Consider the following 72,089-nt stretch of genomic DNA (forward strand, 5'->3'; position numbering starts at 1 on the left):
GCATCATCACAACAATCATTCGAGATACTGGGGTAGATCACTATAGTGCATTGTGCTTAAAAGAGCAGTCAGACCGACATTAATGTTGTACATACAAAAACTGCATTATGATAGCATCAACAACATAAGGTTTGAAACAGTTGGGAAAGATAATTTTGACATGACATCATTTTTGGCATTCAACCAATTGAACATTGGTATCTGACTCATTCAGGTGGCAGACCGACCTTTCTAGCCTATTTGTGTTTTAAAACAAACTATTTATAACCAATATCAGTTTGAAATATAATCTCAAGATTTTCCAATTAGACACTTGAAATGCAAGATGAAAGGTAAGACCCCCGAGTAAACCAAATATTTTCACGTAACAGAACCGGGCATCACATTTGTTGTAGCGCATATGTCAAAATTATCAATTCTTCATTGAGGGGAATTTCTAATGAAAGGTAACTCAGCTAAGGCATATTTCAATACAACTGTAGAAAAAATTCGAATTACAACCTTACCTCCCCACAGGAACCAGTTTGCACAATTTTTACTTTAAATTGACCTTATGCCATTCTAAAAGAATTTTACCTTCATAGCCTTACTGACAAGATTATGTAATTCAGTACATGTGGCAAGGTGATCTCTAGGTTAACTTTTTTTATACACCTTTCTTATCCATTGATAAAACCTTTTCCAATCAATTTACCAGCACACTATACAAGTACGATTAATTAAAGGGAAGTCATGCAGAATCAGAATGTGCTGATCAAATAATCTTACTAACCGAAATCGTACCCCCAACTGATATTTTTCGTGTCTCTTGACCTATCATTGGTCAAAGGGTCCATTGGGCGATATATACATAATATTTCCGGATTAAATTCTGTTTGGTGACTTATAAATCCACGTGGAATAACACAACCCTATGTCCTGAGGTCATTTTGTGGTAGATATGGCTTGTATCATACAGTGTCTAAACAGTATGCAAGAGTTCTGCGTAAAGATCTGCATGCAGCAAAGATGCACATTTTAATGAATAGATGTGATCAGATAAACAAATCATCCATCAGTATCAACACAGTTTTGGGGGTCTGATTTATCAGACTAATAGCCTCATCAGGGTGAAAATTAGTGTCAGCAAAGTTTAGGTAACGTCTTTAAGGTTTTTAATACTTTCATGTACACATACATGAAATTAATTTTTCTTTTAAGATAGCCAATGATCAATATGCATTTATTTGCCGTGTACATTCATAGTCCTTGCAGGCTTATTTGTCATCTACGTTTTTAAATCCTTAGCTGCCAGGGAAATTTATTTTCCTTGTATGCTTATTTGCTTTGGACATTTATTTTCCTTGTGTGCTTATTTGCAATGGACATTTATTTTCCTAGTACACTAATTTACCATGGACATTTATTTTCGTTGCATGTTTATGATATTCCTGGTATGCTCATTTGCTTTGGACATTCATATTCCTTGTATGCCTATTTGCCATGGACATTCATATTCCTTGCATGGTTATTTGCTTTGGAAATGTATTATCCTTGTATGCCTATTTGCCATGGACATTCAAATTCCTTGCATGGTTATTTGCTTTGGACATTTATTTTCCTTGTATGCCTATTTGCCATGGACATTCATATTCCTTGCATGGTTATTTGCTTTGGAAATTTATTATCCTTGTATGCCTATTTGCCATGGACATTCAAATTCCTTGCATGGTTATTTGCTTTGGACATTTATTTTCCTTGTATGCCTATTTGCCATGGACATTAATATTCCTTGCATGGTTATTTGCTTTGGAAATTTATTATCCTTGTATGCTTTTATTGTTTTGGACATTTATTTTCCTTGTATCATTATTTGCTTTTGACATTTATTTTCCTTGTATGCATATTTATTTTGGACATTTATTTTCCTTGTACACTTATTTACCATAGACATTTATTTTCCTTGTATGTCTATTTGCTTTGGACATTTATTTTCCTTGTATAGTTATTTGCTTTGGACATTTATTTTCCTTGTACACTTATTTACCATAGACATTTATTTTCCCTGTACACTTATTTACCATAGACATTTATTTTCCTTGTGTGTCTGTTTGCTTTGGACACTTATTTACCCTGTATGTTTATTTGCCACATACAGTATGTACCTGCTTTCCACATTTTACTCTATTCTGAATTAACAAGCAGCTTATGAAAAATCAAGCGTTAAAGAGCTTGCAGACTTGACATAGACAGAAAACAGAGCATAAAAGTTAAACATTTCGCTGCATTTAATTTTTATATTCTAAGCTGACAATTACATCATTATAGTTTTAATCCTTCATCAGAAAAATTGTCATTATAGAGACTCAATGATTTCACTATTTTCAAGATTTTAATTTTTATTCTTTTCTGATAATATGATTAAATAAATAGTAAATCTGTATTGTTGCACGTATGGATGTAAGCATGTTCATAAGATTTATTGTTACATCAGCACAACCTTGGCTATATAGTGCTGACTAAGTTCTAGCATTCAAGTAACAGAAAAATATAAGCATCACATGTTTACAAAAGCCTAGCTTTTTTAAAGACCTTCTCAACATGAACATCTTCATGGGATACATATAACATCTTGCTGCAGAAAGGTTGCTTTCCATACATTGTGATTATGTGCAAGTGATTTACTATTTTCAAGAATGCCAGATACTGGTTTCAACAGAAACTCTGGAAGTTTTTCTGGGAGTCTGGAGATGACAATGCATTTAGTGCAAGTTAATCCCTTATATTAAATAAATATTTCAAATCATCAATGACAAAATGACTATAGCAAACTGAAGTAATTTTGTAGGGCAAAATATTTATGAACTCGTGAATATAAACATTTTGTGAGCTTGTTTCAGTTGCTAGTTTTAGCAGTGTTTTTCTGGTTAGCTGTTAATGGCACAAACCTTTTTTGTATTATGTGCAACTTGCAGTTTGAATTTTATAAGCAATGGAAGATATATTTGCAGAACACTTTGGTGTGGTTCCTGCATCCACATACCATTCTTACTAGTATCGGATGATGATACTGTCCCAAATATGATAGACTTTGAGGAATGGGAAGATAATTTCTTGATAATATGGATAACTTGAATCCAGAAGACAAAGAATCCAACAGTGAGGAGCAAGCTACTGATAATGAACCTGCTGACATAGTCAATGAAAATAGAAAAGACATCAGTTTAAGGACAGTCTGCAATTTTGTCAAAGGATTGCAGGTGTTGAGAAAATTGTATTGCCAATCAAAACCAAAATGCCATTTATGACATCTTAAACTGGAGAGAAATGCTAAAGGTTGAGAAGAAAGCAGCAGTACTCTTATCACCAAGCAGTTATGCAGATTTGTTATAAGTTTGTCGGTTTCATTTTTCTCCATGATAGTCTTGCACTGTGTGTGTGTGTGTTTGCAGTGGACACTAGTGTTTCCCAGTAGTTGCTAATGTACCTGGTGTAGTGTCTGTAAAGAAATTCTTAGATCAGGTGGATATTCCAACCAATAATATGAAGATCCCAGACGGACGATCACGATTGACAAGTGTCCAGAATTGATGCACAGTGCAAGAGAGTCAGCATCATCAAGACTATTTCTTTACGAACAAGAGGGGATCTGTCAGGCTCCTGGTATCAGGACATCACATGTCTAAGATCCTCTGAGGAGTAGGTCCATGCTTTCTTTTAGAAAACTTTTAGTGAGACTATGTTACAATAATGAAATTTAATTTTGACATAACCATATATTTACTGTCATCATTTCACAGAAGAATATGTCACAACGCAAATATTATATCCATTCCTAACATAATTAAAAATATACATGCTGATAATAAAAGCTGCATCATAAATGTTGAACCCAGTTAACTATAATTTTCCAGTATTAAATAACAAAATATTATTTCATGCTATGAAAAAATGCATATGGCTCTATTTATGAAAAAAGATCTACTACTACATTACAGTTTGTGCCATGGTACCTTAATATTCTGACGTTGCATTATGAAAACAGTATGGATTTACTCACAAGCCATGGATACAATGACTGACACACACTAAAATTTATATTATATTGGTTTCGAAACGTTACTCTATCAGAAAATGCAAAAAGGTAAATATCAAAATTTTATGCCATAAGGCTAGTTTTTTATTTAAATGAACATTTTTAATGTATAGAAAACCTCATGTATGTTAAATCATTTGTAAGAGTTACGTTAATCACTATGTTTGACATTCATTATGATGATGTAGTTTTCTGCTTATACTAGTGATGTAGGAAACCTTGTGTATTTAGAGTGCAAAAATCAATTGTAAAGTACTGTTTAATCAAATTTCAGCCAAATACTGCAACTAATGTAGAAACTATACAATTTATCCAGAACCTTGACAAAGGCTCTTAATTTTCTTAAATACAGATGCCTTTAAAAAATTATGCTAGTGTCACACCAATGACTGACAAGAAAAAAGGTTACAAAATCTTCCAAGTTTTAATAAAAAAACAGACATTTCAACGACACCATCTGGACTTTGCTAATATCACTGCCCAGCCGTAAGAATGTTAGAAATATGTATAATATTATCATTTTACCTTATTGTACACAGAAGTTGTGTTATTTAAAGGAATGGTGTGCTGGGAAATTTTGCTAGGAACCCATCAGGGAACTACCTGGCCATGTCAATTATTACTTGGTAGTGCAAAACCTGACCAACTAGAGGGTGGCCTAGTCAAGAGCCTGTCCATCCCCAAAATATATTAGGGATGGAAAGGTAGGGAAATGTTTGCCATGTCTGGGTACTCTGCCAGGCCAGGTGGTGTAAACACATCTAGGAAAGCGTGTCCGGACCAGGTACATGTCCATACCTAGTTATATTGATATAACTAGATGCATATTTGAGTAAACTGTCTCCCCTGTCTTTGTTCTCTATTTGGGATTTGGAGAAAGTTTCATGCCATTTAAATTTTGATACTTTGGTGGCCTGATTCTATATAAACCTAACAATGGAATATGTAACTCCATACACTTAAGTTATCAAATTTTATCTAGAAAATGCAAATAATAATAATAATCATGATAACATTCATAACAATAATAATAAATAGAGTCAATTTACTAATAATCAAAAGGAGTCAAAAGATAATAAAACCAAGTCAAAATGGTAGAAAAAGAAGTCCAGGTGTATTTTACAAATAAAGGATCTAAACACTGACCGGTGACCAAGATTCTCACAGCAATGGTTTGCTCTCAATGAGTCACTATTTGTTTGCTCATATTTTATAGTTTCATTTAAGTGACTGAAGTTGACTGATCAAATTTATAATTATTTTTTTTTTAATTACTACTAAAATCATTAATTCCACTCCCCTGAAAACACAGAATTGAGAGATGAGTGTAATCTTTATACAATCTGGTGCAATTCAAAGGAAACATAAGATACACTTTAGCTACTAAACACTTAGTGATTTCATTTCAACTGCAATTATTATGTTTGTTCATGCCATTTTGACTTCGGCTGTCAATAGAGTTGTTCCGAGTACAATAAACCAATATCAAAGCATACACTGTTAGATATCAGAAGACTGAACAATATCTGCAACTGCTGGACACAACTCAGTGTCCCCTCTTCTTTCTATGCCTGATCATTACTTCAGTGATAAAATCACCAGCAACTTTCAAGACTAGCTTGATGCATGCAATATCACATATTAAAAGTAATATACAAAATGAATTATATCACACATGTACGTCAACCGAAGATCACCTGTATATAATACCATCTGTATACAAATTTATACAATGTGTAAAGTTTACTATTTTGGCAAAGCTCCAATTGTTCACCATGGATATGGCAGAACAAAATACTGGTGCAAAACATGGTCTTCAACAAAAAAATTATGAAATCAGGGACTTTCTTGTAAGTTGAAAGTCATGTGATAATTTCTTATGGTCCACTATTTTTCACAAATGAGAATGGACACTATGCCATAAACTTGGAGTGATTTAAGTTCCTCCAAGGCAAAAACAACTCTTGACACGAGTAAGAAATATTAATTGGATAATACACTTTGCTACATGGAACACTCCTTAACAATGACTCAATAGTATGACCTCCAAGCTGGTAACGATTGGAGGGAACCACTGCAAATAAATTGTTTAAGGCTAGTTCAAGTAATTTCAAAACAAAAATCATTTTTTTGTTTCTTTTTCTTTCTTGGCTTGATGTTCCCTGTACATGCCCCAAACTACTCCCAGGGCCATTGCACCCACAACCATGCCTTGTGCCTTGACTCGGAGTTTCATGAGATAGGTTGATGTTGAGATGTTTCCTCGGTTCTTGTGGTTGTAGTAGCCATAAATTATAGCTCCTATACACCCAAATACACCTGAAATAGTGATAGAACGGTAGTATCAGAACTCATGCTTCAATCTAGACTGCAGTTAAGCACTAAAGGCAAAACAAAATTGTAATGACCAACTCAACTATGAATGAAACATCCACATTGCACATTATCACAGACCAAATAGAAACAATGTGGTTCTGGTGAGACAGATAAAAAGTTCAAGTAAATAGGTTAGTACTAACGTATTTTTTGTTTTTGTCTGGATTTTTTAAAGTGAAGCATAAACTAGAAGAAGAAAAAAAACATCTGCATCCTGAATTTAACTTCAATCATAGTTACATTTCTGTTAATGTTTTTGTCATCCCAAAATGTTGTTCTTTTCAATTCCCCTGCTCCACTGTAGGGTTAGCACTAAGAAATAGGGTAGGTCAGATAATCAGAACCACATTTTTTTTTATTTAGCCTATTAATCAGTACAAATTTGAATATCTCCATGATCATTCAGAACACCTCATGGTTCACTGATTAAAGATCTGCATCATTTTCATATAGGACAAACCAGACTTCATAATTAGTCATTTAGGGAAAAACCCTTGTTGAAATGACTAATTATTTAGAAGAATTTGCAGTAACAAGATTTTTCTGATGGTCTTTGTGATGGCCACATTGATTGTATTATCAGCAATTATTTATAGGACTAACTGGATATCATTAAGAAGTCTTTTGGTGAAAACCCCATAATAGTATATTCCATTCTGTACCAAAATCAAGATTTTAATGATAACAACAGTGGGTGCAATATTGTATGTATCAGATCAGCACCATTCTCACTCAAGACCAACCAAAGATCATAAGAAGTCTTGCTGTAAAATCCCTGTGTTGATATGACCATCTAGTGGGGTAGCATCAACAGGAATTTCAACATGGCCACTATGACAAGCATACTGCATGTCCTAGCAGCAGCATTCTTATTTAGGATAAACAAGACATCATAAAGTCTTTACTGAAAACCCCATACTGATATGACCATTATTTGAGGAGGAGCAGAGACAACAATAATTTCAAGATGGCTACTTTTGCAGCCATACACTAGTGGCAACAAGGAACCAACTAGATCTTGGGAGGATAGTGTGGAAATTTCATTCAATCCTCCAAACAGTTTAGTAGAGATAACAAACTTGCGCTCATATGTTTTCTTATTATTATGATTAGTGAATTATGCTTTGAGTCCAAATGTTTCAAAACAAGGGGTCAACAAATAAATGATTTCATGCAAATGACAAATTAGTATAGGAAGTCTTGTACCGTAAAAGTTTTTATAAACTGTTTAAGTCCAAATTTTTAAAATGTTTGATGTCCAAAAAATGATGTAAACTATTATTTACTCATGATGCAATGTACAGTAGAGAAACTGCATTCAGCAACTATGTGGTAGATTTTTAATGATATGACAAGATTTTTTTAATTTGCACATTTTTACTATATACATGTATACAGTAAAACCCAGCAACAGCATGCTTGATTATAGCATGAATTCAGAAATAACATGATCATGGCATAGCTCCTAAAATTTAATATAGTTTTATTGTACACAAAAAATAAATATAAGAATAATGTGTAAAGAAAAGTTCTTAATCATCTCTGGGAAGAGATCACATATGAATTTAAATAAAACACAAATGAGGTGTGACTCACAAAATTTTACAATAATTTGACAAATTTCTTTAAGTTTTTGCCAAAACAAACAAGAAGTCTGATCTAATAACTTGGCATGATATGTTGCATTCTTCAAGAAAAAAGCATCTTTTAATTATATTTTTCTTTTTATGAATTAAGATAAATAATTCTATTTACAAATATATCTGTAGTCAATCAATGCAATCAGATCATGGTTTATTTGTTAAAGATGTCAGCTCATAGCTGTTAATCTTATTATTTGATCTATGAACAATAAAGCCATTAAGTCTTCTTTGTATCTGTCTTCAATGTATTCTGTGTACAACTGTTGCTACAACAATAGGCAATATAAGTTTGCTCAATAAACTGGATGAACAACCAAGCACCTAACACTATGGTGGTTAATATTAGATTCTTACTTGAATTTATAAATCAATATAAGTAACTGTTAATTATCAAAGTCAATCTTTACAGTTAAAAATTAAAATCACTGTGCAGCGATTTATAAAACATAAGCAAACTAAAGATGCCGACCAGTGCATGTGACTTGATGATATTGTTAGAGAATTGCCATGCAATCAGATGACCAATGAATAATGTCATCCATTCCCCATAAATATATGCAATCTCTATTTTCATTACATGTGTATCTTTTGTTTAATATGCATTAAGATAGTAACTGTGACAATGAAGCATGTTTTATTACCAAGTCCTCCTCTGTCATTTATTTTCAGCTAACCGACTACCTGTTATAGCATGATGAGTTTTTGTGGACCCTGACCATAGTGTTATAAATGGGTCACACTGTATCTACATTAGTTGCTTAACTTTTATCAATGATTGTAAATTGTACTTTAAGTTAATTTTCATTTGTAAGTAACATTTTCACAGAGCAAACTTTTGTCCAAATTTATAAGCTGTAGTTTAAGATGCTGAAATAAGTTTTGAATTCAGAAAATTTGAAGAACAATTTGATGACATTTTCCAATTAGAAATGACTCGCATCTAGGGAATTCAAGAACATGTTAGTGCATCTTACATTATATATATATATATATATATATATATATATATATATATATGACTCAGTGGTCTGAAACTAAGTCATAGAAAACCGCGAAAACCAACAGCAATTTTGTAAAATTAAACTAATAATTTATTTCCCTAGAATACAAAGCGAAACTTAAAAAGAACTTCCAGTAATGTGAATTAAATCCCAAATAGTCGTAAATAATTTATCACAAGTCCAAATGTATTAAGTTGCAACTGAATTTCAGTGGTATTTCAATTATTTCCAATACTGAACGTGCTGATGTAGTCTCAAATGTGGTCTAAGGTTGACATTGCCCAGGGTGGGAGTGGGAGACAAGCGCCCCAATCCTCTAAAAATGTCCCATACGGCTTGCATCTCTGATTGCCTCTGTCAACTAAAATCCAGCTCCTGGCCTTCGTGAGTGGCTTAGATTTGAAGTCCGGCAGACCACGTTTTCCACTAACAGGAGAAGGGGTGAAGGCGGGCCACTGGTGCCTTAAAACCAGTTGCTTCGGGTAGATGGGACTCATAAACCTTGGATGGTAGCTCATCTAGGAGAAGGAAAACTCCGATTCCAAACCTCTGCTGCCTTGTGGCTATACCCACCCATGAGAAAGGCTAAGGGAGTAAACCCCGACAGAAAATCCGGAGATGGAGTCCCTAAGGTGGCCTGACATTGACTTCAATGCCATTCCGGCGACTCCTGCGACGCTGTTGGTGCCAAGCTGTATCGGCATTCGTCATTCCCTTGGGCCCACCAGCTGCGTGGAGAGGGCGGATCTGCTGCATGGACAACAGCTGATTCTCCATACCACCCTGTCCAGGCTTCATAGCTCCACTGGAGAGGACACTCCAGTGTCATCACAACACGAGAAGTAGCAGTTTACCGGTTCTAAGTCAAAGCTCGACTGGCGTAGAGCTTGGTGCCAGGGGTTACTTCTGACGGTGGGAGAGATCACCAGGTCTCACTGGACAACTACTGCCCGCCTCAAGCTGGGCAGCCCCCAGTCAGTAAGGTGCTGCCTGCCATGGCCTGCCTGCTTCACTGGGTGTGTGGAGCTTAGAGAACCATCTCAACAAGTGGGCCACAAAACTCTGCAACAGGAAAGACTAAAAGAAGAAATAAGAAGGCTCCAACTCTTCGTTTTGCAACCTGCAATAGGACCATGTGTCCTGGATTGACCGCTGACCTACAGCAGATCGACGATGCACAGAAGACTGCTGTCATTGACAGAGAACTCCCCCAACTGAACATCGACATTGCCTGCCTCCAGGAGACCCGACTGGCTGACAGCAGCACCATCAGGGAAGCCAATTACATGTTCTTTTGGCAGGGGAAGCCCTCGGATGAACCTAGGCAGCATGGTGTAGGCTTTGCCGTGAAGAATACGCTAATCGCCTTCATTGAACCTCCATCATCAGGTACTGAGAGAATCCTTGCCCTCCGGCTGTCAACATCCTTAGGCCCAGTCAACATCTTCAGCGTGTACGCCCCAACCCTCTGCTCCACCCACAGGGAGAAAGACAAGCTTTATGAGGCTCTGGATCAGGCAACATCCAGTATCCCCAACAATGAAAGCCTTTACTTACTAGGAGACTTCAATGCTAGAGTGGAAGCTGACCATGAGGCCTGGTCCACTTGTCTCGGCTTTTACGAAAGGGGCAAGATCAATGAGAATGGTCAGCGACTGCTGGAGATGTGCTGCTCCCATAGCCTATGTGTGACCAACACTTTCTTCAAATGCAAGGAGATCCACCAGGTGTCGTGGAGACGCCCACATTCATGCCACTGGCACCAGCTAGACCTCGTCATCACCAGGCGTGCAGAACTGGCCAGTGTCCTCCTCACCCGCAGCTACCACAGTGCTGATTGCGACATGGACCATTCCCTCGTGGCCAGCAAGGTGCAAATATTACCCAAGAAGCTGCACTATGCCAAGAAGAAGGGTCACCCAAGCATCAACACCTGCTGTGCAAGCAACCCTGAGAAAACAGCAGTTCATCAGCAAACTGAAGGAAGCCCTCACCAAAGTGACACCTAATGACACCATTGACTCCAATTGGTCCCATATATGCGTGACTCTGTGTACAATTCAGCCATCACAGCTTACGGGAAGAGGGAGCAAAAGAATGTCGACTGGTATGAGCCAAACTGGGAGGAGATGGAACCTGTGACTGAGGCAAAGAGGAAAGCCCTCCTGGCATACAAGGCTGCACCTAGCCCTAGAACACTACAAGCCCTCAGGATTGCAAGGAACAATGCCCAGAAGACCGCCTGCCGCTGTGCCAACACCTACTAGATGAACCTTTGCAACAGTATACAGACAGCTGCCGACACCGGGGATACAAGAGGAATGTATGAGGGTATCAAAAAGGTGACAGAACCCCCTCCAGCTACAAGATGGCCCTCCTCAAGTCCAAGACGGGCGAAGTCATCATAAACCAGGGGAAACAACTGCTGTGATGGGTTGAGCACTATCTCGAGCTATATACAACCCAAAACAATGTCACCGGAACTGCCCTGGACGCCATTCCAGACCTGCCTATCATGGAGGAGCTAGACACACAGCCCACCCTAGAAGAGCTCGGAAAAGCCATCGATTGCCTTGCCTGCGGGAAGGCTCCTGGAAGCAACTGCATTCCGCCTGAAGTCCTCAAGAGCAGAAAACCAGGGATACATCCCACAGGACATGCGTGACGCCAACATCGTCACTTTGTACAAAAACAAAGGAGACCGTAGCGACTGCAACAACTATCGGGGCGTCTCCCTCCTCAGCATCGTCAGAAAGGCTTTCGCCCGTGTTGCCTTGGCGCGCTTGCAGATCCTAGCCTCCCACATCTACCCAGAGTCCCAGTGTGGATTTCGAGCCGGCAGGTCAACTGTAGACATGATCTTTTCACTACGTCAGCTGCAGGAGAAGTGTCGCAAGCAGCAGATGCCCCTCTACATTGCCTTCATAGACCTGATGAAGGCGTTTGACCTGGTTAGTCGGAGTGGACTCTTCAGACTCCTGCAGAAGATCGGCTGCCCCCCACTAGTGTCACTAGTGTATCATGTCGTTCCACGAGAACATGCACAGCACAGTGTGCTTCAATGGCGCAACATCTGAAGCATTGCCAATCATCAGCGGAGTCAAACAAGGCTGTGTCCTTGCGCCGATGCTCTTTGCCATCTTCTTCTCCATGCTTCTCCAGTACGCATTCAATTTAAGTTAACAATAATGTGTACCAACATTGGAGAAGCACATTCCGCTAGACTAGCTCGAGAGCGACTAGAAGTAATAAAAAAAATTTCTTCCTGTACGAGATAGTGTAAGACAAAAATTACAAGCGTGGCAGCAAGCACAAGTTGAATTTGCAACAGGTGCAGAAGAATTATTTAAACCCGTTACAACAGCTACTGAGAAAGCTGCAGTGGTCACTGAAAGAGCTTTACTGGGAGATCCTAAGGATGACATCAAGGCGGAAGAGGAACAAAGAAAAGGTATTCTTCCAGTGCTAAAACAAACCGCTGAGCAGACTGAAAAAATTGCAAAAAGAACCAAACAAACAAAAAAACTTTTACCAGATCTTCCAACTGACATAGCTGCAGCTCAACCTCCACCCACCGCTGCAGCTCAACCTCCACCCACCACTGAAGAAGGAGTTGCCGAAGCTGCTGCACCCAAAGCAGTAAAAGAAAGTGTTGAACTGACTGCAAAATTTGATCCAGGTTTTATTAAACTCCTCAACAGCGCACCAGAAGAAAAATTATCTGAATTGATATTAGTGGGTTTACATAACAAAGATAAAGTTTTAAACGAGAAATATAAGTCCACGACTGATGACAATTTTGTTAGATGGGCGTATCGTGTATATTACAACAAAAAAGTGGTTAAATCTAACGATCTAAAATTTGCAAAACTTATAAAGGCAATGCAGGAGATTGACAAAAGTAAACAACAAGGGTCTCCACCTCCCTATTCACCACCTGAGCAAACTTCATCGATGCGGCAACGGCCCACACCTGTAGAACCCAAAATGTGATCTCCAGAAAGAGATATTCTTCAAGATCTTGGGCTTATTGACAATCCTCCTAAAAGTCTAACGCCATTAAAAACATCTCCGATAGTAACACAACCAACTAGCATAAAAAAAACATCTGGCAAAGGTTTGGGGGGTGATTTTATTCCCTGCCCTGATAATGTCATCGACGATGTATCACGGTTAGAAGTTCTCATCGGAGGAAGACATGCCGGAAATAACTCACCAGAAATAATTAATGAAGCGGCTGATATCTGTCAGCGATTATTTCACGGCGGTATCATGGATGCTCACATTTATCGAGAACTTATTGATGAACTCGCAGACAGCGATTAGAGAAATAACTGATTAAATAAAATGATCGTACACAATTCTCATCGTAGACCAGTCATGGTCAGGGTGGTAAATTCACGAGTACCCGTATACAGGATGACTTATGGAAATGGACTCGGCGATGTTGTTCGGGGTTTATTCGCGAGGATGGCACCTAAAGCAATACCGATCGCAAACAATTATCAATGAAAGCTATTGACGTTATTAAAGATAAAGCTACTGGCGCTGTTGATAGCACTGCCAGTAAAGCATTCTTGGCAATCAAGGACAGACTAGCGCGATTAATATGCAGAAAACCACCAACGGTAAAATTACCAGCCACCGCAGACATGCCTGCAAATGTTAGTAAAGTAATAAATGAAGCTGCAAATCAAAAACGAGCAGCGTTGATAAATCCTAACAAATAAACACAAGTTTGGTGGCGGGAAGTGGTCTTCGTTTTAGACGATAACTTCTATAATAACATGTTTAAACAGGAATCCGACCCAGCATTCGACATGGACAAACCGGTCCTTAAAAATGAATCAGTGCGTGATTATCAGTATTACTCTTATGATGCATGAGAGCCAAATAAACGAGGACGAATTGAACTTCAGGTTCAAGATATAAGTAGATATTTCCTGCCCGCTGAAGCATTTATTGAAGTAGGAGGAGAAATTATAAAAACAGATGATACAGTATACAGAAATGATGTTAAAATCAGTTTTGTCAATAACGGAATTATGGCCTTGTTTGATAGTGCTATCTACATGATTGATGGAAAAAATATTGAATCGATTCAGAAGGATGTCGATGCTGCTACAACAATAATTGGTCTAGCAAGATATTCTGATGATTATACAAGATCATCTGGAACATCAATGATGTTTGCCAAGGACACTTCTAATCATCCTAACAGTGATCAGTACAATATTAGATGACCAAGAAATAATGCCAATAACGCTGACGCTGATGTGTGGCCAGTGGTTCATGGTAGGGCATAACCGATTAGCATTTTTCTACTGATTTCCGATTCCGGATTTTGGGCATGAAATTTTTCCGATTCCGGATACGATTCAATTAATCGGAAATGCTAATTTAAAAGGTTTTTCAAATTAACTTTTTAAACCGTGTTACACACGTTTTGCATATCACACCGATGTCACAAGGGGAAGGATATGGCAGGACTATAGCAAAATGCAACGAAGTTCAAAGCCACAAAGAATCCATGAAATTTTTTATTTTTTTGCCAGTTCCGACCCATTCTTTGTTCAACAATTAGTTGATCTTTCCGCCAGGCTTTTATTTTCCCGCCTTAATCATTTATGTCGGCAAGCGGCCAGTTCCATCGTGTACTTTATTCAACAATTCGTTGATCTTGCCGCCATGCTTTAATGTCGCGGTCAAATAAAAATAAAACAGGCTTTTGTTTGGTCCTATAAAGTTGGCCTCTTGCGGAATCATTTTCTTTTAATACCTCATTAGCATGTGTCAATGTATTCAATATTATGCCTTCATTATTGAGAATGTTGACATAAACGGGTAGGACTGTATTATATATTTTAATAAATTTAAATCTTTCGGTCTAACTCAAGTATTATCGTTTCACCCCGTTGTGTTGACCATATTGGACTTTTCTGACTTCTTATTTAACTTTATTAACTCACTATCGAATGACACGCAGTGTTAGACACGGTGCTATAGAAATTCAACTTTATTATTTTTATTATCCGAATCGGTCGTTCCTGCCTTGTCCGACTCCGATTAATCGGAAGTTCATACTATCCGGTGGAATCCGATTTCCGGATCAAAAGTCGGTTATGCCCTAGTTCATGGTGCTAATGAAGAATTTAATTTAGGTTTCGCTGCATGCAGACAAATGTTGAAAGGTAACCGTAGAGATTTTTCATGTGCCATTCCGCTGTCGCACATCTTTGGATTTTGCAGAGATGTCAGAATGGTAATTTTTGGAGCAAAACATACGGGTCGTGCTTGTTAGAAAAGCCAACGACAATGATGCTATATGGCGACCTCTAGGTGACGCTGGTAAGGTAAACATAAACAAACTATCACTGTGGATGCCGGTAATGATTCCTGCAATTACTGAAGAACAGCGACTGCTTTCTTTTATGGATCAAGGTGGTAAAGTGTTGTTATCGTGGCTTACAACAACCACAGATAGTATTCAAAATACCAATAACGGTTTATTCACATGGCATATAGCATCACAGCAGGTTGTTTCCGCGCCGCGACATATTTTCATTGCTCTTCAGGATGTTGCATGGGTGGGTAATGAAACACGTTCGCATATGATATTTGATCAACTTGGTATCACTGACGTTTCTCTGAGAATAAATGGACGTCAAGAACCGTCTGAGAACATACTGTTAGATTTTGGTAATAATCATGTTGCATGTGCATATCAACGATTGACAAAATATCTAGCGCATGATCTAAATATCGATACTGGTTTGCAAATATCACAATTGGATTTTATATCTCATTATCCAATCTATTACTTCTCATTAGAGCATCTTGATTTAACCAGATGGTCTGTCGTTGATATACACTTTCGGGCTACCGTGAATAGAGACCTAGGAGCTATAGCTAATTACAGAGCAATCGCGGTCATACTTTCCGATAAAGCAATGTTGCTTGAAGGGGCTGGCGACTGAATGAGATTCGTTGATGCACCAGTGGAAAACATGTAGCATTGCTAAAAGCAATGCAATTAGATCAATCGCAAAGTTATAAGAAATGTCATACAGTCATGTTAATGTCACTCTGACTCCTGGTCAGGTCAAGAAATTGCAATCGAAAAACGCAAGCACATGTGGGACAAAAATAACACTAAAGCATGATCAGCTAATGGGTGTCTAAACAAACTGTCATTGACTAAAACACAACTTAATCATTTCAATAAAGCAAAGAAAGCAGCGACTGGAGCTCAACTTGATTTCTCTCCTGCAGCTGTCAAGGACATGGTTAAAACTGGTGGTATATTTCCTCTTTTCACAGCAATACCAGCGTTGATAGCTGCTGCCCCAGCTGTTGCTAAAGCCGCTGCATTAGGAGCTGTTGGAACCGCTGCTGGAATGGCACTAAAGAAAACCACAGGAAAAGGACACAAAAAATGGGGAGATCCACTCGCAGATCAGGGCTAAGACTTCCACGAACTCCACCATCATGGTACCCAAAAAGGTTTTAAAAAATGCTAGCATTTCTACACCGATGTCAAATTTTGATTTGCTCGATGCTGTTAAACAATTAAATATAAAAAATTTCAGAGGCGTCTTTATGCGAGATCCATTACCACAACAACCGAATAATCCAGAAACCAGAATTATTAATCTTGATAACAGTAATGGTCCAGGAAATCACTGGGTTGCTTACGCGATCGATCCACATGGAATTATCTATTTTGATTCGTATGGGTTAGCACCACCAGTTGAATTTCTAAAATATACAAAAGATGTCCCCGCGACGAAAGTGTGGTACTCAACGCTACCAACACAGACACTGACCGATCCTCCGATATGTGGCTGTGAAGTATTGAATGTTCTTGATGCGATCTCGAAATCAAAGATTTCACCTCACAAAGTCGTGCACGAGTATACCATGGGTTGATTTAAACAGTTTCCTATCAAATAATGGTTGATATTTACAGAAGATCTCTCATCGAAACAAAGACAAAAAAACGCGCCGATGTGGATTTATCAAAATATGCGACCAAAGATGAAATCAATAATCTTTTAACGTTAACCGGGATAGACCCAGATGAGGTTGTTATTTTTCAGGACCGACACGGAAAACTAAAAACCAGCAATATCAAATGGCATGAAATAATTTGTAGGGTTCTTGGAGCTGTCCCGGGTAACCTTCCTGTGTCCACCGACAGCGGAAAAATCAGAGATTCACTGATATCAATCGTGACGCTTCGAGATGATATGCAAAAAGCTGCAGGGACGTGTAGCGAAGACCGGTGATACAATGACAGGTGAACTCAATCTCAACGGGAACAAAATAACTATGTTGGCAGATCCAACATCGTTGGAAGATGCCGCAAACAAACAATATGCTGACGCAAGTGCTAGCGCTGTTGATGGTAAACTAACCACGTTGCGGGCCGAGTATGATGTTCATGTAAACTCGTTCACAAGACTTCGAAGAAACTTTCAAAAAACCAATGATGCCACGGATAAGTTCTTTGGAACTCCTCCCGTCATCGACATGAAACATTCTGATATCAAGACGAACATTGACACGATCAAACAAACACAGCAAAACATCGTAGTGGGGATTCCTGAAATCGTTAGCAAAACCAGTTTGATTAAAATCCCACCTGGAGTTACTCCTGGGCATTTTACCAACATAGTGTACACGGTATCATCTGGATTTGCAACATGGTCTCGACAAAATAATACGTTCAAATACATCGCAACAGCCACTGGCGTGTACAGGTTTTCTGTGTTCAGTGCCGCTAAATTTGAAATTTTTACAACAACATATCCCTGGCGTCATTCCACTGACAAGCATTCCGGGGTTGTGTCTGTTGTCTTAAATAAAGGAACCGAAGAGGATTTTATGTTGGTAGCAGCTGATGAGACATTAAACTCAACATCTTACTGGTGGTGTTTGGAATTTGTAGCTGAAACACCTCAATTGGTTACTGCATAAAATAATAAATGGAGTCAACAGCGCAACAATACAGATATGATCAAGTACGCAAATGGCATTCAGAGTTAAAAAATACTATTGACAAATGCACAACAAAGATAAAAAATTACAAACGGAATGTAACTGTATTAGACACAATAGTGTATTCGGTATCCGCGGTAGTTGCATCCATGGGAGTATTATTATCAGCGCTGACACCAGTGACAACTGCAATCGCGATCACAATTACAATTTCAACAATTGCAGGAGTTGCTAATTGCGAAAAAAATATCCTCGTGTGCGCTAATAAAATTACACGAGTATGAAAAGTTAAACAGCACGCCCACGAGCACCTACTCGAAATTGTCGTCGTTGATATCATCCAGTCTTGACGATACAATGATATTGGATTTCGAATTCGCGCAGATGGCAGGAGTGTACACCGATTACACAAAGAACTTCGATTTGAAACGACGGCAGATAAATAATGACGTAATTACTTCAGCAGATAGTCGCAAATACAAGCCCGGCGCGAACATCTTTGTTAACAGTAACCTCAACTAAGCCAGAATTCAGTATTAATTTTTCAACTGCGATTTCAGTAAGCGAAATCGCATTAGCACAATTATGAGTATATCACAGTTGGCCCAATATCAGATCAGCATCGTTTGGTAAATTACGAGCAAATAATTCGTTTGTGTTTGCATACAAAAATAAACCCGGTGCCAATGGCACTGATGGCACGCCAGACTGGAACGTCATTGGGTTACCAACCGGGTCTTATCAAATCGAAGAAATCAATGAGGAATTACAATGTCGAATAAAAAATATCACCGGGAAGGAATCCAAAATAGCAATAACTGCTCATGAGCCAACACTGTCGTCCGCGATCGAAATAAACACTCCAGACTACGCCGTGGATATCTATAATAGTTTAATCAGAACAGTGTTAGTGTCATGTTTACCCCTACCCAGAGTAGCCCAGTTTGAAACATGTATAATCAAGGTAATTCTGACAGGCCATTGTTTGATGTCAAACACTGCCAAAGGCTAGCACTAATCTGTTACGTAAGATTGTTGTGGCTAGAATTGAAGAGCCGGACATAGGAGTTGCGAGGCCACCCGATAGCCAATTATCACCTAGGTGTTGAAATGTTTTCCAAGATCAAAAGAAGTTGCCTGAAGAAGTGGGAGTGTCTTAACTTCTTTCCCTGCAAACAGACAGACAGGTTGAACTGGCCGCTAAGACGATTGGACAGGGGCACAGCGCCACCCAATCAGAATCGAGATGGGGAGAGACCTTGATTTGGGTTGAATGATATCCCGTGTCTTCCGGCAAGAGTTAGTTTGCTGAGAGAAATTACCCAGAGAAGAGGTTAGCGTAACTCCGAATAGCCATTCATTCTTGGCGGGAAAATCTTAGAGCAGGAAATTCTAAGTAGAAAGCTTCAAATAAGCTTTGAGGGACAGACCAGTTATAGTTTGGTCCCATAGTCTCAGATAGAGAGACGGAGGAAAAGAGAAGAAAGGAGAGAACTCAGGACAAGTTGAAGTCTAGGAGCGAATTGGAGGAGGAGATAGTAGAGACGGAGGAAAGGAGAAGAAAGGAGAAGAAGGTGAAGTTGAAGTCTGGGAGCGAAATTGGAGGAGATAGTAGAGAGGGAACGGAGACAAATAAGGAGTTAGAGGAATGGAAAGAAGGAAGGAATCAGTGGGAAGAAATAGATGAGTAGATGCAAGGACAGGGAAAATCGAACTCACACTGTAAATCACGGGATGAATTAGGCTGTCACTTGGTCGAGGGAAAGACGAGTGATTGGAAGTTATCGTTTTAAATTATCACATTTATTAAATTGTTATTGATTGAATTTCATCTTAGTGTTCTCTATAATTTAACCGTCGGCATTGCTGACTGGGGGCTCAGAGCTGTAAAACTACCTCGTGACTAATTTAACTTTCTCACCTCATGAGCCAGGGTGGAACTTTCATCATAATTTAATTAAATTATATTGGAAGAACCCCACCCCAATATGTGCAAACGTCACAATTAGGATGGCCTGAAGTCGCTCCACCGGCACAACCAATACCACCAGAACCTAAGAAATCTGACTATGTCACTGATAATAAGTCATATCACGGAGTTTTACCAATATACAAGGAAAATTTAATTCGGCTAAAAAACGCAACGTTGGGCAGTATATTTGAATTTCTCAGTAAGGATGATATCACATGGTTTTTTACTTATGAAAGGGATCTCCAAAGAGGAACAGTTAAATACATGACTATACCCCTATATGAGATCAATGATTACTTCAAATTCATTGATGAAGAGCATAAAAGACAACTACAGCAACTACGGCAACTTTTCTAAGAACATATTTTTGATACATCACTACACAGCAAAATTATTAAACAAATTGAGATATTAAATCAGCTCGCATACGATATGGAATATTTTAACCAGCGATTAATTCAGGCCATAATCATGTTGACAGCGTAACCAAATGTAAGCAACAATTTTTAAACTTCTTTAGAATACCAGAGGCAAATCTACCAAATTTTAAACTTCCCTGGTATAATGTTCCCGAACTAAAAAAATCCGTCACTGACCTCATCAATGAGTCCTTCGACGACATTCTTGCACAATGGAAAAGATCACTACTGGAGCCAACTGTCCTCAGACATAACAATAACCCAACCAAGCAAGGCCGGCATGTATCCCCGGGCATTGTAAACATCACCGATGTGGTCGCGGTCAATCTTGTGTGTGATGTCATTGATGGTAGTTACAGCACAGACACGACAGTATCTAATCGGCATGTATCCCCGGGCATTGTAAACATCACCGATGTGGTCGCGGTCAATCTTGTGTGTGATGTCATTGATGGTAGTTACAGCACAGACACGACAGTATCTAATCAAGCCTAGCAAGGATTTTTTCTTTATTCATTTACTCCGAAAGAACCACCTGGATTTCTAATCGTGCAAGAGCCGATCAATCCGGTCTATCTACGATGTCATAATCCATGGCTGACCAGAATAAATTTCACACTGACAGACCAGTGTGGGAATCCTCTTCATTTGCGGAATGAAACACTACATATTAGTCTCCTGATAAAATCAGGGTGAAGTCATAGACTTCCAATTGTAAAACGATTTTCAATCGTAAAAATCTTCGATTTTCAATTAATAATATTATATTATAATAATGTCCTTGAAGAAAAAATGTGATGATGATTTCATTGATTATAGCAGTGATGTCACTGACGACGACAGTGATAATGATAGCAGTGATGTCACTGTCGACGATAGTGATAGCAGTGATGTCACTGACGACGACAGTGATATGATAGCAGTGCCATCACCGTCAACGTAAAAAATATTTCAATAAATTATTTTAAACAATAAAAAAAAATATAGCATGTACACGCACGTGAAATGTTTTATATACGACAAACAAGTACTTGAAGAATGTATCAAAAAAGTATTCAGCGGAGGGTTGATAGGCGGTCTTAAAATAGTTATTGATGAATACGGCAACGATAATTTTTTACTGACAGAATCGCAGCTGGAACAACTACGAGAGAATCATATCACGATAATCATGTGTCTTCCAGACCAAATCATGAATTATGCTCACTCGTGCATTTCACAAGATCGTCTCAATAAGATATTGCAGTAAAAATATATTTTCTGCAACACTGACAAATTCACTGAAATTTATAGGGTCATTACTAGTAAAAATCACAGAAATCATCCGATTTGCTAATTTCACAACGGTGTTTGCTAGTAAAAATCACAGAAAGCGTCCAATTTGCTAATTTCATAGGGGTAATTACTAGTAAAAATCATAGAAATCATCCGATTTGCTAATTTCATAGGGGTAATTACTAGTAAAAATCATGCGAATTTAGTAAAGGTAAAAAAATACCAAAAATCGTGGAAGATTTCCACAAATAATCAAGCAAGTATTATATAATGTATCATCACGTGAAATGTTTCATACATGATAAAGAACTTCTTGATAAAGCTGTCAAAACTGGAAAAATTACCCCGGAAAAAATAATGGTTGATATATACGGTCATGACGATTTTATACTGACTGATGCGCAACTACAAGTATTGATAAAAGATCATGTTGTGATCGCGCACTGCAGTATACATCAAATCCTCGAATATATATGCGTATTTAGATCTTAGATTTTATATAAATCTCAAATATGTACCACCATACAGATGTTTTCGTGTACGACAAACAAGCACTCGAGCAACTAGTTAGGGCTGCATTTGCACAAGAAGAAATTAACGTTAAATTGCTTATTGATGAATACGGAGACGAAGATTTCTTACTAACACAGCAACAGTTGGATAATCTCAGACGCAAGCATATTACCGCAACAGTATGTGACAGAGATCAAATTCTCAATTATGCACATTCCTGCACTGAACCCGACCAACTTATCGCGCTGATTTCATCTCTTTGATTTCATCAAGGTGACTTCGTCAAGGAAGTAAAAAAAAAGTGATATATTTTTTTTACTTTCGATTTCACTTCCAAGTAAAATCAAGGTAATTTCATCAAGGTGAGGTATTGACTTCCTCGTCGTTGACTTTATGAGCGGACATACAATTTTTTAATTTTCTAACCCGAGTATTTATTTTTTTTTTCATTTCATACTTGGCCGCGAGTGCCAACCTAATCTTTTCAATTGCACGAGACAATGAAACAAATTCATTTATTTGTGCTTCTTCTACTGTAGCCAGCGATTTATACAAATTATTTTGAATTTGTTTTATGAATCGATATTGAGCAGGAAGAATATAACGCCCTGCGCATTTACTTTCATGTAATGATTCAAAATCAGACATAATTGTTTCAGAATTTAGTGATAAATTAAATCCGCGTTCTTCTACATTTTTCATAGCAACAATCACATTATTGATATTTTCGTAATTCATATTTATATATATTTTTATATATTTAAAAGAAAAAAAAATGTGGGTCGTTTGACCCTATTTACAATTGCATATATAATTTATCCTAGGATGGTACAGACGCATAGTATTTACAATTGCATATATAACTTAATTCTAACTTATCCTAGGACAATACAGACACATAGTATTTACAGTATTTACAGTAGGACGGATATAGAAGCATATTTACAGCATTGTATTTACAACTTAATTCTAACTTATCCTAGGACGGCACAGACACATAGTATTTACAGTAAGACGACTTATCCTAACGGAGTCATTTTCTACATTCAACAGCGGGTATACAATCCCCTCAAAATCAACCCCTTGATGATGCAAAAAGCATCCACCATGGGCAGATATGACGAGATTGTATACCACTGTTGAACTTCGAAGACTCCGTCTTCTAATAAGATCGTATCGTATATAAACCGACTAATACCTGAAAGTTCAAAAATAGCTCGGGCGTGACTTGTTTAAAATGTTTTATTTGTTTTTTCTTAAATATGATTGCAGAAAAAATACAGGTGAACCATAAACCCGAACAAGTGCAATAAAATAAGGATTTCATCTGTGAAAAAAAAATATTATACACAACACCAAAGGTGTCGTTGATAAAGTCACCTTGACGAAGTCACTTTGATAAAATCACTTTGACAAAGTCAAAGGGGAAGTAATTGGAGATCATGTTACACGGAGAACCTTTTACCCGTCTGTGGTCGTTAATTCAAATTTAAATTGAAAAATTCCTGTATTTGTGAATGTGGAAGTGTTATAAATGATAATTGTATACCGTGCGCTGGATATATTTACCTACAATGATATCTCAACGAGTATTGCACAAAGGGAGGGAACTAATTGCATGACATATACTTAACGGAGTTATCTCCGTTTGAAAATCCTCGGATTTTAGTGATAATGAAAAATAATTTTCTGCTTATTTTTTGACAACGCGGATTTATATATTTTTTCTGCGACTTTTCGTACTGAGGATATACAAATATCAAAATACTTGCCAGCTGAGTTCATAGATGGGAATATTATTTCTTCATTCGTACTTATGTTGAAAGATTTAACTGCTCTGGGAACTTTTACAAATTTACCAGTGCCACCTCGTGCAGAATTCTCGCTCTGCGTGATGGCTTGTAGATTGGATAAATTATTATTAAGTCTTTGTCCATCAATGTGATCAATTACAAGACCGTCTTTGATCTCTCCATGGAAACACTCGAACACAAACATGTGATTATGATACTTCTTTTTCCCAACAGTAAATCTAAGATAACCAGATTTTTCAACAACACCAACTGGTTTTTTCAACCTGCTGTTTCTGACTATTCCCTCGCGAGATACTTTGTAATTTTTAATGGTTGGATGTGGGACAAATTCTTGGCTCATTTATATAATAATATATTTGTCTAAATCATAATTTGTCTGAAAACTTAGTTAAATAATCACGCTCGGATATATCGTTATTTTTTTTATTGTAATATCGCTTGAGTTCACGGTATTGTTTTCCTCTGCAGCTTGCACATAACTGTGTTTTACTCCTGACTCCGATGCCACATCGCAGACATGGTATTGGTCCTAAACTTCCACGTCGTACGCTTTGGGAATGTTCCCCGCAGAATTCACCTCTGCAGGACTTATTACAGCGAGTTGATGATTTTGTACCAAGCCACTTACAATGATTCATATATAATATTTTCTTATTTAAATATTTGTCTCAAATATAATATGGAGGAATTTGAAAGATTATCTACCACTGGCACTGGAAGATTCGATCTTGACAGATTAACCCCTGACTCGCGATGACGTTCCCTGACTGATCTGTTTGATATTATCAGGAATGCCAAAAAAGAATTTCGCGACGACAGCGCATCTCACGTATGGTCGTCATTTAAAATTATCTGCAACATTGACTCTGTCAATGTTGACTCTGTCATCGACGCTACAATGAATGATGCACGGGCGAAAACGATTATCAATTATCTCTTTGACAGTTGGAAATATTTTTTCAGAATAAAATCTACTGTGCAAGCAGATTCCGATACTTGGATTATCCTTGACAAACTCGACCCTGTCCTTGCTAGTGGAAAGACCATTTTGTTAAGTAAAGACTCCAAACCAGGAATGCTGACCGGGATTGATAAACCATATTACGCTCGAGCATATCCTGTGACCGTGGTCATTTATGGAATCTATCCGATAAAGAAACCAAAAATTGATAAACTCACCCCGATGAGGATGACTTTGTTATTGTCGCTGAATTGTGTAGCCAAGCGAGTAATGGAACATTTTAAAAATGCGATGCAGGGAAATGGTCTGACTGCATTAAGACAGTCCAAAATAACAGCATGGGCTGAGCGGGTTAAACACACAGGAGCATCAATAAACGATGTCGCAAAGCTAGAAAGCGCATTAAGGTTTCCCATAACCGTAACAATGATAACAAAGGAAGTATTACACAAATCGAAATATAATCAATACGGAGCTCCAATAAATATCACTGATCATAACGCTCATGCTTGGACTAATGCAGTTACGATATTTCCACGGGATCGTGTTGTGAAATATTATCGCGGGAACATATTCAATGCTATCAAACAGATAAGCAAAACCGACCCTGTGTCGATGTGGTTGTTTAAAAGTTCTGAAGATTCCGAGTATGATCAATTTGGAAAACCCAACGGTGAATTATACTGGACGGAGTCGTTGCAACAACAAATGAAAAAACTTGCAGAGAAATATCCAATCGAAGAAAACACCGAGCAGTTATTAACTAATTGTTTTACAGTTCCGAGTGTTGTCGCCCACGCTGCCAGAGAAAGAAATTCGTGGAGACCAACCCGAAGTTTCTTTCGGATATACAATTGAGTTGTGTCGAGTATGGACACGGCGGACTGTGGAATACCCAGTATGACCACTGGGATATGATTTCCGTGGATATGATTGCATTCTACCCAGGAAGCTTTCCTGGGAACGGCGAGTGCCGTGAATATTTTAAGCGATTTGGACATCCCACGAACTCGATGACACGAGTTGCTATAAACAGTCCTTTACCTGACTTTGACCTGACAGGATTTGCTCGTGTGACTTCGTTTGAGTTCGCGGAAAAACTTCATCCGTGCTGTTATGTTTGGTTTGGCAGACATGCTAGTGAAAAGCGTTGGGTACCAACAGTGTTATTGCGATATATGCTTGACAGCCGAATACTGGTATCGTTGACTGTCAGTGAAGCAATCATATCATATCATATCGACCGCAGACTTTGGTTGCCAACACCGGAGCGTATAAGTCTCGATGATGTCATTGGCGAGTATGCGCGAGAGAGTCCAAATACTCCCATGGATGTCATTGTTGGTGAAGCTCCTAAAGTTCTCGAGATCAAAATCCGCAATAATGAAAAAACAGCAAAAGATCTCGGACGAAGAATAATCGGTAAATTTACTCAAGGAGGTGCATATGATCATAAACTACATCACTTGCGGTTGATTATCGATGATGCTGAATTAATTGCTGATGCCGTTGCGAGAAATATATTTTGTAATCGGGAGGACGCGCGCTTGTCTGACGGGGAAAAGTTGGGCACAATTGTAAGTTATATCGACGGAGAATCGCCTCAATACACACATTTAAGATCTTCGATGCTGGCTTATGTTTCTATAAATTTGCTATCAATGATAAATCGATTTCCTGACACTGCAGTTAGAGTTGCAACAGATTCATTTTATATCGATAAAAAATATTCGGAATCACTGGCTCGTTTTACAAAGAAAGTCGAAGACGTTTGCAATGAATCATGGAGATCATGGAGAATAAAAGCGGAGGTGTTACATGGATATTGTGAATCCGCTGATGTTACGATTAAGGATAACTATTGTAATACAGAATTATCAGAAATTTCTTCTGCACCATCTGTGCATGATCCAATCACTAGACACAAAACTGTTTATTTAAACAGACCTGGCGGGTCTGGTAAGACAACTCGATCGATTGAATTATTTCGAAATTCAGATTTAATTATGCTAACACCTACACACAGGCTCGCCAGGGAGATGAAACAACGAGGAGTTAATTCTTGTACTTGGCACAGCTTTTTCAAATACAGCGGTGGTGTATGGACTCCAGATCGAATGGGAACAAAATATATTCCCGGGAAAATAATTTGGGATGAGATATGTACGGTACCATTAGATACATTAAAAACGTTTCTTGATTGGCTTCTAACAGCGAATACTGCAGTGATAATGTGCGGCAATCACGGTCAGCCACCTCCGTTTGTCGGCGTATCTCCACATGATTGGTTAAAAGATTTTGTTGATTATTACGAAGAAGTGTCTGATGATCATAGAGCATTTGATGCAACATTGAAGGAATTTAAAACATTAATCAGATTACAACCGAATAAAATTCAATGTGAAATTATGCGCGGGGTGATTCCTGAAACTTCAATGAGCGACTTTTGGAAAACACGGAAACCAGACGATTTGATAGTGGCATGTAGAAAGATAGTCAGAGACACACTTCAACAACAGCTATTTCAATTACAACAAGAAAAGTTTCCAATGTTGCCAGTGCCGTTATGTTATAGACCAGCTGATACGCGGTTACAGAATATACATGTTGATATTCCTGGGAACTTGACAGAGTCAAGGAAACAGAATTTAGTATTGAATGATATTGTGCTAGTTGACATTAATGCTGTCAAAGACGCACTAAAAATGAATAAATCCCCGTGGACGCTAGGATACGCAATGACGATTCATTCATCTCAAGGACTGACTACAACTGTCTGGATCGTTGATGATCAAATCGAATGGTCAAACTTAGTTTACGTAGCTGTGTCCAGAGTTAGAAGAATATCTCAACTGCGAAGAATTGTCTTGGAAGAGTTAATAACTGATAGTGATGCAAACAACAGCAACATAATAAAAAGAAAATTAGCCGGTTACAAACAGAGTGACAAAAAAAAATAATCGAGAATTTGATCTCGACACTGACTTTGTCATTGCGCTGAAACAACAGCAGAATAATCACTATGCGAGTTGTAATTGTATAATGCTATGGTAGCATTCGAGTAATAACCCAAGACAATCCACCGTAGATAGAAAAGATAACAGTCGCAGTCATACACGTGATAATGTGAAGCTGACCTGTCTTGAGTGTAATCGACGTAGAGGCACCAGCGCCTTGGGTGCTAGTTAAGTGATTGCGGTGGTAATTGGGTGTCCTAGGGAATTACCTGCAGTTGCTCACGTGTGAATCCACGTTGAGGAGCAGCCGAATCCAGCCTGTAGATTGCTGGTCGACCAGTGGATCTTGTTACGGTGGATATCTTGTGTGTGGTAACACTCCAAATAGGATCAATCGCTCTCGCTTTACCACCTTCAAGTTCACCTGGTTCATATAAATATCTCACAGTGACATTACCCAGTATTGGCTGCGCTGAAGAATCACGTTGTACGGGTATATATTTTTTTGTGATTGCGATGGCAGGTTTCATGTTGGTTGTTTGAGTAATTTCATTATTTAGCGCAGTTATCACACTTGGTAATCTTGCAACCCATTCACGAGATCTCGTATCCTGAATAAATTCCTTCGCGTACTGATATCCAAATAACCGCTCAGCAAGTGTTTGATTAAATTGTTCAACAATTGCCTGATCACGATGAATTTCAGTATGCCCTCGTCTGATGGTGACGTTATGTTGCTTCATCAGCGATGATACTGCACCTTGAAATTCTTTGCCAGGATCAACTTGTAACAACTGCGGCCATCGCAGACCACCTTGTGGTTCAAGCCCTTGTTGATAAATTCGCTGAAACGCATTGGCTACTTCAGATGCTGTTTTAGTCGCTAACAGCACCGCATCTTTGTATCTAGTTGCAACATCAACTACAGTTAACGCGTACTTGTATGTGTTTTGACATCTTCGGATTTTAATAATATCGTGTGGCAGAAATAATATATCGGCTTAGTGAACTTCATTAGGAACACTAACATCAAAATGTGCAAAGTGAATTTGTTTAGGACGCGATAGATAAATTTGCCATATTGCCTGTCGGGATAACCAATTCTTTGCAGTAACTTGCGTAACTTTTGCTGCTTCAGCGAGTTTACTAACTGCTGTGCAGCCTCTCCAATATCCCTTTGGGTAATAATAAATCGACTCCATTATAATTAATTACCAGCACCTAGCACTAATTTACCTTTCATTGCAGATTTTATTAACCAGGTAGCTAACTTTTCTTTGAAAGATTTATCAGTGATGGCATTTAGCGCGTGAATTAATTTCACATCCATGAGATGGCGCTGTTGCAAATCCTTACTTCGGTAAACTACATCATGTGCATGACACGCCTTATAGATGGCATTTATCGGATACTCACCTGATTTTGGTTGATCTAAGGCATCAAGTCTGATATCAAGTCGGGTTCCAGGACCACAGTAATTATATCCCGGAAGATGTTTTTCTCCTGGGTATTTTCCCCATGGAGTTCCGGGTAACTTTGCTAACTTAGCTGCGATATCACCTCCTCGCATTTTTTTTTACCCGACGAAATAAATTTAAACTTTTTTGTACCGCAACGTTCACACTTGCCTGTAAGCACAGATCGATTATTTTTTGTTGTAGTGGTTGTTATATCCGCAGTTGGGGTACGTGTTCTACATTTCACACAATATAAATCAATATTATTTTATAATATATCTAATGGAGATCACTGACTTTTCTGCTACAAAATGACAAGAGCCAATCAAACATAACTCACTGCTACCAAATTCAATTCGAATGATAATTATAGGTCCATCTGGGAGTGGTAAGACGCAGTTGTTACTTAATTTAATAATGAAGTGGATGAAGTGGGAAAAGTTGTATTTGGTAGCTCCGTCTGTGGACGATCAGAGATGCTATGACGTAATAAAGGATTTTAACGAAAGTGCAAAAGTTATAAGTGAGGACGATAAAGACGTCGTCGAATTTATCACTGATATCAATGAAGCGCCGAGTATTGATGACATTGATGGAAGTGTAAATAATTTAGTCGTGTACGATGATGTGATGTTAGACAAACAGACAAACCCTGCCAGGATATTCTCAAGCGGCAGACATAAAAACACTGATGTGATTTATGTAACTCAACGATATACACAAATACCAAAAGTGATCAGAGATAAACTGTAATATTCTTGCGGTGTTTAACGGCGTTGACATACACACGTTACGAAATATACATCAGACTTGGTGCAGCGGCGACATGATATAAATAAATTTAGAAATTTCTTTAGTTGTGCTCAGGCAAAACCACATGGATTTGTAACGATAAATCTACATGATCCTCGAACACGGTATCGAGTTGGGTTAGATACAATTTTTAACTAGACTGGCGATGACAGGCAAAACCTGCCAGGATATTTTCCAGAGCAGCAGAGAGCAGAAAATATCCCCGAGTGTTTTCGCAAGATGGACCCTTGCATCAAGAAATAGTTGTATAGGTAGATATTTTCACGATATAACCCTTTAAGTCAGCAGAGAAAGCCCATTTTGTCATGTTTTCTGAATAGAGGGTTTATTTTGTGAAAATAATATCTCTATCTAAAATGTCCTCGATAGAAGGTTCTGTTAAGCGAAATACTTTGTGGGATTCACCCTCTCTGCTGCTTCTCCTGTATGAATATGTATGGTCTCCTGTATGAATATGTGTGGTCTCCTGTACAATGTCACAAACAAAAAACACACCTTGTCTGGTATGGTCTCCTGTACAATGTCACAAACAAAAAACACACCCTTGTCTGGTATGGTCTCCTGTACAATGACACAAACAAAAAACACCCCCTTGTCTGGTATGGTCTCTTGTACAATGACAAACAAAAAAACCCCACCCTTTTTACAAGAATCTCATGTTATTTGTGTTGCGCTGGCCTTTTTGGATTTCATCTTGAAAACTGAATAAAAAGTATAATTTTTTTACTCTACTGTGATTTCTCAGCAAGTCTTGAGTGCAGCCATAAATATTACTGTACCATGAACTTTGTGTAATAAAGATTATATTCCATGTAAAATCAGTTAACACTAAGCCGCTGACTCACCTATTGGAACAAAAGGATCCTTTTTGATTTTCTTCCAGAGTTTGTTTTGGTTGCTCTCTTGCCAGCCTGCAATTTCTTTAGGTTCCATCACTGCTTTACTCTCTAAAGTGATACAAATGAAAGTATAAAATAACCCACAAAAAACACGCTGAATATCCAGGAGTTTCAACAAGAATCAAAAGATCATGCACAAATGGAAAATCTGCTGTGGTGTGGAAAAGGGTGCTTGCAATGGCCCACTCTCATATTAGAAATTTATACAACAGCAACTTTATCATCAGTACATTCTCTATGTTCTTAATTCTTGTTTGTCTCTCAATCCATAAATGTATAAATGGTGAATTTTTTTATTTGAAAAAGACTGAGCAGTGAGCAATCAAATGTTGTTGGCAATATGTATTTTGATCAAATGTTGCAAAATTTAAAAAGAAAACAATATGATGATGGAAAAGAGATGCACATGGCAAAAATGTGGTTCAGAAGGAAAAAAGAGATGATCACAAATCAATTAAACAATATCTGCTCATCAGTTAACATGCCTGTCACACAGGAGGAAAATCCTTCTGATTTTTGGGGATGTTCCATGCCTCCCTCTGAATGTTTAGCAGAGAACTCCTGATTATTAGATATGTATGTCAATTTTCATTTCTCTGACAAAAATTCTACATAAATAGATGTAACACACGCACTCCATAGAAGCTATGTTCTATTTTATCACCTGTGAATATTGTTGTGACGAAATATCACTACAAATTTTTTTCTTCAGTAAATATAATGTTAAGTTTAAACATTATTCACGTAAATTTCAGAAATTTTTAACCCCTACAACAATACTATAGTAAAAACTAAACCACAACAATAAAACTGTCACCAATTAGTTTCAATCCAGTGAATGGTCACTGTGAATGCTGTGTATTTTCTCTACAAGCAAATTTGCATCTCCGTTTCCACCAAAGAAAGTTCAGCTAGTAAACATCTGGCATTCATGTACTATATACATATATATAAACTTAAATTACCATGATTAAATTTAAAGAAGGAATGAAATAAATATACCTTGCAGCATAGCAGTATATGTTCCCCAAAAGAACTAATTCAGAATAAATATTTTAATTAGTAAACAGTGTTACATGCCTCATGAGTTGACTCAAAGGAAATAAGGTGGGATATAAAACATGGGAATAACAGTTGCCACATGTAACACAGTAAGTTGTGCTTGCAGATTTGAACTGTTAAAATGAAATCATAAGCATTGTTAAGTTACAACAGAGTGGGGCATCGTTTTTCAATTTCTGGTAGTTGCATACACACACATTGTAGAACATGGTTTCTTTGTAGTATGTTGGAGGGACAGTCTTTTTCACAAGATAAATGAAAGGAAAAGGATTACCCGTTATTTAGTCACACTGACTTTATTGTTTGTTTACTTAAGTCCAACCTTTAGCTATTGTGCAGTTTAGCCACAGCTGACCAGAATATGAAAGGCAGCGTATCCTGGGTGAAAATAAGGCATGTCACAGGGTGAACGGCATGTTCGATGGATGCTCACCCCACCCCATTTCACCTTTAAACATGATTAGGCCAACATCCTTACAATTTAATGGCTGACCACTACATTTTTCCCTGCCCCCTGCCCCCTGGAAAAGTTTTTGCGGGTGCCCCTGGTGCCTCCGTTGAGAATTTCATACATATTGGATCCAGATGATTGGTCAATAATTACTGAAACCGGTGCTTAAAAAATGCTGTGTAACAACGTCTCCGTACTTGGCTTTTGAAAAGTTGACAGGTATTCTCTCATGTGATGCCAGTATTATCTTAGTGTGGAGGACTCAAAGGGTATGGGCAGAAAAAAATCAAGTGCCCTTGATTTTTCTACCTGTATACTTTTCATTGTTCCTACCCCATAATATCTCAGGAATCCAACTCATGCATATAGTCTAATACCTACTGACCTGACAGAATCTGGATCCTTTCAATGTTTCTGTTCAAGTTATCTTTACACAGAAGGTGGGAAAATGAACTGGGCATTTTTATAGAATTTTCATTCCATCCACTTTTGTTTGATACTCTTCTTTCATCAACCTCTCTCTACGCAAGAGACTCATCTGATGTCTAGTACTGCCTGGTAGCAGCTTTTTTATAAATACTAAAGCCCAAAGAATCACACACACATTTGCAGAGTTTGTTTTGAAAAATGTTCTCGTCACATTTGGCTTCTGCCTAACAAATAGTAACATTATATTTTTCACCATGTTGGAACTTTTCAATGCAAATTCCCATTTGCTTCCATTGCGAAGTTGCTGAAGTGTTCAGGATACATTTTCATATTCAGCATATGATGATTACTTTGATAAAAACATTATCTTTTCACTTCATAATAATCTTTGGTGATATCTACTGGCCCTCATTGATACCACAACACTTTTACATCCTCAATCTTCTCACCAATGGGCTTTAGATTTCAGATAATCTATTTTCACTTTCACAACACTTTTAGCTTCTAAAATACTAACCGATTCCAAAAATTATCTCTTGACTGTATTAACAGTTTTGGTAACATATTCCTGATACCTTAGTAAAAAATTACGAATGTCCATAATACATATATTTTTTCCAATTATCCAAGTATATACATAAAACAGTTTGATATATATATATATAGAGATACATATAACAATACTATACTGCATAGATGAAATAGCATGCATGCATATATATATATATATATATATATATATATATATATATATATATGCCTATTTCATCAATGTAGTATATTATTGATTCCTCTTGTTTATGTTATACCCCTTCACAGGAACATAGAAGGCCATTCGATAACTGATTAAATAACAAACTGGAGTCCCACAAAGGAACAATGTTCTACTGGCTAAAAGAATTTCCAGGATAAGACCATTTCTTCCTTTTAACTCTGATATTCTTCACCAATAATAACAATTTTAAATTCACTTCTTGGTGGACATATTGGTTGTCATATCTGCATCATTTTCTAAAGGACCAAGTAAACATCATTAGCAACCTTTTGGTGAAAACCCAATATGACCATAAATGACAAGTAGTGACAGCAACATTTTAACTATAGCCACTATGGCATCCACATCAGATACACAGTTGGTACCATTTTTATTTGGGCATTTAGGTATCACGTGAAATATACTGCTGATAAAGTCATCCATTTGGTTGGAGCAGAGGTAATACTTTCATGATGCCCTCCATGGTTGCCATGTCGTGGGTCAGTTTGCATCATTTTCAGTTATTACCCATCAGATATCATTTTAAGTCTCTGTTACAAATCCGTATGATAAGAAGACTTTCCTTTAAAGATGAGTAGCTACAACAAGATTGTAAAGATGGTGGACAGAATGGGTATCAGATCTGCACCATTTTCAGTTAGGACAAACTAGACATAAGAAATCTTTTGGCCAATATGAATTGACATCCAGGAGAAGCAGCAATAAGTTTTTCAAGATGGCTACTGTGGCAGCCATATGAAATGCCGCAGTGGCACCATTTTTATTCAGGGCCAACTAGATATCATAAGAAACAGTCATGTGAAATTGTTGTGTCAAAATCACTGTTCATTCAGAAGAAGCAGACAGAAGATTCTCAAAATTACTTCTGTTGTAGATACACTGGACCTCAGATTGGCACCTTTTCATTTAGGACCAACCAAACATCATAAGAAGTCTTTCAGTAAAAAAAACCAAGTTGAAATGATCATCCATTAATCAGGAGTAGCAATAACATGATTTTCAAGATGGCATACTAGACATCATAAAAAAAGTCAATATGACATTCTCTTCAGGACAACTAGTAATAAAAAAATTTTCTAGATGGCTGCTATGTTGTCCCTACTGGACATCAGGTCAACATTGTCTTCATTTAGGGCCAACAAGACACCCAGTCAATATGACCATCCATTTCATAATAGCAGTGACAACAAAATTTTCAAGATGGTTACTATAACGGCCAATTTCATTTTCAAGCAGCAATGTTTTAATTTAGAACCATCTACAGAATGTGTTTCATGGAAATACTCCAGGTAGTTTATAAGTAATGATAACAAACTTTCATGCCAAGGGATGGAGATATAATGAAAAGACCATCACATAAACTATTCTGGTTCATGAGCAGTACAGTTGACAAATTAGCTCCAGGGCCTTCTATTTTCAAACAACATTTGAAGAAAAAAATATTAAATTAGAAAAATGTAAACCAAACAAATTAGTACATAGTTACATTTCAGTTGCAAATCACATCAATCCAAAATTTCTCATTGTCTTTTGCAAAATACCATATAGATAACGTAATTAATACACCACTTTAACAGTATGTAGTTATGAGCATTACATCAAATATACCAAGTCAATAACAGACACAAAATTGCTTTCATTTATTCCTAGGCTTGTCCTGTTTGGCAAAGTCTTTTAAGATTCATTTCAGAATTGTTACATACCATTTTAACAAAAATATAGCTTGCAAATGCCATAAGAAAAAGAAAAAAAAATCATAGACTGACGAAAAACTTAAAATTCATGATAATGAAAGAAAGTATGATGTAATCGTTTTCAAGTATTACTACACTTCTCATCAATTCAGTAGTGAGAAACTAAGTCTTATTTCACTTTTGAATATTCACAAATAAATGGTACAAATTAATCAACCACAAAATGAAAAGATATTTTCACTTTTTTCTCCTTTTAAAGAACTGCACTTGAAGGTACTTTCAATGAGCAACATTTTTCAAATTGTACTTTATGTCCATTGTTTGTTATTACTCCATACATAATAATGATAGCCACTTACAAATTTCCAACAAGTGGTCATAGTCTAGGATACATATAATAACACAAAAGCTAATTTTCTGGTTCTTCTGTGCAAAATATATATATATATATATATATATATATATATATATATATATATATATACACTTTTTAACTGGGCCATTCACTGTGAAACAGCCATTAGTTTCTAAAACATCACCAAAAATAGACCAAATCCAAAACACTTCAATGTTGTTTTGAAACAATCCCAATAAATTCAAATGCACATTGTTTTTTTTTTGGGGGGGTGGAGGGTTTGGGGTGTGTGTGGTGGGGGTTGGTGGACCACACTACAGCAGTAATGAATTCAAGATCAAACCGAGTAAGGGTCAATAATAGGTTGCAGGTGATAATGTATTAAGACCAAACCAAGTAACAGTCACTGACCTCAACTTTTCATAAAAAAAAATATATATATATATATATATATATATATATATATATATATATAATCTTTTACTGATTTAGGCTGAGAGACGCAACTCTTGAGGTACTATCCTTCTGCCAGGTCATGTGATGTGATCACAGTTCTTGACGGACAGGGGCCCCGAGTGGCCGAGTGGTCTAAAGCGCTCTTCGTTACGGATCACTGCCATCTCACCTCTGTCTGCGGCGGTTCGAGTCTAAGATTCAGCCAATGTGGGCATGTGAGAAAGCTTGCCAGTAGCTTCTCGTGGGTTGGTGGTTCTTTCCGGGGTTTTCCGGGTTCTTCCTCCACCATTAATACTGGCCGCCATGTATAGCCTATCGTGCTGAAAAATGGCGTTAAACCCCACAACAACAACAACAACTTGACGGACAAAAGTGGGTGGTATTGAAGAAAAGAACAAGAAAGTAAATTTACGCTGACGCCAAGTAATGTAGACATTCTACACACGTTAAAAAAATGAAAATAAAAACAAAACATAATCTGAAGAAAACAGTGTAGGCTTCTGAGTATAAGCTTCTTATGCGCCAATAATTAATCAGAGTAAATTAAATGAAGTAGTAGTGTAAAAAAAAAACAGCCCAACAGTTTTCACCAGTTTAAACGATCTACGATCATACCACGCAACTTCGCAAGAGAGACACAAAGTTTAGCGATAGCCAGGTTCATCCTGTTTTCTACGAAAGTTATCATTAGTTGTTGTTGTTGTAGGGTTTAACGCCATTTTTCAGCACACGATAGGCTATACATGGCGGCCAGTATTAATGGTAGAGGAAGAACCCGGGAAAACCCCGGAAAGAACCACCGACCCACGAGAAGCTACTGGCAAGCTTTCTCACATACCCACATTGGCTGAATCCTAGACTCAAACCGCCGCAGACAGAGGTGAGATGGCAGTGATCCATAAAGAAGAGCGCTTTAGACCACTCGGCCACTCGGGTCCCCAAAAGTTATCATTAGAAATACAATATATTTTCAGATAATGTCATAAATTAGTTAGAGCTTATATACCTTATGGAATGTGATGTTTTACTAACTTTAACTGAGCCAAGATCAAACAGCGGTCACTGGTCAACTCTACCGAGTCAACTCAAGTCGTGAATAAATACCACAGTAATCAGACGTTTTATCAATAAAGTACGACGAAATCTCTGACAACATGAAATCACCTTATCGGTACAAGAAATGAACACCTATAGTACCAATAAGGTGACTTCGCGTTGTCAGAGATTTCGTGGTACTTTATTGATAAAAACGTCCGACTCCTGTGATAAATAATGATGCTTTTTTAATTTAAGAAACAGAAACACTACAGATACACATCTTCAATCTATCATGTCATCAAAGCCTTATAACTGTTTACTTACGCATTGATTTAAAAATCCGACCGAAGATGAATGAAGGCAAACGTCTTTTAGAAATAACCTGTTAAGTTTATGATGTAGCAAAACACTGATTTAATTGATATCAGCAGCCGGTTTATTCAACGAGTCACGTTTACAAGTCAAGGTTAGTGACGCAATTGCGTGCACGTTAACCAACTTGTACTGCGCATGCCCTGGCCGCTCCCATTTTGGTGTTTACTATTAAACGGTATGCCTATTCATTTAAATTCTGTGATCTATGTAATATAACATAATATCGTGTGTGCATTCGTTGAGTTTGTGAAAACAAAAATTGAACGAACATATGGGACTTCATAGGGGCTCCTTTCTCAGATCACACTAATTATAAAACTGACGGCTGAGCTATCATACGCATGTGGGGGGAAGTTCTATGTCGTTACATGTTCTCGAAATTACGAGTTTATTTCTTTTTTTAACCTCATAATTTGGAACTGAAGGTGTTCCGTAACAAGATCTGTCATGGAAAGGCACCTCAATCCAACCATCAAAAGTGTAGCTTTATTTGTCAACAATTATAACGAGAGTCATGTGCTAATTTTAGTAATGAGTGTTCCAAACTCAAGACTGTTAAAGGACTGAAATTCCATTAATAAAACAATGTCTCTAAAAAAAAAAAAAATCATTTACAACTAGGATAAGCTCTCAAAAGATTCTTTTTCCTAAAACATAACTTACATTATTAACCAATCCTGGCCAGCCTAACCCATATATACTATATTTTATGTTAACGAATATAGTTTTGAATTCATATACAATAATAAAATGACTGTATCGTGAGATAACTAAAATCCTAATTAGTATTAAATACACTCCACATCAAATTAATGTTTTCAAATTAATCTTTTACTGCAGATGAAATGGCAAATATCTTGCAGTACAACCATACTGATCTCTGTCTGGTCTGGTCGGCCTGGTGTCAGGATAATGTGACTGGGTGGAACATCATGCTACATATCTGCAGCATGATGCCCCAGTGCTAGACATCACTATAAACTGCCACACTGCAGACATCGTAGCGATATGACTGAAAAGTTAAACTACGTTAAAAATCCGAATCTCTCTCTCTCTCTCTCTCTCTCTCTCTCACACACACACACACTTTATCATGAGTCCACATCAAATTAATGTTTTTAAATATATCTTTTACTGCAGATGAAATGGCAAATATCTTGCAGTACAACCAGACTAATCTGCGCTGACCTAAATTTAAGACACATTTTGGCTTATTAACAGTCATAAAATCAAGTGGCATTTAAAACCCAAATGTAAGTTGCATCATTTCTAGATAGAACACTTACTGACTTAATATCACAGCGGTAGTTTGCATTTGGACATACATATTTTAATTTAATTACCAGTTTATTACGAGAGAATTTTCATATCAACATTTTCAGATATCAAATTTTTAATGTTTAGATTTTATATTAATTTATTATTTAGTGATACACTTAGAAATAAGAACTGAAAATGTAGTTACATGCATATGACTTCAACTTTAAGTAGGGCCTTGAGAAATAGTCACTTAAACAATACATGCAACCGTCTTGGCGACAGAAACAATTATTTATATTTGACTTGACCCTTTTAAATAAAATTCCTCGTCAACTCTTATTCGCATTATTAGAAGTATTGCCGATTTAAATACCGTTTATGGTAGATGATGTAAAATGGGTTCATTAACTTAACCTAGACTGCAAGCATACTTGTAAATATCACGTTCAGTGTTTTTTATGCTTCTGTGCAATGTTTTGAATCATTCTGGGCCGATAAATCAGCCCTTCACCCGTGATGATATTGGTTTTCGGGTGAGGGGCTGATATCACCTATTCATTAAAAGCTGCAATTATCTGCAATCAAATTTAGCTGCACATATCGATGTATATTTTACACACTTACCGGTATTTCCCGTGGATGTGCAGCTACCGTCAGCTGAAGGGTTTTTTAGGGTGACATGTAGATTATATTTCCTGATTAAATCATATGGTTGTTGACTTGTAAATCCACTTGGAATATCACAACCAGCTGTCCTGTGACCATTTTGAATTTCTCGCTTGATATGGCCGTTACCAATTACCGGTATATGTCTAAAGTGTTCGCGGGTTTGTTCCGGAATGATTTGCATGCAGCAAAATTGCATATTTTAATGAACAGGTGACATCATACACACAACATCGTCCAACAGTATCAACACACATTTGTGGGCTTGATTTATCGGACTAGAATCATTCTGCCACCACATACATCAACTTTTGCACATCCCTGGGGTAAGAAACACCAGGGCCTGTCCTAGTTCTTGCTCAAACAAAAAGATTCTTTTATAAAATTAAAAAGTGATTTTCATTTCGATGTCTCCAAACATCCAGAACGACTTAAAGACTCCCCAGCAGATACTGAAATCCGGTCCTGGTGGAGATTATGCTTGTTACACTTTAGTCATCTCTACTCGGTTCATGACCTTAGACGTCCTCAACTGAATAACGAATGTGGTGGTGTAACAGTTCCGCTTTTTCAGGGACCACTATTGTCTAAAATGCAAGGAATTTTAGAGACAATTATGGTTTAAAATGCAAAGCATTTGTGGAAATGCACTGGCTATTTCTGAAAATATCTCATGAATTCTGTATAAAACATGCCACGACGAAGACAGTGCTGGCCCAACAACGAGACTCGAGGGGCCCCGAGTGGTCGAGTGGTCTAAAGCGCTCTCCGTTACGGATCACTGCCATCTCACCTCTGTCTGCGTAGGTTCGAGTCTAGGATTCAGCCAATGTGGGTATGTGAGAAAGCTTGCCAGTAGCTTCTCGTGGGTCGGTGGTTGTTCCCGGGGTTTTCCGGGTTCTTCCTCCACCATTAATACTGGCCGCCATACATAGCCTATTGTGTCCTGAAAAATGGCGTTAAACCCCACAACAACAACAACGAAACTCGAAATGCAATCATTTCAGGTGGATTCATTAGCCAAGCAGCAGAGGAGGTGAACAGACCTTTTTGTAGAAGCGTCCAAATACCGAAATAAGCCTTCCTAAAAAAGGGATTAATAACATTAAAAATCAAAATAACTAAATACATTGAGGATTCTCTACGAGAGTTCTTCTCTAAGAGTCCCTCTTGGGGGTTAGTCCACGCTAATTCTCCGACCGTAAACTCGTCAATAGCGAGTACATTACAAACACGAACCAACTTGAGGTCGCACCTCCTCTGCTGCCATAATTAAATCATTATCATATCAATAATGCCACCAGCTAAAGAATCTCACACTGCTAGATTAGCTCGAGAGAGACTAGAAGCAATCAAAACATTTCTTCCTGTTCGTGATTGTGTTAGACAAAAATTGCAAGAACGTCAAGAAGCACAAGATGAATTTGCAGAAGGCACAGAACAATTATTTAAACCAGTTGTCGAACCAGCCAAGAAGATTGTTACAGCAACTGAGGCGGTTCAAAAAACTCTAGAGACATTACCCGCTGATATTGCTGGCCGTCTTCCACCACCCCAGCAACCTCCTCAACCAGAACCTGAAGTACCACAACCGTCAGGAGTTAGAGTCAGCATCATGAATAAATTCACGCCAGAAGGTATTGCCGCTATCAAAGACCCAGACCAATTACTTGACATTGCCGCGTTTGGATATCATGTAAGAGAAAAATATGTAAAACCCGAATATGTTGGAGGGTTGAGATCTATCGATTGGATTAGGGATGTATATCGCGTCGCTACTGATACTTCGCAAATCAGATCCGAGCAAGATATTAATAGTTTTGACCTCTTTAATAATACAGTATACGAGCATATTAAACGAGTAAAGCAAGAAAGGATACTAAAAGAAGAAGAAATAAAACAACTTGAAAAATCAAAAGCGGAAAGAATATTAAAAGAAAGGGAATAAAGCAGCAACCGAAAAAAAAGAAGCAGGAAAACAACAATTTTCTTTACCGCAGCGAAGAATGATGTCGGAAACTGAAAAGTCTAAAGAGCTACTTAAAAAAATCAGAAGAAGAATTAAAATTATTTACGAAAAAAGTGGAAACAACAAGTAAGGAAGACGGAGCAACTGGAAGTGGTTTTCCTTTGGTTACTCAAGGAAGTGGCTTTATTACTTGTCCTAACAATATTCGTTCTGACGTAGAACGACCAGAAATACTGAATGGAGGACAACGTGCAGGAAATAATCCTCCAGAAATTGATAACGAAATATCTGATATTTGTCGAAGATTATTTACTGGCGGTATTATGGATCGCAGCATTTATCGTTCCCTTATTGATGAAATTGCTGATGATTATCACAGCGACTAAACAATTAATTAATCAGTATATAAAAAAATGATTATACACACTGCTCAACGTGGACCGATCATGGTCACGGTAGTAAATTCACGATTACCAACCTATAAAGCAACTTACGGAGATGGTCTCGATGATGTTGTTCAGGGTTTATTCTGAAGGATAGCTCCCAAAGCAATACCGATCGCAAAACAATTATCAATGAAAGTTATTGACGTTGTTCGTGATAAAGCTCTTGGTGCTATTGGTAACGTTGCCAGTAAAGCGTTTTTGGCAATCAAGGACAGACTAGCACGATTAATACGTAAACCTCAAGGAGGTTCACCAAAAGCGGTCCAGCCAGTGAAATTACCAAGCACTGAAGTGATGCCCGCGGATGTCAGTAAAGTAATAAATCAACCTGCAAATCAAAAACTAGCAGCGCTGATAAATCAAGGAGCTGAACAAAAAAATACGAGTATGATATCAGGAAGTGGTCTTCGTTTTAGAAGATAATAAATTATAATAAAATGTTTAAATGTACATCTGACCTAGCGTTTGACATGGATGCACCAGTACTCAAGGATGAGTCAGTGCGTGATTATCAGTATTATTCTTATGAAGCAGTATCACCAAATCAATGTGGACGAATTGAATTACGAGTTCAGGATACAAGTAGGTATTTCTTGCCTCTGAAGCATTTATTGAAGTCACATGTAAACTTGTAACAAATGTTGTCGCTAATACAGAATACAGAGATAATGTCAGAGTTGGATTTGTTAATAATGGTATCATTGCCTTATTCAAAAGTGCCATATACATGATTGATGGAAAAGAAATTGAAACAATCCAGCATAATGTTGACGTTGCAACAACGATTATAGACCTAGCAAGATATTCAGATGATGATACTAGATTAGCTGGTCCGACTATGATGTTCGCTAAGGGTAATTCTGACCATCCTGATCACAACCAATTTCGTCTCGTACAAGTGACGCGTAATACTTCGACTGATCCACAAGCTGCTGGAGCGATAGATAGACCAGCTGATGCGTTTTTGATGCTACAAAGTCAGAACCTTATAATTTAGGCTTTGACACACGTAAATTAATGTTAAAAGGTAATCCCACTGTCCCATATCTTTGGATTTTGTAGAACTGTCCGAAAGGTTATTTTTGGAGCTAAACATACAGGTGTACTCGTGAGAAAAGGTGATGATAATTATGCTATCTGGCGAGAAAATGGCGCTGCTGATGGTAAAGTAATATTATCTAAACTCTCATTGTGGATGCCGGTAATGACTCCATCGCTCGCTGAAGAACAGCGACTACTTTCTTTTATGGATCAAGGCGGTAAATCAATATTATCGTGGCTAACAACAACTACCGATAGTATTCAAAGTACCGCCAATATTACATTTACTTGGCATATATCATCACAGCATTGTGTTTCTGCACCAAGACATATCTTTGTTGCTCTTCAAGATGCTGCACGATTAAACAATCAAAAAAGAAATCCAATGGTATTTGACCAACTTAGAGTCACTGAAGTATCTTTAAGAATAAACGGACATCAATAACCATCCGAGGATATATCATTGAAATTTGACGAAAATAATATATCACGTGCATATCATCGTTTGATGACATTTATGGGACGTGATCAAAATATGGACACTGGTTTGCAAATATCACAAATTTTACAACACTGTACCCAATTTATTACTTTTCGCTGGAACATCTTGATTTAGTTAAGCAATCTGTCGTTGGTATACATTTTCGAGCTAGCATAACCCCAGGTGGTGTTAATTACAGAGCAATTGCTGTTATACTCAGAGATAAAGCAATATTACTTGAAGGTGTTTGTGGGCGAATGAGAGTCGTTGATGCACCAGTGGAAAACATGTAGATAATTAGACATACCGCGTTTATTATAAAAATGTCATACAATCACGTTAATGTCACTCTGACTCCCGGTCAGGTGAAAAAATTACAATCAAAAAACGCGAGCGCAACCGGAGCAACGATAACACTAACGCGGGATCAAATTGCAAATGGTGGCCCAAACAAGTTATCGTTGTCTAAAACTCAACTAAAACATTTCAATAAAGCGAAGCGAGCAAAAACGGAGTTCAACTTGATTTCGTTCCAAAAGCCATCAAGGACATGATTAAAACCTGTGGTATATTTCCACTTCTCGTAGCAATAACAGCGCTGATAGCTGCTGCTGATCCAGCTGTCGCAAAAGCAGCCGCGTTAGGTGTTGTTGGAACAGCTGCTGGAATGGCATTAAAGAAAACGACTGGAAAAGGATATAAAAAAGGGAACGGGTCTAAGACTACCAGGAACTCCACCCTCATGGTACGGAAAGGGTCTAAGACGTCCAGGAACCCCGCCCTCATGGTACCCCAAACGCCGTTAACAGACGCAGCACGTCTTGCACCGATGTCAAATTTTGATTTGCTCGATGCTGTTAAACAATTAAATATAAAAAATGTCAGAGGTGTTTTTATGAGAGATCAGTTACCGCGTGGACCAAATAATCCAGAAACTGGAATTATTAATCTCGATAACAGAGATGGTCCAGGAACTCACTGGGTTGCTCACGAGATACATCTACGTGGAATTGTTTATTTCGATTCGTATGGGCTAGCACCACCATTTGAATTCCTAAATTACGTACATAGAGTACGAAGCACCTCCCTTCCCATTCCAGTCTGGTATTCAACGCTACCAACACAAACATTAACCGATCCACCAATATGCGGCCGTGAAGTAATTAATGTACTTGACGCGTTATCAAAATCAACCAAACCACCTCACAAAGTCGTGCACGAGTATACCACGGATAAATTAAACAAATATCTAAAGAATAATGGTTGATATTTACGGAAGATCTCTCAGCACGAGTAAAAGTAAAAAACGCGACGATGTGGATTTATCAAAATATACAACCAAAGATGAAATCGATAATCTTTTAACCCTCTCCGGGATAGACCCAGATGAGGTTGTTATTTTTCAGGACCGATATGGAAAACTAAAAACCAGTGACCTCAGATCTTATGAAATAATTCGTAGGGTTATTGGAGCTACTCCGGGTAACATCCCTGTGTTCACTGACAGCGGCAAAATCAAGTATGTCAATTGCCGGTTTCAAAGATGAAATTGCAAAAAATGTTGCTAATCGCTTAAAAAGTACCGGTGACACAATGACAGGTGAACTTAGCATGAACGGAAATAAAAAAGTGGTTTTAAAAGATGCAACATCCGACGAAGATGCCGCGACGAAAAAGTATGTTGACGTTAACTACAACACCGTAGATGGTAAACTATCCACGTTGCGGGCCGAGTGTGACGTTCACGTAAACGCGTTTGCAAATCTTCGCAGAAATTTTAGAAAAATTAGTGAAACCGCAGAGGAATTCTTTAGTATTCCGCTCACCGTTGACGCAAAACTCGCTGATATCAAAACCAACATTGACACGATTAAGAAAACACAGCAAGATATCGTAAGTGGAATTCCTGGGATTGTCAACAAAATTAGTCTGATTAAAATCCCACCCGAAGTAACTCCCGGGCATATTACCAACATCGTATACACAGTATCATCGGGATTTGCAACGTGGTCACAGCAAAATAATACTATCAAATATATCGCAACAGTCACTGGTGTGTACAGGCTGTCTGTCTTCAGTGCTGCAAAATTCGAGATATTTATAACGTATCCATGGCGTCATTCAACTGATAAGTTTTCTGGAGTTGTGCCTATCATATTAAACAAGGGAGTCGAAGAAACATTTATTCTGGAAGCAGCTGATAAGAAATTAACCCCAACATCTTTCTGATGGTGTCTGGAATTTGTAGCCGAAACACCTCAATTGGTTACTGCATAAAATAATAATGTCTACGACAACATTAAATGTCCAGCAATATAGATACGATCAGGTACGCGAATGGCAATCAGAGCTAAAAACCATCATCGATAAATACACAACAAAAGTAAAAAAATACCGGCGACGAACAGTTGTTCTTGACGTTGCAGTATACTCAGTATCCGCGTTAGTTGTATCCACCTGAGTAGTATTATCAGCGCTGACACCAGTAACAACTGCAATCGCAGTAACAATATGCGTTTCATCATCAGCGGCACTTGCAGGCGTTTTTAATATAATCGCGAAAAAGATATCAACGTGCACGAACACAAAAATCAACGATTATGTCACGCGGCTAAACACAGCCACGAACGTGTATTCGAAATTATCGTCGCTGATATCATCAAGCCTCAACGATGAAACAATATCAGATTCCGAATTCGCGTCAATGGTTAAGACATACAAACAAAATCACGTTTTGAAGGAAAATAAAATAAATAACAATGACAGAGCTACTTCAGCAGATAGCCGCAAATACAACTCCAGCACGGACCACAACGATAACTGTGAGCTCAACTAAACCTGAATTCAGTATTAATTTTCCAACTGTGATTCCGGTAAGCGAGATCGCGCTGGCACAGCTACAAGTAGATCACAGTTGGTCCAATATCAGATCAAAATCATTAGGTGGATTACCAGCAAATAATTCGTTTGTATTTGCAAATAAAAATAAACAAGATGGTACACCCGACTGGAACGTTGTTGGAATACCAACCGGGAGCTATCAAATCGAAGAAATAAATGAGGAATTACAACGTCGAATAAAAAATATCACAGGAAAAGAATCCAAAATAGCAACAACAACTCATGAACCAAAGCTGTCTTCCGCTATCGAAATAAACTCTCGTGACTACTCCGTTGATATATATCAGAGTTCGATCAGAACAGTGTTAGGATGGCCTGAAATTCAACCACCGGCGCCACCACCGATACCACCAGAGCCAAAAAAGTCTAACTATGTCACGGACAAGCAATCATATCACGATGTTAATCCATCATACAAACAACATTTACTTGAGATAAAAAACGCAACGTTGGGCAGTGAACTGTTCTTTATCAACAATGATTATATATGGTGGAATTTTATTGAGCTACGGGGGGGGGGGGGGTAGGAGATCATATAGGTATTGGCTTAGATTGAATTATTGAATGCTTTGAAGAAATTAATCAAAAACATAAAACATATCTACAGCGACTACGGCAGAGTTTTCAAGAACACATCTTTGATTTGTCATCACCACGTAGTGAAATCATCAAACACATTGAAATATTAAATTAGCTTGTATCCGACATGGAATATATTAACTAGCGAGTAATCCAGGCAACAACTGATACTAAAAAGTTAGACCACAAACAAAATTTTTTAGCTAAATACTCGCTAACAGAAGCGTCGTTGCCAAATTTTAAATTTTCCGGGTATAACGTACCCGAATTAAGAAAATCAGTCAGTGATGTAATCAAAGAAAACTTCTCTAAAATACTTGCAGAGTACAAAGAAACACTATCACCGGCAACTATTCTCCGGTACAACAATGATCCACAAGGGCAAGGACGAGATGTATCCCCGGGAATCGTAAATATAACTTCTGTGGTCGTAGTCACTCTTGTGTGTGATATCGTCGATAACAGCTACAGCACGCACACAACAATATCATATTAAGCCCAGCAAGGATTTATTCTTTATTCATTCACACCAAAAGAACCACCGGGATTTTTGATTGTGCAAGAGCCAATCAATCCGGTCTATCTACGATGCCATAATCCACTGTTATCAAGAACAAATTTCAAACTAGCAGACCAATTAGGCCACTTGTTGGATTTGAGAAATAAAACCGTAAATATTAATTTACTTGTAAAATCGTAAAGATTTTCAATCGTGAAAATTCCATCTTAAGGTCTCATCGTAAAGATTTTCAATCCTCAAATCAGCCTGATTAATATTAAGGTACAAATCCGGCAATTTTCAGTGAAAAACAAAAATTTTATAAGAAATTTATTTTTTTTACTGAAAATCAGACTGATTTGTTAATTCTGATAGAGTTTTTACTAGTAAAAATCATGGAAATCATTCGACTTGCTAATTCTGATAGGGCATTTACTAGTCAAAATCGTGCAAATCCAACAATTTTCAGTGAAAAACAATATTGTCAGTGAAAAAAAAACATTTTCAGTGAAAAAACAAAAAATAATATAATATTGTCAGTAAAAAACAAATAAAAAATATAATATTGTCAGTGGAAAACAATATTATCAGTGAAAAAACAAAAAAATACAATATTGTCAGTGAAAAATAATATTGTCAGTGAAAGATAAAATATAATATTGTCAGTGAAAAATAATATTGTCAGTGAAAAATAATATTGTCAGTGAAAAACAAACAAAAAATATTGTAATCAGAAATTTATTTTTTACTTTCGATTTCATTTACACGTAAAATCAACGAGTCTAACTTTCGATTTAGATCGCTTCACGATCTGACAATTTTTCTTAGTTGCCACACACGAGAATTAATTATCTTCTTTACTTCATATTCGTGAGATAATTCCGACCTAATTTTTTCGATTGCACGAGAGAGACTGACAAATTCTTTTATCCGCGTTTCTTCTACCGCAGCTAGCGATTGACACATAGCCGTCTGAATTTTCTTTATAAATCTATCTTGTGATGGCAGAATATATCTTCCTTCATGTTTAGCTTCCTGCAATGTTTTAAAATCGGAAATGATTTTTTTCAGGCTTTAATTCATCAGATATATTTATACCGTCATGTTCTAATTTTTTAATAGCAACAATTACATCATTAATATTTTCATAATTCATTATATTATAAACACTGAATATTATATATTTAAAAGAAAAATAAGTAGGATCATCGCTGACTCTTTTTTGTTTTGAAGCATATTTACAGCATTGTAGCAGCATATTTACAGCATTGTATTTAAATATTTACAGTATTTACAGGTATTTACGGTAGGGCGGCACAACATACAACCTTAATTAACTTGATTCTAAGGACAGCACAGTACATGTAGCAGCATATTTACAGCACTGTATTTACATATTTACAAGCATTTACATTGTTTGGAACAAGGACAGCACAACACATTGTATTTACACTATTTACAAACTTAATTCTAAGGACGGCAACGACAAATACGGGGTTATATTCTACGCTCAACAGATTTGCACACTCTCCCCCAAATCAATCCCGTGAGGTGAAAAATATCACCGCACGTGGTGATATGGCGATGGGCCTGGCTTCATTGCCGTTTTGTATTTCTTTTTCTTAAATATAATCGTAGAAAAAATATAGATGAACCAGAAAACCAAACGAATTCAGTAAAACATATATATTGTCTGTGAAAAAAAAATATTATGTACGATAAATAAACGATTACACCTGCCTGTGTTGACAGTCCTTGATAAAATCTACGGGAAGTAATCGGAGATAGACCGTAGTATTTACTTCCGTAAGGTAACACAGACAATTATGTACCTTCTTCACACTGTGGCTTGTAGTGTGTGTACAATAGACGGTTCGCCACGGATATTTTGTATAATATATTAATTGTAAAATAGCCAATGACGTATTGCACAATCTCAAGGTAGGTAACTCCATCATTGACTTTTACACAATCGCTACAGAGTTATGTCCGTTATCTGTATCTAGCACCAATGGAATATAATTGAACGAAATCCAGTTTCCAAACCGGTATGAAAACGATGATTTGATTATCTTATCTGCAACACGTTTGACCGAACATGGGTGAATACCAAAATATTTGCCAGCCACTGTCATTGATTGAAATATCATCTCTTCGCTTGTCTCCACATTGAAAGATTTAATCGCTCTAGAAATCTTTTTGAATTTCTCAGTCCCTCCTCGTTCAGAATTCTCACTCTGTATAATAGCCTGAAGATTGTGTAGACAATTATTCTGAGGATTTCCGTCAATATGATCGATCACAAGACCGTCTTTGATCACCCCAAAGAAACACTCGTACACGAAACGATGACAAAAATAATTTTTCTTTCCTCCAACGGTAAACGCGAGATAACCAGAACTTTTAACAACACCAACTGGTTTTTTTCGACCTGCAATTTCTAACTACTCCATCATGATTTGCTTCATAATTCTTGATGATGGGATGTCTGACAAATTCTTTTTGGCTCCATATATGTAATATTATTTGTTTAAATCATAATTTGTCTGAAAACTTATTTGGATATCCTCTACAGATTTTATAGCTCCGTTCCTGACAGAGTGAGGGTTATTATTTTTTGAACATAATATCTCTTAAGTTCTCTGTATCTTTTTCTACCATATTGTGCACACAACTGTGTTTTACCTCTAATTCTAACACCACATCGCAGACAGGTATTGGTCCCAGACTTCCACCACGAACGCTTTGCAAGTGTTGTCCGCAGAATTCGTTTTTACAGGATTTATTACAAGGAGTTAATGAACCGATCATCAACCATTTGCATTAAAATTCACGACGCCAAGAAAGAATTTCACACAGATGGTGCATCTCATGTCTGGTCCACGTTCAAGATTATACGCAACACCGAAGGTACCATCGACGCTACGATGATGACGAACGAGCAGCAACTATCATTAGCCACCTTGACAATCGAAAATATCTTTTCAGAATAAAATTTGTCGTGCTAACAGAAACAGATAATTGGATTATCCGTGACAAATATGATCCTGTAGACCATGGTGAAAAAATTGCCATACTGAGCAAAAATTCCAAACCAGGAGCATTGACTGGTATTGACAAACCGTATTAGCATATCCTGTAGCAGCAGTTATTTATGGAATCTATCCGATAAATGAAAAACCCAGCGTTGATAACCTGAAACCGATGAAATTTTCAAAAATAAGCTGTGCAGCTGAACTAGTAACGGAACATATTACCGTTTCGACTCGTGGAAACGGTCTAACGGATAAAAGACGTAAAATAATAAACGAGTGGGGAGAAATGGTTAAAGATACCGGGGCGTCTTTCAAAGATGTCGCTGAGTTAGGAAAAAAAATAAAATTCCCAATAACCGTAAAAACGATAACTTGAGAGATTTTGTATGAATCAAAATATAAATCAAAAGGAGCTTCGATTGAAATTATTGATCATAACGCTCACGCGTGGACAAGCGCAGTAACAGTGTTTCCACAAAATCGAATTGTTAAATTTTACCCCCCAGATAATTCTAGGGGAGGCATGTTTGATTTTATTAACAAAATAAGTAAAAACGAACCTGTGTCAGTATGGTTATTTCAGAGTTCTGAGAACTAAAAATCAGATGGAAATATTTGTATGGAAGTAAAAAGTAAATTTGATCAGTTTGTACGACCAAATGGCGTTATTTATCGAACAGATCTTCTTCACACAAAAATGAAAAATCTTGCGCTGCGGTATGCTAATGATACTGACGAACTATTGAGCAACTGTTTTACTGTTCCGTCAGTTGTGGCTCATTTTACTAGAAAGAAAAAATCGTGGAAACCAGCTAGATTTGATTTTCTTGATGACATAATATCGAGTTGTGTCGAATACGGACACGGTGGACTATGGAAAACTAAATACGATCATAAAGATGTTATTTCGGTTGATATGGTTGCATGTTATCCGGGAAGTTTTCTCGGATAAGGAGATTGTTCTCTGTACTTCAGGAGATTCGGTCATCCGACACACGAAATGACTAGAGTATAGATAAATGGACCATTACCGGATTTTGACTTAACTGGATTCGCTTGTATCGAGTCATTCGAGTTTGCTAAAGATCTCCATACGATTTGTTATGTTTGGTTCGGTAGGCATTTTTCAGAAAAAATGTAGGCACCAATAGTACTATTACGATATATGCTTGACTGTAAATAATAATATCGTTGATTGTAAGTGAAGCAATTATATCATATCGGAAACAAACCGAAGTTTGGTTACCACAACAAAAACAATATTCCGATGATGAAAATCCTGATAAAACCGATTACGAGAATAAAATCGCAGAAGATCTTGAAAGAAAATAATTGGCAAGTTCACCCAAAGAGGATCATATGATCATAAACGACATTGTACAAGATTGATCATGGACGATGCTGAGTTAGATTTTATAATCGCTGATACAACGAATAGAAACACGTTTATAAATCGAGAAATAGCTTTCTTGCCAAATGGAAACAAACTAGGTACAATTGTGAGCTACATGGACGGTGAGTTACCTCAATATACTCCTTTAAGATCTTCATTGTTAGCGTACGTTTCCATGAATCTATTATCGATGATAAATAAGGTTTCTGAGTTTGCTGTCAGAGTCGCTCCGGATTCGTTTTATACCAATAAAAAATATTCAGGATTGTTGGAAAAATTAAATATCGACACTTGTGCATCATGGGGTTCGTGGAGAATAAAGAAAAAGAAAATATACTTAATTATTCCGAATCCGCAGATGTTGAAGTTAAAGATATGTATTGTAAAAAAATATCAGACGTTAAAGCTATCGTCTGCACCATCGGTGTACGATCCAATAGCTAGAAATAAAACGGTTTATCTCAACGAACCTGGAGGTTCTGGTAAAACCACTCGAGCGATCAAACTATTTCAGAACTCAGATATGATCGTGCTAACACTACACACAGACTCGCGCGAGAAATGAAACAACGAGGAGTACAATCATGTGCTTATCACAGCTTCTTCCGATGGAAGGGTGATGCATGGACTTTTGATCGAATGGGAGAAAAATACATTCCAAGGAATATAATCTGGGATGAAATATGTACAGTATCATCAGAAACATTAAAAAAACATTTCTTGATTGGTTATTAACAAGAAATACTGCTGTGATAATATGCGGCGATCATGGTCGACCACCACCCGTAGTTGGACCATCTCCACATGATTGGCTGAGAAATTTCGTTGATTATTACGAAGAAATAAATGATGATCATAGAGCACTTGATGCAGAATTAAAACAGTTAAAAAATTAATCAGACTACAACCGAATAAAATTCAATGTGAAATTATGCGTAAAATAATTTCCGAAACTTCAATGAACGAATTTCTGCAAACATGGAGACCAAATGATTTGATAGTTTCAAGTAGAAATATAGTTCGTGATACACATCAACGGGAGTTGTTTCAGTTACATAAAGAAAAGTTTCCAACGTTGCCAGTTCCATTATGTTATCGACCAGCAGATACACGGCGGCAGAATATTGACGTTGATATACCAGAAGAGTCAAGGAAGAAACAAAATCTCGCTCTTAATGATATTGTCGCAGTTGATGTCAATGTTGTTGAAGATGCACTGAGCGCTGATAAATCCCCGTGGACGCTAGTATACGCGATGACGTTCACTCATCTCAAGGATTAACTAATACTGATACACTTGTTTGGATCGTTGATGATCGTATCGAATGGTCAAACTTAGTTTATCTTGCAGTATCTCTAGTTAGAAACATATCTCAACTGCGGAGAATCTTCATGGACTCGTCAGTGATCAGTGATGATATTGACAAGAATATAATAAGAAAAAAATTAGCTGGTTATAAGCAAAGTGACAAAAAAATAAACGCGATTTTGATCTTGATGTTGAATTTATCAACACGCTGAAACAACGGCAGAATAATCATTGTGCAAGTTGTAATTGTATAATGCTGTGGCAGTGCTCAAATAATAATCCAAGACAATTTACCGTAGATAGAAAAGATAATCGTCTTGGCCATACACGCGAAAATGTGATGTTGACCTGTCTTGAGTGTAATCGTAGTAGGGTTGCTGGCACCCTTGGTGCTAGTTAAGTGATCGCGGTGGTAATTGCGTATCCTCGGGAATTACTTGTAGTTGTTCACGTGTAAATCCACGTTGAGGAGCAGTTGAATCCAGTCTGTAGATTGAAGGTCTACCAGCAGATCTTGTTATGTTAGATATCTTGTGCGTCGTAATACTCCAAATAGGATCAGTCGCTCTTTTGTTTACCACCTTCAAGTTCACCGGGTTCATATAAATATCTTTCAGTAACATTACCTAATACTGGCTGCGCTGAAAAATCACGTCGTTGTATTGGTATATGCGCTTTTGTAATTGCATCAATGGGTTTCATGTTGGTTGTTTGGGTTATTTCATTATTTAGCTCAGCTATCACACTTGGTAATCTTGCAACCCACTCGCGAGATCTCGTATCCTGAATTATTTCCTTCACGTATTGGTATCCAAATAACCGCTCAGCAAGTGTTCGATTAAATCGTTCAACAATAGTCTGATCACGATCAATTTCAGTCTGATTTTGACGTTATGTCGCTTCATCAGCGATGATACTGACCAAGAAATCTTTTGCCAGGATCAACCTGTAAAAGTTGTAGCCATCGCAGACCACCTTATGATCCAAGTCCTCGTCGATAAATTCGTTTAAACGCAGAAGATACTTCAGATGATGTTTTTGTTGATAGCGGTTCTGCATCTTTATATCTACTTGCAATATCAACAACGGTTAGCGCGTATTTATATGTTATTTGACGTCTACGTGCTTTAATCGTATCATGCGGTAAAAACAGAATATCAGCCTGATGAACTGCATTAGGAATACTAACATCGAAATACGCGTACTGAATTCGTTTCGGTGGTGGTAGGTAAATTTGCCATATTGCCTGTTTGGATAACTAGGCTTTAGCAGTAGAATGTTTGACGTTTGCTGCATCAGCGAGATTACTAATTGCTGCTTTACCCCTCCACTATCCTCTTGGAGAATAATAAATCGATTCCATTTATACATTACCAGCCCCTAGCGCTAATTTACCTTTCATCGCGGATCTTACTAACCAGTTAGATAATAATTCTCTGATATTTTTTAAAATTTTTTTTATAGAATTTAATGAATGAATCAACTTGACATCTGCAATATGTCTGTCTTGTAGGTTTTTGCTTTTATACGCTACATCGTGAACATGACACGCTTTATCAATAGCGTTTATTGGATACTCACCTGGTTTTGGTTGATCCTGATCATCAAGCCTGATATCGAGTCGAGTACCAGAACCGCAATAATTATATCCCGGTAGATGTTTTTCTCCTGGGTATTTAGCCCAGGGAGTGCCTGGGAACTTTGACATTAATTTAGCAATATCACCACCATCTTTTCTACTAAAAAAGAAAACTTTTTTCTGTTACATACTGCACATTTTCCACCATATGCTATTCTCGCATTTTTTATTGCAACCGTGGATAGATCATTAATTTGGGTTTTAATTCTACAACGTAATCAATATAGATTCATATATTTATATAATATGGATATAATTGATTTCTCAACGACTCAAAAACGAGAACCTGTCAAGCACCATCCTGCGTTACCGAATTGCATCAGAATGATAATAATAGGACCATGTGGAAGTAGAAAGACACAGTTGTTACTTAATCTTATAATGAGATGGTTAAAATGGGATAAGTTGTATTTGGTAGCCCCGTCTGTAGATGATCAACGATGTTATGATGTACTTAAAGATTTTAATGAAAACGCAAGATTATTGGATAAAGATAGCGATGTTGTCGAGTTTATAACCGATATTGATGAAGCACCATCCGTAGATGATTTAGACGGATTTATTAATGATTTGGCTGTATATGATGATATGATGCTGAACAAACAATCAAATCCAGCTAGGATTTTTTCTTGAGGAATACATAAAAACACTGATGTGATCTATGTTAATCAACGATATGTACAAATAACAAAAGTGATAAGAGATAACTGTAATATTTTGGCGGTGGCGGTGACATGGATATAATTTAAAAACTTACATGATCCCAGAACAAGATATCGTGTGGGTCTTGATAAAAGTTTTGGATAAATTAATAGCAGCAGAGGGGGTGCGATCTCAAGTTGTTTCATTTTTGTAATGTACTCGCTATTGACGAGTTTACGGTCGGAGAAATAGGGTGAACTAACCCTTAAGAGGGACTCTTAGAGAGAAACTCTCGGAGAGAATCATCAATGTAGTTAGTTATTTTGATTTTTAAGGTTATTAATCCCTTTTCTTAGGAAGGTTTATTTCGGTATTTGGACGCTTCTACAAAATGGTCTGTTCACCTCCTCTGCTGCTAGCCATTAGTCGCAGCGGAGTTGCTCGGGGTAAGGTTTAAAAAAAAGCCCGCATTTTTGCGAAAAAAGAGGATGATCATCACTTCACCTACATTATACCATAATAATTAAAAAACGTAGAAAACCTAGATAATATCTCATTTTAGAAATCACGAAGTTATTTCCAAAGAATACCGTATGTTCCAGTCGGATGTAAAAAGCAGGTATCGGTTAAACTCGTTGTGGCTGAAGTAGCAGTGCCAAACTGCCCTGATAAACTCATGCCTACTACTTGTCAGATCGCTGCATTAACTGAACAAGCTGCGGCAAACAACAACAAAAAAAAAAAAAGGTGTATCCTTAGACTTTTCGCGCCACAATGATCCAAACATGGAGGTTTGATCGGGCCTTTGTTAACCGGTGTGGCCGGATCTATACTGCCCGGACTTCTGGGCAATATTTTTGAGGGAGGAGGACTCTAACATCCTGGAACAGTGCAGGGCCGTGGGGAAAAAAAGAGGACAAGAAATGACATTACCCGGGACAAGACTACGATATTTAGAAAGCCTCGCCAAACACCTTTTTAATGTTGACTTAATTTTTTTTTAGCTCCTATTATTAAACATTTCAGTGTTGTTTTTTTTTCTCTTCAAGAGACCAACTTCCGGATCAAAGTCAGGCGGAGGAAAGTTGTGTGTATATTATTCAAAATTAGTATGATAGGGATTGGACGCACTGGGTAGCGGTAGACAATGATCCTGCTTTACCACCTCTAGATGACGTCATTGGATATCTGAAAAGAGGTCACCCAAAAGGGGCTGTGTATAATTCGTTTTAATTTCAAGGTATCACGACAGTACTTGTGGTTGGTATTGTATTCAATACATCAAAGAGAGGCATAGCTCATAAGGAAGCGATCCTATCGCTTCAAAATATAGTGAACAAGTGGATACTGCAATATAACCATGTTGTCTTTGTGTATGTTGCAGAACGATGACGAAGGGTAATGAGGTAGCAGAAGTGAATACCAAAAATAATCGCAAGAAGATGAAATCGGAATGCGCTGTGTTTGCGCTATTAAAAAAAATTGGATGGTATCTAATCGTGGAAATTCAGCACTTCTGGACAGGTCTTTATGTGATGTGACATTTTTTGTAAAATTTATGTATAAAACATACACGCATATTGTTTCCGCATGTGTCCTTGCTGACACTGTGGACTGGATACGACCAACGACGATATTAAAACAGAATATAATGTGTGGGTGGGTGGGGGAGATTGCGTCCGATGCGGAAAACGTGAATTTAATGGAAGGAACTATAGATATTCATAAAATCATAGGGAAACTACCGAGACCTACTAGAGGTTGGACATGACCAGGACAGAATACATAATACCGTGGAATCCTCTGGAGGAATAACTCAGCGAAAATCTATCATACGATACCAAGCAGCAGAGAGGGTGAACAGCCTATAATTAACTTATGTCAAATCACAAAATAAGCCTTCCTCTGAAAATCGCAAAAATTCTAATTGACTGATTATCGAATCTGAAAAATAAGTCTTCCTGAAAATTGCAACAAGAAAAAAAAAAATAAGGATCGCGGCGGTGACTGTGGGGGCGAGACAACACCCTCGTTGCTGATACTATCCAAAATGTGTATCAAGACCGACTCGGTATCTCGACCGCGGATCATGTAAGTTTGTTATAAATCGATGCGGGATTGAGTATGCCTGACTAAATAAATTTCTGAACTTAATTATGTCCATATCTCCGTGTCACCAATTATGATGAATATTTCACAGAGTATGGGTATCAACTCCGTTAAATACAGTTAACATATTGCAGTTATCTCCAATCACTTTTGGTATTTGTGATTACGCTGAGTAATATAAATTACATCTGTGTTTTTTTGTCTACCACGTGAAAATATTCTAGCAGGATTTGATTTCTTATCCAGCATTACATCGTCATATACAACTAAATTGTTAATAAATCCATCAAGGTCATCTACAGATGGCGCTTAACCGATATCAGTAATAACTTCAATAACATCATCACCGTTTTCATCCAACAATTTTGCTTTTTTATTAAAATCTTTGAGCACTTCGTAACATCGCTGATCATCCACGGACGGAACTACTAAATACAACTTATCCCATTTTAACCACCTCATTATTAAATTAAGTAATAGTTGTGTCGGATGGTCCAATTATGATCATTCGAATGGAATTAGGTAATAATGCCGTATGATGTTTAACCGGTTCTCGTTTTTTTGTTGCCGAAAAATCAGTTACATCCATTATGTAGAAATATAATAAATAATATGGATTTATGTTGTGTGGAATGCAGGACGCGTACTCCCACAGGTGGACTAACAACTATTGCAACAAAAAAATAGTAGATCAGCAGCTACAAGTAAGTGTGAACGATGTGGTACCGAAAAAATTGAATTTTTTTTCTAGTCCAAACAATATAAAAAAAGAGGAGGTGATGTTGCCGCTCAGTCAGAAAAACTACCAGGAACACCATGGGCTAAATACCCGGTAGAAAACACCTTCCCGGGTATAACTGTTGCGGTCCTGGTACTCGACTTGATATCCGACTTGACAGCCAAGATCAACCAAAACCAGGTGAATATCCAGTAAGTGTTATTGATAAAGCGTGTCACGCTCATGATGTAGCTTATAAAAGTAAAACCTGCAAGATAGACATATTGCAGATGTAAAATTAATGCATGAGCTAAATTCTTAAAAAAATAAAAATTTCAAAGAATCATTAGCTAATTGGTTGGTGAAATCTGCAATGAAAGGTAAGCTTGTATTAGGAGCTGGTAATTAATCAACCGATTATTATTATGATGGAGTCGATTTATTATAGCCCAAGAGGATATTGGAAAGGTAGAGCAGCAATTAGTAAACTCGCTAAAGCAGCAGGTGTCGAACGTTCTACTGCTGAAAATGGTTCCCACGACAGGTAATATGGGAAATTTTATCTTCCACCACCAAAACAATTCAGTACGCACATTTTGACTTTAGCGTCCCTAATGAAGTTCATCACGCGTATATTTTATTTCTGCCACACGATACTATCAAAACTGGAAGACGCCGATTTTTAAAAATACGGGTTAACTGTCATTGATGTTGCAAGTAGATATAAAGAAGCAGAGCCGCTATCAGCAAAGACAGCAACTGAAGTAGCTTCTGCATTTGAACGAATTTATCGACGTGGTGTTTATAACCAGCTAATTGTTTTCTTACTATATCAACATCATCGAGGACATCATTGACGGTTTCTGCAGCGTCTATGACGATTCTCCGTAGCTGAGATTTCTTCTGACTCGAGACAATGCGAGATAAACTAAGTTTGACCACTCAAACGATCATCGACAATCCAAAGTCGAGTATCAGAGATAGTTAACATCATTTAATATGAGATTCTGTTTCTCAGTCTGTCCTGGTATATCAACGTCGTCGTGTATCAGCTGGTCTATAACACAATGGTACACGTAGTTCTGATTTTTTTTCTTTAGGTAACTGAAATAATCGCCTTTGAAGTGTATCACGATAACTGAAATAATCGCTGTTGAAGTGTATCACGAACTATCTTTCTACTTGTCACTATTAAATCGTTTGGTCTCCACAGTTGCAGAAAATGTTTAATAGAAGTTTCTGAAATCATGTTATGCATTATTTCACAACGAATCTCTTTCGGTTATTGTCTGATTAATTTCTTAAGCTCTCTTAATTCTACATCAAGAGATCTATGATTATCAGTTATCTCCTCGTAATAATCCACAAAATTCTTTAGCCACCCGTGCGGAGATAACCCAACAAATGGTGGAGGTTGACCATGATTGCCGCACATGATCACAGCTGTATTTTTCAATAACAGCCAATCGAGAAACATTTTTAATATATCTTTAGATGCTGTGCATACTTCATCCCAAATGATGATCTTTGGAATATATTTCTCTCTCATTCGATCACGAGTTCATTTGTATTCCTTCCATCGAAAAAAGCTATAATAAGTACACGATTGCACTACTCGTTCTCTCATTTCTCTTGGAAGTCTGTGTGTAGGTGTTAAAACAACCATCTGAATTCTGTCGAAATAATTCAATATTTCGCATTGTTTTACCAGACCCCCCCCCCCGGTCCGTTTAGATAGACCGTCTTGTGTCTGGATACTGGATGATACAGAGATGCCGCAGACGATAATTCTGATATCTGATTATTTTCGTAATAAATATCTTTAATCGCAACATCTGCGGATTCAGAATAATTACATTTCTTGTTTTATTCTCCATTCGCCCCATGATGCATCAGTACTTGTAAATTGAGTCAGCAATTCTGTATATTTTCTTTCGATATTAAAAGAATCAGTAGCAACTCTGACTGCAGTGATAGGAAATATATTTATCATCGATACAAATTTTATAGAAACATAAGCAAGCATTGAACATCTTAAATGAGTAAACTGAGTTGACTGGCCATTAATATAACCAACATCTGTACCTAATCGTGTTCCGTTAGACAAGTAGGCGTTTTGTCGACTTAAAATATGTCTCTCTTCGTTGCGTCGGCGATTATAAAATCATATTCAGCATCGTCTAGAATTAATCGTGCATAATGTCGTTATGATCGTATGCCCCGCCTTGAGTCTTCTGAGATCCTTTTCGGTTTTATCATCATCAAGTGGTTGTAACCAAACTTCGGTCTGAGGACGGTATCATATAATTGCTTCACTTACAATCAACGATATTAATATTTTATAATCAGGCATATATCGTAATAAAACTATTGGTTACCAAAGTTTTTCTGAAAAATGCCTACCAAGCCAAACATAAAAGATCGGATGAAGACCTTTAGCAAACTCGAATGATACAGTACGAGCGAATCCAGTTAGATCAAAATCAGGTAGGGGTCCATTTATCGATACTCTTGTCACCTCGTGTGTGGGGAGTCCAAATCTTTTAAAATATCCAGAACACTGTCCGTAACCAAGAAAACTTCCCGGATAACACGCGACCATATCAACCGAGATAACGTCGCCGTAATTATACTTTGCATTCCACAATCCACCGTGTCAGTATTCACATCAGCTAAGATGCACGTCTTCGAGAAATTCAGATTGTGTTGGCTTCCACGAATGTTTCTCTCTTGCAAAGTAAGCTGCAACTGACGGAACTGAAAAACAACTATTTAGTAATTGTTCAGTATTCTTTGTTGGAAATTTCTGCGCAAGATTCTTCATTTCTTCATGAAGAGATTCTTTACGATATATTTCGCCGTTAGGTCGTACAAATTCATCATATTTTTCATCATCGGAACTCTTAAATAGCCATACTGATACAGGATCGTTTTTACTTATTTCGTGAATAAACTCAAACATATTTCCCCTCCCAGAGTTATCTGGGGGGTAAAATCTTACGGTCCGATCTCGTGGAAATATTGTTACTGCACTAGTCCACGCGTGAGCATTATTATCAATATTTTCAATTGGAGCTCCCTTCCACTTATTCTTTGATTCGTATAAAATATCTCCAGTTATCGTTTTTATGGTTATTGGCAATTTCATTATACTTGCCAACTCGGCGACATCATTTATTGTAGCTTCCGTATCCTTAACCGATTCAGCCCTTTTGTTTATTTTTTCACGTCGTAAATCCGTTAACCTACTTCCACGCATCGCGTTTGTAAAATGTTGATTACTCGTTCGGCTACACAATTCAGCTTTGAAAATCTCATTGGTGCAAGATCATTAATGTTGGGGTTATCATTTAGTTGATAAATTCCATAAATAACTGCGGTCATAGGATTTGCTCGAGCGTAATATGGTTTATCAATACTAGTCAGCATTCCTGACTTGGAATTTTTACTTAGCACAGCTATTTTTCCATTATGAAAAACAGGATCAGGTTTGTCACGGATAATACACCCAGCGGAATCTGTTTCTGCTAGCACAATAAACTTTATTCTGAAAAAAATATCTTTCATCGTTGAGATAATAAATAATATTTTCTCCCTCTCATCGTTCATTGTAGCATCAATGATTTTCTCGATGACTTTGTCACTGCGTATAATTTTTGTATGTCGACAACGTCTGAGATACCCCATTATCACGAAATTCTTTTTTAGCATTCGGAATATTATTAATCAGATTATTCGTCAGGTCAACCAAAGCTCTCCTCCGCAAGTCAGGGGTTCTTCTGTCAAGATCGAATCTGGATTCAGGAACGAAGTTTTCCAGGGCTCGATTGTAGATAATCTCTCAAACTCTTCTATATTATATTTTAGACAAATATTTAAATAAAAAATATTATATATACAATGACTCAAATAAGAAATCAGTGCAGGTGGTTGATGATAGGGTCTTCATCCCCTTGTAACAAATCTTGCGTAAATGAATTCTGCGGACAGCATTTGCAAAGCGTACGAAGAGGAATCTTGGTCCAAAACCGTGTTTACGGTGTGGCGTTGGAGTTAGAGGGAAAACGCAGTAGTGTGTGCAATATGCTGGTAAAAGATACAGAGAACCGAAAAGATACTATGATAAAAAAGATAACAACCCTGACTGTCAAGGATTCTGCTATTGGCAAGGTTATAAGAACCCTGAAGATTATATGTAGCTAGATTTGAAGACAAATTATAATTTAGACAAATAATATTATATATAATGGAGCAAAAGGAATTTGTCAGACATCCTATCATCAAGTATTATGAAGCATCTCGCGATGGTGTAATCAGAAACTGTCTACTTGTTGTTGTGTTGTTCTAGGATTTAACGCCATTTTTCAGCACAAGATAGGCCATATATGGCGGCCAGTATAACTGGTGGAGGAAGAACCCTGGAAAACCCAGGAAAGAACCACCGACCCACGAGAAGCTACTGGCAGGCTTTCCCACGTACCCACGCTAGCCGAGCCTTGGACTCGAACATACGCAGACAGAGGTGAGATGGCAGTGATCCGGAACGGTGAGCGCTTTAGACCACTCGGCCACTCGGGGCCCCTAAAAACTGTCTACTAAAAAGGCCAGTCGGTATCGTTGATAGCGCTGGTTATCTTAGATTCACCGCTGGAGGTATGGAGGTAAGAGGTGTCTCTGTCATAAATTTATATTCGAGTGTTTCTTTGGGGTGATCAAAGACGGTCTTGTGATCGATCATATTGACAGACAAAAACTCAATAAGTTTTAGACAACCTTCAAGCTATTAAACAGAAAGAGAATTCTGCACGTGGTAATTCCGGTAGATGTAAAACTTCTGCAAGAAAGGCAGTTAATATTGAGACCGGTGAAGAAATAATATTTCAATCAATGACCGCGCCTGGCAGGTATTTCGGTATTCACTCGCAAGGGGTACAACGTGTTGCAGATAAAATAACCAATCCAGCTTTTTCACACAAGTATGAAAAATGGATTTCATTTTGTTATATCCCAATCGTATTAGATACGTACAACATCTTTGAGAAATAATGGAGATAACCCCGTGAGGCTGAGTTTTCTCCGGTAGATTAATTAAGCAGTTATTTCGTTTGTTACTGATTAATTTGTTTTGTCATTGCAGCCGCCGCGATCATACAGTTTAAATGTCTACGTGGTAATTGACAGAAAATATTTCACTTACCTCTCCCAACTTCAATAATCTAGAGGTTGCGTTTCATACAATTGTATTATTGAGAAATATAATTTAAAGATATATTATATACTGTATTTATAGTTTGCTGCATTTGTATGGGAAAATATGAACGAGTTATGGGATGGAATACTGCACGACCTTGTCGGTAAAAATGAAAGTTAGGGTCATTTCGTGAAAGGTGTCATTCACATTTTGGTCTCTTTTGTTTTCACTAGTCGATTTGTCAGTAAAAAAATGTCTCCCCCCCCCTTGATAAAATGAAGGACAGAGTCTAGGATGAAGAAGGGGATTATTATGTTGTGTGTTTTTTTCTCTCCTGTTTTTCAGAAATCACTAAGATTGGAAATCTTTAAGATTTGACATCTAAATTCAGACTTAAATCTTCTCCAGGAAAGTCAAGCAAGTTACCGGATAGGTCAGTTAGTTTGAAATTTATTCTTGATAATAGCGGGTTATGACATCGTAGATAAACCGGATTGACCGGTTCTTGCACAATCAAATATCCAGGTGGGAGTTGCGGTGTAAAAGTATATAAGATATATCCATGCTGTGACTGCTTTGATATATCAGTATTTGTCTGATAACTTCCATCAATTACATCACAAATAAATGCGATCGTTGAGGTTATATTTACAATTCCCTGAGAAATATGACGGCCTTGTCCGTATGGGTCATTGTTATATCTGAGCATGTTATCATGTTGTGTTATTTTTCTCCACTCAGCGAGTATTTTAGGAAAGAACACATCGATGACGGATTTTCTTAACTCGTCTGGGTTATACCCGGGAAATTTAAATGTGTGTAGATCTGCTTCTGTTATTTTATGTTTATCAAGAAATAGTTGTTTGAGTGAGATAGTTCTATCTATACTAACAACTATACCTTTTGACTCGATTACTAGCTTTATAACGCTACGATGAACAATTTCTAAGTCAAATACAACCTGGTTCAAAAGTTCGATTTGTTTAATGATTTCATTACTTGTAGACGTCACGTCAAGAAGATAATCAGTAAATAATTGGTGCAATTTCTTTCGTTGCCGCTCGTGTTCACGATTAATATTACTAATGGTAATCTCGATGTCTTGCTAAGTATACGGTCTTAGGGTATTCCGTCTATCCACAATATATCACTATATATATATATTGTAATTCACCTCCGTCTTGGTTATTTTTTATATTTTTCCACAGCGGATTATTCTCATAATCTGGAGTATAATTCCTATACGAGTGATTCGCTGAGGTAAAAATAAACCGTTTGGGTTCAAGTACTGGTGCAGGCACTGGTGGAGCATCTTCAGGCCATCCTAGCACTGATCTGATCGATGACTGATATATATCAAATGCGTGATCCGGAGAATTTATCTCTATCGCGGCGTACAGTGATGGTTCGTGTACTGTTATGGCTATCTTGGATTCCCGGCCCGTAACAGATTTAATTCTACGTTGAAATTCATCATTGATCTGTTCGATCTGATAATGACCGGTTGGTATTTCAACAACTATCCAGTCAGATGTTCCATCTGGGTTTTTTATTTGCAAATACCAACGAATTATTCGATTGTAGACCGCCGAATGATCTTGACCTGATATTTGGCCAACTGTAGTATACTCGCAACTGCGCAAGGGCAATTTCTTTTACTGGAATCGCGGTTGGAAAATTAATACTGAATTCAGGGTTGGTTGGCTTATTGATATCATCGTGGTTTTCAGCGGACTTGTATTTGCTGAAGTAGTTCTGTCATTATTTAAACCCGTATGATTTAAATCATAGTTTTCTAAATCGATGACTTCTTTGTATATCTTAAGCATCACATCAAATTCGGAATCTGATATCGTTGTATCGTTAAGGCTCGATGATATCAGCGACGACAATTTAGAATACGCGTTCGATGCAGTGTGTAATTTTCCAACATAATCATGCAATTTTGTGCTCGTGCACGTGGATATCTTTTACGCGATAATATTAAAAAACCCAGCGATGGTCGCCGATGATGAAACGAATATCGTTCCGGCAGTAGCTGTAGCTACCGCTGTTGTCACTGGTGTTAGCACTGATAATACCACACCTGTACCAGCAGTGAGCGCGGATACCGAGAACACAATAACATCAATGAGAAGTGCACGTCTTCGGTATTTTTTTACTTTCGTTGTATACTTGTCAACGATTATTTTCAACGTTATTTGCCAATCACGCACTTGATCATATTTTAAATTTCTGAACGTCGATTGAAATGCCCATTATATCTTACGCAGTAACCAACTGAGGCGTTTCAGCAACAAATTCCAGACACCACCAGTAAGATGTTGCGGTTAATTTCTTATCAGCTGCTTCCAGCATAAATGTTTCTTCGTTTCCGCTATTTAATTCAAAAGACACAATCCCGGAAAACTTATCGGTTGAAGGCCGCCAGGGATATGTAGTGTATATACTAAATTTTTCAGCGCTGAACACAGACAACCTGTATACACCAGTGACTTCTGCGGTATGTTTGATAGTATTATTTTGCTGTGACCATGTCGAGAATCCCGACGACACTGTGTATACTATATTGTTGATCTATTTGTGAGGAATTTTAATCAGATTAATTTTGTTAACGGTCTCAGGAATCCCACTTATGACATCTTCGATGTTTTTTTTTTAATCGTTTCAATATTCGTCTTGATATCAGAGAGTTTCACGTCAGCAGTCAACGGAGTACCAAAGAATTCCTCTGCGGTTTCATTAAGTTTCCGAACGTTTCTACAGAGATTCGTAAACGCACTTACATGAACGTCGTGGATAATTTACCATCTACGTTGTCCACGTATTTTTTTTTGTTACCGCATCTTCGTTGGATGCTGGATCTCTTAGCACGACTATTTTATTTCCGTTCATGCTGAGTTCACCTGTCATTGTGTCACCGGTATTCTTCAAACGATTATCAATTTCATCTCTGATGGTTGTAAACGATATATTTGAGTCTCTGATTCTGCCCCCGTAAGTAAATACTGGAATGTTATCCGTGGTAGCACCGAGAACTCTACAAACTATATCATTCCATTTGATATTACTCGTTTTTAAAACGCCGTATTTATCCTGAAAAACAGCAGCTTCAGCTCGGTCAACTCCAGAGAGGTTCATGATATCAGCGAGTTCGTCTTTAGTCGCGTAAATTGACAAATCTATGTCGGATTTTTGTTACTCGCAGTAGTATCACCGCGGGATCTTCCGTAAATATCTACCATTATTTTCTTCGTCGTTTTTCCAAATGGCGATCTAAATCAATGATTTCTCGAAACTGTTGACTTGTATAATTAAATACGGCTGTGTGAGGTGGCAACGATGATTTTGATACAGCATCGAGTACAGCAATTGCTTCATGGCCCATATTTGGTGGATCGGTTAATGTTTGTGCTGGTAGCGTTGAGTATTAGCTTTTTACATGAAATGGTGTGACATACTTGATAAATTCCTGCGGTGGAGCTAACCCGTTTGAGTCAAAATAAACAATTCCACGGGGATCATTCGTGTATGATACCCATTGAGTTCTAGGTCAAGTGCTGTTATCGAGATTAATAATACCGGTTTCAATATTATTTGGTCTTTGTGGTAATTGATCTCGCATAAAAACACCTCTAAAATTTTTTTTATTTTTAGTTGCTTGGCCGCATCAAGTAAATCAAAGTTTGACACCCGTGTAAAACCGCTGATTTTTAACGAAGTGTTCCTGGAAGCCTCAGACCTTTTCCTCGATGAGTTCCTGGAAGTCTTAAACCCTGTCCCGTTGCTTTTTTAATGCCATTCCTGCAGCGATTCCAACAGCACCTAACGCGGCCGCTTTTTCAACAGCTGGGGCCGCAGCAGGTATAAGGGCTAGTATTACCGCGAGAAGTGGAAATATGCCACCTTTCTTAGCAGTATCTTTGATGGCACCGGCGGATAGTTCAAGTCGTATTCCAGCTCGGGATAGTTTGGCTTCATTAAGATGTTTAAGATGACGTTCTGTCAACGATAGTTTATTTTGACCGCCTGTAATCTGACTGTTCTTTTTAGTGTTAGTATAGGTTTTTTTTAAACTGATGCGGATTGCAGTTTTGTAATCTGACCATGAGTCAGACTGTTACTGACATGATGATATGACATTTTATGATGATACTCGTATTTTTAAATCACATATTTTCTACTGGCGAATCAATGACTCTCATTCGACCACCAACACCTTCAAGCAACATTCTTTTGTCGCTAAGTATAAGCACGATTGCTCTAGCACCACCATGAAGAGCCGGTGGACCAGGTACTGCTGCCGGTATTCGAGCTACACGAGCTTGGAAGTGTATATCAACGACAGATTGGCTGAATAAATCTAAATGTTTCAGCGAAAAGTAATAGATCAGATACAGTGTTGTGAAATATTTGCAAACCAATGTCTACATTCTGAATACGTCCCATATACGACATTAATCGATGATATGCACGTGCAACATGATTGTGTTCAAAATCCAGCAATATTTCTTCAGAAGGTTCTTGATGTCCGTATATCCTCAAAGCAACTTCAGAAACTCCAAATGAGTCAAATACCATTGGATTTTCTTGTTTTCTGTCTACTCTGGTATTTGCCTGAAGCGCAACAAATATAAGTCGTGGTGCTAACACCCCCTGCTGTGATGCTATTTGCCACGTAAACAAACCAGCGGCGTTAACGGGGACACTATCTGTGGTCATTGCAAACCATGACAGCAACGATTTACCGCCTGTGTTCATGAAACAAAGCAATCGTTGTTCTTCAGCAAGCGATGGAGTCATTACTGGCATCCACAGTGACAGCTTTGTTAGTGTTACTTTACCATCATCAACTCCAGCAGGATGCCATATTGCATTATTATCAGTGGGTTTTCTAACAATTACTACTGTGTGTTAAGCGCCAAATATAAGATGTTCTCTACAAAATCCAGAAATATGAGACAGTGGAATTGCGCATGAAAAACTTCCATCGGCGTTTAACATCATTCGACGTGCAGTATAATATATTGATTACCAATAGGGAAGTCATTTATTGTTTTTCGCAAACATCATCATTTGACCAGCCGATCTTGTGTAATCGTCAGAGTACCTTGCAAGACCAGGTATCATCGTGGCAACGCTAACATGTTCAAGACACAGTTCAATACCCTTTCCATCAGACGAGTATGTGGCTCTGTTAAGTAACGCCATTATGCCGTTGTTAACAAAACCAATTTGATCGTTACCTCCGTATGCTGTATCATCTGCTTTTGTGAGTCTACCTTCAACTTCGATAAATGCTTCAGAGGGTAGGAAATATCTACTTGTATCCTGAACTTGTAATTCAATTCTTCCACGTGCATCTGGAGTGCGCGCATCATAAGAATAATACTGATAATCACGCACAGACTCATCTTTGGGAATTGGTGCATCTACGTCAAATGCTGTGTCGGATATGCGCTTGAAGATTTTTATTATAGTTGTTATCGTTTAACACGAAGACCACTTCCTGCTATCAGACTTGCATGTATATTGTTTTCTATTTCTTTAGCGGAAGGTACACCAGCCAACTCTGTTAGTTTTTTTTATTTGCAGCCTGATTTATTATTTTAGTGAAATTCGCGGGCAATACCTCGGTGCTTGGTAATTTCACTGGTTGTGGTTTTCGTCGTATTAATCGTGTTATTTTGTCTTTGATTGCCGAAAACGCCTTACCAGCAACGTTGCTGACTGCAACAGTAGCTTTTTCATGAATAACGTCGATGGTTTTCATTGATAATTGTTTCGCGATTGGTGCTGCTTTGGGAGCCATCCTTGCAAATAATCCCTGGATAACATCGCCAAGTCCATCTCCGTAATAGGCGCTGTAAACAGGTAATCGTGAATTTATTACTCTGACCATCTTGGGTCTGCGGTGAGAGTCATGTATGATCATCTTATTTGTTAGTTATTCGTTTAACCGCTGTAGTAGCCCTCCGCGATTTCATCAATGAGAGATCGATAAACATCAATATCCATGATACCGCCTTGAAATAATCGCCGACAATTATCAGCTGCTTCATTATTTCCGGACAATTATTTCCAGCTCGTTTTCCTCCTATGAGAACTTCTAGTCGTTGCACATCATCGAGGATATTGTTAGGACAGGCAATAAAACCACTTCCTCGTGTAATAAAACCACTTCCTGTAGGTACATCGTGAAATTCTTTTTCTTCATCTGGATAGTACATTTCTTCTTGTTGCAGAGGTGGAGGAGGTTGCTGTGGAGGTTTTTGTCTTTGTTTTTCTTGTTGTCGTTGTTGTCGTTGTTGCTTTTCTTGTCGTTGTTTTTTTTGTTGTCGTTGTTGTTCTTGTTTCTGGTACCTTTCCTTTCGTTGCCTTTCATCATATCGGTCTGCTCCGGTTAAAAACGTTTTATAATACACGCCTTGTTTGTCTATCTGATTAACATTTTGGTTTATTTTTTACACCCAGTAGATCCATGTGGTACGACTTAGATCTTTAACGTGTTCAGGTTTTAAAAATGTATCTCTCGAATCATAACTTGCGGAAGCAAACGCACCAAGTTTGATTATATCATCAGGTTTCACTAGTTGAATTTTTGTATTGTTTCTATACCGCCTTCAGTAAATTTCTCCGTGAAACCAATTCCCTTTACCTTTTTTGGTTCTTCCACACCTTCAAGTTGAGAAAGTGGTTGAGGTGGAATTTGAGCTGCAGCTATATCAGCTGGAAGAGCTCGTAAAATCTTTTTATTTTTTCTTCAGTTCTTTCTGCCGTTTTTTTCAGTAGCCGTTACTATATTGGCAGTATCCTTTGTGATAGGCTTAAATAATTGTTCTGTACCTTCTGCATAATCAGTTTGGTATTCTTGACTCGCTTGTAGTTTTTGTTTAACAGCATCTCTCAACGGAAGATATTTCTTAATCGCTTCTAATCGTTTTCGAGCTAATCTAGCTGTGTAAGATTCCTGCGCTGGTGGCATTATTTGTTATATTTTTTTTAATTGACAGCAGCAACGAGGGTGTTTTCTCGCCCCCACATTCACCGCCCCTATCCTTTTTTTTGCGATTTTCAGGAAGATTTATGTTTGCGATTCGAGAGTGAGTCAAGTTAGAATTTTTGCGATTTTCAGAGGAAGGATTATTTTTCGATTTGACAGATAAGTCAATTGGAGGCTGTTCACCCTCTCTGCTGCTTACCAGGCAAAGAATCAAATAATGGTGTGGATGCGATTGCGATGTGACATGGTATTTGTTATCGGGATCATCCAGACCATAAAGACGGATGTGATAAGGTCATGTTATATGATTTACAGGATTTAAAGTCTCAACATTTTAGAGAGAATAATCGATCGCGGTTTAGTTCAAGAAATCATTGGCGCTAAACAGAAATTAGGAATTGGTGTGAAGACCCTGTTCCGATCGACGAGATCGCCGCTAGATCGGAAGCAAGCATAGGCAATGTTTAGCTTCTCAAATGGAGGAGCATCACATCATTAAATTTAACACGATCGTGCAGGTGCTTTTTAGAAAATGATTGAGGGCGAGATCGAGTCTGATTTTGCTAGACGACAGCGATCTCATTTTAATGCGGCAGATATTGATGTGAAATCATATTACGAAACTTAGCTGAGGACACAGAGAAGTTTCCACATCGTGGCTCTGGGTGGGTCATGGTTGGTGTCTAAAGATTAATCGTCAACACCGCCAAATACAATCCGCTCAGAACGAGCTCATGGTTACCATTGCCTCGTAAAATAGCGGCGAGTCAATGTTTTGTCAAGGTAAAATAAAGATAACCGAGGTTTTAAATGGGCAATATTATCCACACTTTTTCCCGTGGCAGAAAATTTACCCGTATAAATCACTATAAAACCTAAATCATACTGTTATCAAATTTCCAGTACAAATCAGAGACAACTCAAAATTTGAAAAACAAAATACCATCGGTATTAACTTCGGGTGAGGTGCCACAGAGCACTGCGATAGTGTTTACTCGCTCATGTTAACCGGTGCTGGGGACTACGACACTTGCATACGTTCAGAAAGATGACGGGGACGGTCATTATTGTTGGATTAAATTTTTTCGAGAATCATGAGCCGGCAAGCATCCAAAAGGAATGCCAATATTTGTCTGCAAAATAACGGTTTTCCGCTTTTACCACTCACAAAAAGTAAATGATTACGGACAGGATTGCGTCAAAGTCATGGTGGTGAAACCTCCCAAAGAGAAAATTGGAAGAAAGAAAAATCTTTCAAAGTTTTCATTGCCATATGACAATTTCTTTTGTAGTGTACGCCGATTTCATAGCGCTGACATGTGCTGATTAGTTTTGCATACTAATCGTGTGTATCAATGAAAATCACAATTCCATGGTTAAACTATATCGTGGGCTGGA

General features: G+C 37.7%; 1 protein-coding gene across 1 annotated transcript; it reads right to left on the reverse strand.

Annotated features, from left to right (window-relative positions):
• Nucleotides 1-3,721: 3,721 nt before the first annotated feature.
• On the reverse strand, nt 3,722-39,850 carry LOC149791950 (HIG1 domain family member 1A, mitochondrial-like). The gene is made up of 3 exons (XM_089970464.1): nt 39,695-39,850; nt 31,122-31,223; nt 3,722-6,394 (listed from the first exon to the last, which is right to left on the reverse strand). Exons 2-3 carry the CDS (start codon nt 31,207-31,209, stop codon nt 6,198-6,200), a joined length of 285 nt encoding a protein of 94 aa, XP_089826590.1. The 5' UTR covers nt 31,210-31,223; nt 39,695-39,850; the 3' UTR covers nt 3,722-6,197.
• Nucleotides 39,851-72,089: the final 32,239 nt, after the last annotated feature.

Source organism: Sinohyriopsis cumingii, chromosome 9, assembly GCF_028554795.1.
Source record: "Sinohyriopsis cumingii isolate HCF-2022 chromosome 9, ASM2855479v2, whole genome shotgun sequence".
NCBI classification, from domain to species: Eukaryota; Metazoa; Mollusca; class Bivalvia; order Unionida; family Unionidae; genus Sinohyriopsis; species Sinohyriopsis cumingii.

Coding starts and splice junctions, on each gene's coding strand:
- LOC149791950 (XM_089970464.1), bottom strand. CDS start 31,209: ATGGAACCTAAAGAAATTGCAGGCTGGCAAGAGAGCAACCAAAACAAA. Junction 6,395..31,121: donor GGATCCTTTTGTTCCAATAG/GTGAGTCAGCGG, acceptor TCACTATTTCAG/GTGTATTTGGGTGTATAGGA.